This window comes from Parasteatoda tepidariorum, chromosome 6 (assembly GCF_982258835.1).
Source record: "Parasteatoda tepidariorum strain Cologne lab strain chromosome 6, Ptep-v5.0, whole genome shotgun sequence".
Classification (NCBI taxonomy): domain Eukaryota; kingdom Metazoa; phylum Arthropoda; class Arachnida; order Araneae; family Theridiidae; genus Parasteatoda; species Parasteatoda tepidariorum.
In genome coordinates, this window is record NC_141760.1 from 51643260 (window position 1) to 51704745 (window position 61486).

At 28.0% G+C, this 61486-nt stretch overlaps 2 protein-coding genes across 4 annotated transcripts; one reads left to right on the forward strand and one right to left on the reverse strand.

The window, feature by feature from the left end:
- The first annotated feature begins 277 nt into the window (after window positions 1–277).
- Window positions 278–56314, forward strand: Smg5 (Smg5 nonsense mediated mRNA decay factor). 3 transcript variants are annotated; one of them, XM_087165844.1, is made up of 24 exons: window positions 278–631; window positions 14276–14374; window positions 14532–14655; window positions 16082–16247; window positions 17773–17874; window positions 18328–18487; window positions 20691–20801; window positions 23367–23441; window positions 24473–24624; window positions 25818–25952; window positions 26037–26128; window positions 27363–27477; window positions 28692–28854; window positions 30849–30983; window positions 36035–36167; window positions 37252–37333; window positions 44994–45148; window positions 49053–49211; window positions 49844–49909; window positions 50517–50673; window positions 52134–52224; window positions 54486–54566; window positions 54659–54801; window positions 55956–56314. In XM_087165844.1, exons 2-24 carry the CDS (start codon window positions 14370–14372, stop codon window positions 56021–56023), a joined length of 2670 nt encoding a protein of 889 aa, XP_087021970.1. In that variant the 5' UTR covers window positions 278–631; window positions 14276–14369; the 3' UTR covers window positions 56024–56314. The 3 variants fall into 3 exon arrangements, with proteins under 3 accessions (XP_087021970.1, XP_087021969.1, XP_087021971.1); XM_087165843.1 differs by lacking the exon at window positions 278–631 and adding an exon at window positions 9528–9804; XM_087165845.1 differs by lacking the exons at window positions 278–631; window positions 54659–54801 and adding an exon at window positions 9545–9804 and having other exon boundaries at window positions 55956–55995.
- LOC107457379 (ATPase ASNA1 homolog) lies at window positions 7842–9512 on the reverse strand. The gene has a single exon (XM_016075533.4). The coding sequence runs from the start codon at window positions 9100–9102 to the stop codon at window positions 8110–8112; it is 993 nt and encodes a 330-aa protein (XP_015931019.1). The 5' UTR covers window positions 9103–9512; the 3' UTR covers window positions 7842–8109.
- Window positions 56315–61486: the final 5172 nt, after the last annotated feature.

Here is a 61486-nt window from a genome sequence, read left to right on the forward strand (position 1 = left end):
TTTCTCTATTTTGCGAATTTTTTCGTGGAACCAAGAACATTTTGGAAATTTCTTCGTTAAATAACTTCTAAATAGCGAAGTGAATTTTCTATTTAACGAATTTTTTTTTAGATCTACTTTCCCCATTTCCCAAAATATTTGAGAAAATTATTAACTCGTTAACGTATTTTATGGGGGAAATGACCTTGAACTGATTTTCGCATCCCCTTAACTTTTAGAGAAAGCAGTAAAATTCCTTTCCCTTTTTGTTTGCATTTCATACAGGAAATGCAATCCCACTAGAAAAAGGGGGAAAGGGTCAAATTCCTTGAATAGGAAATGAGCAGAGAAGATAAAAGGAATGGGTCATCAAAGTGTGTGGTCCCTGGTCCCTTATTGACATGTCCTATTATCTCCACCCCCATTGTTCACTTCCTTTCTAGAAAAACTTTCAACTTTCTCGTTGCTCACTCGGTAGAGCTCCTGTTTTAAGATTGCTGATCAGAGTGCTGCTTGTTGCTTTCCTTACGGCTGCAAAATGTCGAAGCGAAAGTGCCTGACTATTAAAGAAAAAAATTACAAGATAAAGGTGCATCAATTGCCATTTTAATTATTTCTAGTATCCATGAATTTAAAACCTATTCTACGTTGTGTAAGTATTTCAAAAGATGATTTTCTATTTAACGAATTTTCCATATAACGAATTTTTTTTCGGGATTTAGCGACTTCGTTAAATAGAGGTCCGACTGTATTTAAAATTAAATGTCCTTATCTGGTAAGAGGCCCACATTACGATTCAGCCTTTTGGAAATAGTCTATGTACACAGCTTATGTAGAAAAATTTTTTTAATAAGAAGAATGGTTTTTCAAGTTTTCACTAAAATGTAAAATGCGACGTCTGCAAAGAGTGATGTGAGACTTGAAACCAGGGCTCGAAAAACCGCTCGTCCTCGGCGGTCAAAAATTCCCCGCGGACAACGAATTTCTCGAATCCGACGTACGCGCGGACGGCCATTTTCCCGTAATGTTGCAATTATGAACATCTACCTAAATGGAAAACCTCTTTCAGATTTCTGTGCAGAAACCTCTGTAAATCATTGTGGTGGCTTGACTGTGGAACTGGCAAACGTCATATTCGATTCATTTTAAAAACGCAGTACCTTCGAATAAATTGACATTCCAGATAAATTGACCTTTGTCATTTAAATTATTTCATAAAAGAAATAAATTATTTCATAAAAGAAATAAATTATTTCATAAAAGAAATACTAGGTTACTATTAGTAACCTAGTATTTCTCTTATTACTGTATAATGTAATCCTAGTAACTACGAATTCATTGTGCAATTTATATAAATGTTAGTAATAAATAAGAGAAAATTATATTTTTATTTATTTAGAAGCGACGGGTTAGCTTCAAAGGAGGGGATGGGTACATTGTTGGACAAACCGTCCTCGGGGACGGGTAAAATTTCTGAGTTTTTTCGAGCCCTGCTTGAAACTCTCCTTCAAATAAAGCTGCTTCTCCTTTCTACTGATCACATAATGAAAAAATTGGTGATGATTATAATGGTTGTAAAAAACTTTAATGCTATATTGCTTTTCTCACTTTTAAACAATATAAATTTAAAATTAATGGCTCTTACCGGAAAAGGCTTGATCTTCATGGCACCACATCATAAAATTAAAAAATGTCTAATAACGCGTTAACACGATTCTGAATAATTAAATGAACAAAAAGCAAATTCCAGTAAAGGCTATGTTAAAATGAAAATAATAGTTAATTGTCAATTCCATTCCCAATTTTTAATAAAAGGATAATGATTGAGACGCTTCTAAACTTACGTATGATTGAGAAATCTTAATTCCCTGTTGGATACTGATCTAACCCAAAGGTGGCTTGAAGACCACACAACTTCAGATCAATGAGTACAGTACCAGCTTAACTAGGAACTAAAGATGATCTGTGAGCAATACTGATTACATTTCTCGAAATTGTATAACCTTATTTAAGTAAGTTTTAAAATTATAATTCCTGTACTGCGAGGAATACACAAAAACTTTTAGCATACTTTCTACATATGAAAAATAACTTTTCTAAACATTATTCTGCGTTAAATCTTTAATAATGATGAATCTCTCTCAAATGGGCTTAAAAGCTCAGGTGGGGCCGGGCTTTAGACCCACTCACATTTTATAAATGAAGGGACACAGTCCCTTCTAAGAGCACAATTTTTCACTCAATATTAGTGTCATTAAATTTACAATTAAAAAAAAAAAAGATATTTTTTTGTGTCTGAGTTGTAAAAAAAATGTCTCTATTTCAAGCGAGCTTTAACATTTTCTTGGCGAAAACTACAATCGAATCATCCTTTACACATCCCTCCGCAGAGGAAATAAATGCTTCTATTGCTGACTGATGCTTGAACAAAAAATTCTTTGTTTCAAAGGTCACAGTGAACTAAAAAAAAAAAAAAAAAGTTAAACAAAATAATATACTTTTAAATGAGAGATAAATAATTTACAGGCAAAATTTTCTTTTCTACATTTATTTTTATTTTAAAACAATTCGAAGCATGAAGTTAAACATATAAAGTTTAAATTCTTGATTGCCATTTTGTGAGGTTCAGATAATTGGCGTGTGCGTTAATATACATATACTGCGCATAAGCTGTAAGTATATAGAACTCAAATTAAGATGTTAAAAACATGGAAAATAATAAAGATTAATTAAAACATAAGAAGACAAATTATTAAAATAAAATATTTTTAAAAATTAAGTATTACATATTAAAAAGCCGAAAAACAAAATAATGAATTTATATAATCTCTTCATCAGCTTACACGATTATATCTGCAAAAAGGAGTGCTTTCTAATATTGCATCAATATAGCCAAAGCAAAATATATCGATGCATATATTGTGCTCTTATCAATACATATATTTTGCTTTGGTTTTATTGATACAATATTAGAAAGCACTTCTTTTCGAGCAGCGATTTTTTCCTAGTGAGGCAGAACATGGTTTTGAAACTTTAATGAACACATTTCCTCACATCAAACTTTCACTTTTTTTATTAAAAGAAATTTTGGTATAATCCGCTCGTAATATTAACAAATAGCAGCTTTACTTTATTACTGTCACTTGCAAGATTAGTCAACTATGTAATCCTACATTTATATTTTTAAGCAGTGATTATAAAATTTTGTTTCCTTATAGCTGTTTCTAGGAATGGGATAAGAGAAAATGGAAAACAATAACTTAAAATTTTTAAATTGTTTAAGTAGTGTGATGTTTAAATTTCATTAACAAACATTTAGTTCATCTGTAAGTTTCTATCTGTCATCGAAATTTTATTAAAGGAAAAGTAAAAATAAATATATTTAGAATAATTTTCAAGTAAATAAGGAAAAAAATATTAGAGGCTGCATTAAATAATTTGATAACTTTTGATGATTAAGAATGAACTGATAATTTTGATAACTTTAAGATCAAGATTTTCATTTGAGCTATCATTACTTTATGCGCCTATTTGCTTCGATTCCTCTGCAAATCCAATTTAAAAAATTTGTTACTTTTTAATTGAGTAGATTTAATTTTTTATGTAACAATCGGTCCTTCAGAAATAAAAATAATAGTGCAACAATCTGAAATCTCCAAAAAATGGTAATATACCAATAAAACAAGTTATAAATAGTTACCAAATATTTAACTTTCTTGTTAGAAGCAAATTATGTATTTCTATTAGATACTTAGAAATAAAAATGCTAAGTATTTCTGAAAAAACCAGAGGTTTACATCAAAAATCCGATAAACCCCAGGTTTTTGATAAAAAAATCTAGATAGGCTAGGATTTTTTCACAAAAATCCCCTTTTTCAAACCTTGTTTATTACAGAACTTCTTACTTTTTTAGCACAATTAGGAATTTTAAAGATGATACTCCTTTTTATAAATTTAGAGTTACTCATTACACATTGAAATATTGAACACATTTAATTCTTCATGTTTTTTAGAAATAGTTTCTTTTATGGATTAGAGTTAAAAATTTTTTTACTTCTTTTTTATAAGTACATATGCTAGCAGTAGAACTGAATTTCTTGAACTCTGTCAATTTCAAAGGTAAGTGCTTCTACCTTAAAACAGTCCCCCCCCCCAAAAAAAAGCAGGATCTCTTCCATTTGTGATTCCTTGTCCAATACAATTCTTTTCTTTTAGAATACTTCATTCTCCTAATGGGGAACCATTCTGAGCAAAAAGAAGAATATATTAATGAAAAAAAATATTAATGAAAGAACCAAAATATTAATGAATGAAGGACATGATTTCTTTCCCTTGATTGTAGCATCCTCGCACACATCCCTTCTTGTCTCTCTAACCTTGATGCACAGTCCCATTCTAGGCAATAAAAGAATGACTTTTTATTTTAAATGTTTTTATAAGACTGAAACATTGTTTCAATCAACTATAGTGATACTGAAAATTAAAGACTTTTATGAAAACTTTGAACCAAAATTAAGTACTCTTAAAGGCCCTTATTTTCCAAAATAAAAATTAAGCAGTTTTTAAGGAACCTTGTAGAACAGTGGTTTCCAACTGGCCCACGAACTAAAATATATTAGTTGTTATTTTTTTGCGAAAATTTTTTGTAAAAAATCAGTATGGGTTTAAAATACTTTTCTCGCTAATAGAAACCTAATTTCTTCATTTCTGTGAAATTTAACATACAAACGGTGCAAAAAAATTAATTTCTCAGGTTTTGCATCCAGGAAAATATTTATTCAAATACAAAAATAATCGTGCATGTTGCTCTTTTTTATTTCATTTCTTTGTATTTTGTGAATATAATTTAGCATGTGTGTATCAGAAATTTTCTTCAAGAAATTCTCCAATTTAACATTTCGAAACCACTCATTTTGGACGGAAATATTTACACACACACTTGTAAATTTTAAATGTAAATATCTATTCTCTGATGGTGGCAGCAGACAAACCTCAATTTTCTCATTGAACATTTTGTGTACTACTATGTAAGTTTTAATACCAACCTTTTTAAAGTTTTATATCTTAATAAATAGATATGTGTTGCACACTAATTGTTTAATACATAGGTGCACATTAAAGTTATTGTAGCCTGAATTTTTTAATATGCAATCAAATATTTTTAAAAATCTACTTCTTATTTTAATTTGTAATTCAATACTTTTGTTTTGTACAACTTGGTAAAAATCTGACAGTAATATTTAATGTTCCTTCAAACATAAAAGAGTCCTACATAAAATTTTGATAAAGTTGCGGCCCGCCATTTGATTTGTGTTTTTAATTGTGGCCCCTGGCCTCATGTAGGTTGGAAACCCCTGTTGTAGAATGTTTGACACTTAAGTATTTCTGAAACATAAATCATTTGGATTAATGGATAATAACTTGACTATGACCTAATATATATATACAGTCAATTTGCTATAACTCGAAGTACGATAACTCGAATATTACTATAACTCGATTTTTTTGTGAGGTCCCGACCCTTTCATCTTTAATTTCATGTTAATTATTCTCGATTACTCGAATTTTACTCCCTTTAACTCGATTTTTTTGGATCTTTTAAAGCAAGAAAAAAAAACCTAGGAGTTGATATCTTGCCCCTTCTTTTGCAACACACACACAATGTCTTTCGCACTCTTCATGGAGAAGCTAAAGCTGCCCCTCTTGAAGTATGTGAACAGTGGTTAAATGAAACGTTACCAAATTTACTTCAAGGATACAGTTAAAATGATGTTTTCAATATTGATGAAATGGGTTTATTTTTTAAATGTCTTCCAAATAAGACTATGATGTTTATAAGGATGAAAACTGCTCAGAGGGTAAAATGAGCTAGGAACGTTAGTCTGTCCTAGTTGGAGGAAATGCGTCTGGGACAGAGAAATTGCCCTTACTTGTTATCGGAAAATACCGAAATTCCCGATGTTTCAAGAATGTAAAAATGTGTACTTTGGATTACAAGTCTAACAAAAAGTTTTGGATGAAATCAGTTTTATTTGAAGACTATGTAAGAAAATTGGATCGAAAATTCTTCGCTAAAAAAGAAAAGTGATACTCTTTATGTATAAATGCACAGCGCATAGTGATCTACCTAATTTGAAAGCAGTAAACTTGCAAGCTACCGCCAAACACAACAGCAAAGTTGCAGCCGATGGACCAGGGTATCACAAAGTGCTTCAAACAGTCTTATCGTAAATGGCTTGCCAGAAAAATGATCTTAAATATTTTAAGCATTTAGAAGATTTGTGATTAATAAGCATTAATTAAATAATCCGACAATATTTTGACCAAAACCGAAACTAACGGTAAGTCGAACTTCCGATATGTCGAAGTTTTTCGTCAGTCCTATCAGATTCGAGTTATCGCGAATTCACTGTATATTCCAAGTGGTACAAAATTTTAAATTGTAAGATTTAATATTTGAAGTTACATTCCTCCATTTAACACATTAAATGATAATTCACAATATATATGTATATTTTTTTGTTTTGCTCATAGACCAAACTTTACTTAAAAAATCATTATAATTCAAAAATATAAGTAAAATAAACGGCTTTTTCAAAGAATAAAATTTAATTTCATGGCAAAATTTCCAGACATGCCACCTTGCTTTCTCCATTTAACACATTAAATGATAATTCACAATATATATATTTTTTTGTTTTGCTCATAGACCAAACTTTACTTAAAAAATTATTATAATTCAAAAATATACGTCAAAAAACGGCTTTTTCAAAGAATAAAATTTAATTTCATGGCAAAATTTCCAGACATGCCACCTTGCTTTCTCCATTTAACACATTAAATGATAATTCACAATATATTTATTTTTTAGTTTTGCTCATAGACCAAACTTTACTTAAAAAATTATTATAATTCAAAAATATACGTCAAAAAACGGCTTTTTCAAAGAATAAAATTTCATGTCATGGCGTAATTTCCAGACATGCCACCTTGCTTCGTTCCAAGGTAATATTTTTCTAGAGCTGATAAAACTTTTGCTTTAATTCATAATTTCTGTTTTAATAAATTTAATTAAAGATTACTTAGTCTTGATAAATAATTTAAAATTCATTAAATTTAATATTATTTCTATTATAATCAAAATAAGATTTTAAAAGTGTGGATAAGTCAGAGCTCATTCTAGGCAGAGTAAAGAGCAGGGTGCAAAAGTTTAAAAAAAGGGCATTATTATTCAAAAAAGGTAATAATTTCTTTCTATGGGCTTTACACGTTCTATTAAAAAACATAATAATAAATAATAAATTAACATATATATCGAGTTAATGAGCTAACTAGCTTAGTAATTTATTTAAAATGCATGTATATATTAATAAAATAATAAATGTATGTTTTTAAGTGTCTGTAGTTATGATTTAATGATAGTGGAAGTAACTGCAAACTTTCAAAGACAAGTGCAACAAGGGGGTGTTGTGGCTATTTTTCCTTTCCCATATAAATCTATGTATTGACAGCAACAACAAACTAAATAAAAAGAGTTGAAAATAACAAAAGTTTAAGAAATCCATTGTAGAGTTTGGCGAAAAAGTAAAAAGGGTTGAAGAAAGAAAGGGCAAAAAGGGTATGAAGTCTATTACATCAGGGCACTTATTTACTTCAGGAGCAACAGGGTGGATTATTTTGACTAAAAGGGCAGCAGGATGCTGCGCCCTGCTTAACCTGCCTAGAATAAACTCTGGATAAGTTATTTAAAACTCTAAACAAAAAGTTATTATACCAACTCAACAATGAATTAGAATGCATCTACCCCAAAACTTGAAGATCGTATTCCCTGTTTTACTATTAAATAGAGAAAAACAAAAACATTACCAAGTGAAACATGCATTTATTAAGAAACAAAGATATAAAACATATGAAAACAAAATAATTCTGAATATAGATTCTTTTTTTTAAACAAACTGTAAATATATATTTCTACCAAATAATTAAATAAGACCTTTTAGATATAATAGTAATTGAATGAAAACGTTTTAGTTTTTACTACACTGCCTCATGCCGATTCATATTCTATAAAAAATAATCTAAACACTTTGTAGAAAGTATTTATAATACACTTTATTTCATATTATAAAACTATGCAGATTTATAAGGTTTCACAAGATTATCAGAAAATGCAACTATTTTGCTTGTACCTCTAACTTCATGTTCAAGAAGTGGAAGTTTGGTAACATGAAAATCTTCATACAGATCTGAGATTTGATCTAAATACTTTTCTTGCAGTTTAAACCTAGCACAACACATACTACATGATTTTCCAACTGTATTAGGGAACAATAGTTGGTTTACAATAATATTATGCGTGTCAATACCACATTTAGTAAGTTCTTGTACCAGTCTTTCAGTTTCGTACAATGAGAGAAATTCAGCAATGCAAACACACACGAATGTGGTTTGATCAGGATCACGAAATTGTTCATTTACTTGGCGAATGATTGGTAGGATCTCTTCAATTTTTGATGACATCACATCAGCAGACAAGTCCTGGATTCCAAGAAGGTTAGAAATTTGAGACACAAAAGGGCTTAACTGAGATTTTATCTTCAGGAGTTTCCCCAGGCCATTTTCAACCAGCTTTGGAAAGGACAATAATCTCAAGGTATGACCAGTAGGAGCGGTGTCAAAAACCACCACAGAAAAATTCCAACTTTTAACAAGTTTCATGACTTCAGCATAGCTAACAGCTTCATCAACACCCGGAAAAGCTCCTAACAATTCTTGAATATTCTTTCCTAACCTCATTGGATCATCGTCCGCAAAGTAATCTTCAGGTAGCTGAGTAGCTCCCAGATTAGGGTCAACTTCCATAGCATACAAATTGTTGAACCCTTTCACCAAAGTAGGAACTTTGGAAAATTTTTGATCAAATGCGTCAGATATGTTATGAGCAGGATCAGTGGATATAATTAACACAGTTTCTCGAACTTTTGCTAATTGTACTGCTAAACATGAGCTACATGTTGTTTTGCCTACTCCTCCTTTACCACCCACAAAAACCCATTTGAGGGTTTTTTGATCTAATATATTTTGAAGAGAAGGCTCTAACTCAAAAATTTCACTCGAATCCATGGTATTCTTCTCAAATAAATAATATCAATACGTAATAATTTATAAACACTGATGATGCACTTTTTTGTTTGTATTGGGTCTTTATAATTGGGAATGCATTAAAGTAGAAGTACATGAAAAGTTGACTCGATTTATCCGGATGACTTTCTTTTGAAGATTTTGGAGGCACAATTATAGTAAACAGAAAAGTATTCTTGTTTATTTCTGACATTTATACTGAATATATAAATTTTTAAAGGAGAACATACAACTTTATCGATAGTACTACTTCATCGTTCGAAATTTGATTCGTTAAAGAGGAAGAGCTGTACTGCTTGCGTCAGTTTATGTTCTTTAAAGTGTAAAATTGCATAGTTTTAATCGGATAAAAAGTTCGTTTCAGTTTTAAGCGACTTTAACGTTAGTTCAATCCGGACAAATCCACCAATGACTGTTTGAACATGTGGTATCTATTGCTCATAACTTTAACTGCGTATTAAATTGGAAAATGTTTACTAAAAGTTTGTTTTCTTATTTTAATAAATTTTCTGGATCGCTTCCTATAAAATAATTATGGTACTTATGTAAAAAACATCAAGAAGTTTTCAGTTGTTAATTATATTATTCCATCTTAAAATGATTTAGGATTCTGTGAGGTATGAAGAGCACAGTTTCTAAACACAGTATTAAGTTCGGGAACGAAGCTTCCCGAAGACTTTATAGGTAAATTTTATTCATAATATGCTTAATTTTTAACCTCTGATAGTCTTTTAATATTTCTTGTTTAATTTGTTTTTGTCATCTGTTTTGAATTAATTTAACCTTTTGAGAGTTTTAGCAATTTTTTTGATAACCTTCGTCCTATAGATTCACTGAGGTATTGCGTAACATGTTTACCTAATTTTATTAAACGTTGCACTTTTACCTGTAAATAGTTATGACTCAGAACAAAAACTTTTCTTTTGCTGTTGATTTGTTTCTGTTTAAGATCGGTCATTATGTCCTTAAATACTCCTTAAATAAATTGTATAATCACAAATCACAGTTACACCTAATATAATTTTTTTCTCATACCATAAGGAATTTTTTCCTTTAATGAAATCTGAGATTATTTAAAAATAATATTCATTTAAAAAACATACCATTTTCAAATATCTTATTTTATATAATTATGTGATTATTTATTGAGAGATAGATTTTTTAAAATAATGCTAGGCAAACAAGAAAAATGTACAAAATTATTGCTTGACTATAGAGTGCTTAAGTAAATAATTTTGCATGGCCCTTTGAATAAGGACGTTTTCCGTATCAGTATCTACTCCAAAAAAAAATCGCCAAATTCTTAGAAGAATCTGGCAGTGTCTCACAGGAAAAGCAAAAAAATAGGGGGGGGGGGAAGCAGAAAAGGCCAACATGAAAAAAATAACTTGTAACCACTCCTGGGTAATATACAACATTTTCTAATAAAAAATTCATTAGCACCTGGAAGACATGTACGAATATGAAAATATTTCCTTAAAATATTCTTTATTGATGTCCGTTAAAAAAATGATTCACGTCAGACCTCAGATTGAAATTAAGATTTTCTTCTTTTTTATAATTTTATCCCTTAAAACAAAAAACTTAAGATATAATTTTTTTTTTGCTTTGAATTTTTCTTTTTAATTTATACTTCAACTAAAGGGCTCTTATGGTCTCTTATAATGCCCTCTCCTCCTCAACAGATTAAATTTGTTCAACTCTTTCATTTGACTGTTGTAATGTTGCAATTATCAGTATTAAAACAAAGCGTTAAAAAAACCCCGTCTTATAGATTAAGAAAGGTGAATGATCAGTTTTCTAGTTAATCAGAGGAAATAAATTTTCTGTTCACATTAGTAGTAAAATTTTTTCAAGGGTAATAAAATTTGTGTTCACCTTAAAAGATATTTCAGGTTAAAAGTACTTTAAATTATAATTGTATTTCCAAATACAATTTGACGGGGAATCGATAATAAGTTCACGTTGTGCTTGTTCATATAAACGAGGTATAACTGTATAAAATATCATTACCAATATTTATTGCTGCTTACTTCATTATCAATATTTATTGGGCAATTCCATGGTATCAAATGTAAAAAATGAACATAAATTTCTTAGAAAAAACTCTCAGAAAATAATACAAGTTTATAATCATAAAGTTTTTATATTTAATATGTAGTACTTTATAACCAATCAATAGATAATTTGTACTATTAGAAAAACTGATTATAATAAGTTCAAATTAAATTGTTCGTGTCAGACGTAAATCTTTTCAAATACTGACCACCTGTGTCATTCTTCAAATACTGGCCCAATAACTACTAGTCCAATAACAACTTTTATCCCATTTACCTAACATTTAAATAGTAAGTGTATTATTATTGTAGTTTGCTATGCAAATTATTTGCAAATTGGTGAGATAATGAGAAAAAATTAACACTTATCCTTCAATAAAAATCTAAATGTAATAGAAACTACATACATTAGTAACATGTACTGTTCAATTTTAAACCAATGAATGTTTTTATGTTGACTAAAAGCTACGCTGATTTATAGTTGTAAAATCTTATTCGATATATAATTTAATTAATGAATTCAGTTTGTAGAATCTAAACTTATAACAGTCCCAAATAATTCCCTTAAGTCTGACATATCATATATAGAGGGTGCAAAAACTGAGTTAGTCCCTGTAAGCCATAACTGTGCCTTTGTTTGTATTTGCAAAGTTTGGTACTTTACATCTGAATGCATTTGGCAACCAATTAACAAGCATTTGTGGTAAATTAAGTATAAGCAAGTGCTAAAACTCAAAAATGGTTTTCTGAATGTGTTTGAATCGCTTTTCTCAAGAGAAAAGTACAAAATACAAAAAATAGATAAGTGCAAAATGTTCTAAATGAAGTTAAATTGTTTTTTGAAAAATTCAAACTAATTTATTCATCTCAAAAAAAAAAAAAAGATAAAGAAGTAAAATAAAAGATATATAAACAACTTTATTGATCAATTTTAAGTTCTAATATAAATACTTTTAGCTACAGCTTAGTTAAGCAAATTTTATTAGATAATTGAGGTAAAATACATTGTTCTAAATTATACTAAAAGAATATTTAGACAGTTTCTATTCATAATTTACTTCATTTTACTAAGAAAAAGTGAAATAATAGATTGAAATAGGTGAAAACAAATATAATACAAGAAAAGCAATGGTGTCGGAGATAAAAAAAATAATTATTAATTTACATTACAATAAAAATATTTATTATTTTTAAAATCAAAATAGACCATACAAATGAGACTTAGAAGCTTGCTTTTAACAGAAAAAATAATTTAATTATGTTGCCATCTTTTCTTGAAAACAGCTGTTTAATTTATTTAATACAGCAGATTTTACTAGCATAAGATGAAACTCAATTAACATTAGTTGAAAATTTCATAACATAAATAAACACAGCATCAATTTGTAACACAAAGAGTTATAATTTTTTTATTATTTATTTATTATTATTATTTTATTTATTTATTTTTTGTAAGCTCTTTTATATGGTTTGTGTTGAATTTTAATGATGATTTTGATTACAAGCAACAAGTGTTGCTGTTATTTTTATAAAATTTCCAAATAGTTTCGTTGTTTCGTAATATATTATTTTTAATTTAGGAATTAATTCTCTTGTTAATGAAAAACAGTCACAACAGTTCATATGAATTCATATACGTAATAAACTTGTGCTTTAAGTTTTTAATTGCATTTGGCTTTTTTTATAATTGCATGGTCCATTTTTTGAACCACTTTTATTGCTTAAGCTTATTTCATTAATAAGCTTTCTACATTTGTCAATGTATTAATTTACTTTTTTATTAAATTTTAATAGTTAAAAAAAAATAATTACTAAATAAGGCCAATTATGACATTTTCGAACCATTTTTATGTAATATCTTGGTAAAAATCAGTTTTGACCAGTTAAAATTACCACCTTTCTGAAATAAGCATTTAATTAAATCTTATTTCTCTAATTTTTTAATTATGAATTATATAAAGATTTTTTTTCTGTGCAGGGCTCTAAAAAAATAAGGAGACAACTGCTTCCCTTTCAATTTACCTATTGGTTAAAATAAAAAATTTTGAATTTTTTTTTAGGTAATTTTTTTTAATAGTGATTTTTTTTTTTTTTTTGACTATCACTCTATGGATATGGAAACTGATTTTTTGACAACTCTGAAAACATGATACTTTATTTTTTATTGTTCCTAACACGATTTTATGCTGTGTAAAATCGAAATGAAAATATTGATTTTAAATTTCTTTGAGGAAAGTATTTAATTCAATTTTCTGTTATTAAAAGAAGTCCGTACAGGGGTCTGTCCAGACATTTTGTGAAAGGTCTATTTTTGTAAAAAAAATTACTCGTAATTTGTGAGCATAATATAAACGTTAAGTCACATTCTTTCAACCAGTGTCCTGCTTTTGTAAATTTGTGCAAATAGGATCCTGTTATTGCAAAAAAAACTTTTTCAAGGAGTTTTTAAATTGTAAAGAGATACAAGATTATGCTCCACATTGTAAAATTATAATAAAAAAAGTAAAATTTTAAAAGATAAACATAAATTGCTGCTACTAAATTAGAGATGCAACATACAAATATTTGGTATTTAGCCTATACTGCTGAACCCAGAATATTCATTTCGGTCGAATAAAGGAAGAAGTGTCTGCCGAAGACAAAACTTAGTTCATTTACATCTATCTGTCTTTCTCTCCCCTCTCTCTGGGAAGGGTTTATTCGATTAACAAAACAATAATGAAGATAAACAAATTTGTGAAGGGTCCGATTAAAAGATTAATTATTTTGTAAAGGGTCCGTTTTTAAGTGAAAATATTTTATGAAGGATCCATTTTTATTAAAAGATATTTTGTGAAGGGTCTGTTATTTCTTCTAAAGAGACCCCTCCTATATATTTATTTAACTGATTCCAATATTGAAAGAACCAGCCTGTTGTATTCAAACAAATTAGAAAAAAAAAAAAAAAAAAAACATAACTATCAAAACTTTGAAATGCATAATTTTCAGAGGCCTTACAACAAGAAAGTGTGTTTATCACATTTCTAACTGTATAATGAAACTGTTTATAAATATATTTTATTATTAATCATAATTGTTACTTTCATTAATTTAAATAGGGGTGCTGCAGATGCTGCTAGAAAGTTGGAACAACATTTGAATTTAGTTAATAGTCTTAGTGTTCTTTTCTCATCTGAAACGACTGATCTTAGGATGCGGTATGTTTTCTTTTTTGTTTTCTGGCAATAATTGATTATATAAAATAAATTTCTTTATAGTCCCTTATTAAAATTAATTTTAAGACTATTTTGCTCATTTTTAAATCTATACATTTGTACATTATCTTTATAGCTTTTTCTTCACTTATTTTTGTAGGTTAAAAGAATTTTGTGAGCGGCTAATTTTTACTGATCCTGTAGAATATGGGAAAAAAGCGGAGGATTTATTGTGGCGAAAAGTCTTTTATGATTTCTTTTACAGATGCAAGCAAAACAAAAAAGTAAATAGTTTTAAATTTCTTCAGTCTTAACTTATCTAATATTTCATAGTTATGAATGAAAAATTACTCATTACTTTATTTATTTGTAATTTTTTTTTAATGTGGTGTTAAAGTTTCTTTAAGTTTATAGTTATAATTTTATTTTTTTCAATTATATTTTTATAATTGACTTATAAATTGATATGTTAACAATAGTTCATATTCCTCATGAACTAATATTAATTCATATTTAATCAGGTTTATCTTTTTCAAAAGTTATATTATTTTTCAAAAGTCATTTATCAAATACAACTGACACTAGTTGAGTTATTTTCAAGTGCTGTGTTCGTTTTTTAATCTTAAATAAAAGCAGTGCATTTTTAAAATGAGTTAAGCATTTTTTTTAACTATAAGTGAATACAATATTTTTGTGCATTCATGTTAAATTGACTTCAGTTTATAATTTTTGTTTTTATACGAATGTGAAGGATCATTTTATTAAATGTCAAATTTACAATTATTAGTCAGGTACGTAAAATACATATAAAAAAAAAATTCTATGAATGTCTGCTTATTTAGATTACAAATGAAATGAACCAACTCCTCCCACATTTAATTAATACATAGCAACATATTTATTACATTCTATGCAAAATTGTTGTATAGGTTTTTTTTTTCTTTTTTAAATTGTAAATGTAATTTAACTTAAGCGTAGGAGGGTAACATTTATCAATCTTTTTTTGTCCTATTTCATATTTCTATTTTTGTCAAAAAGAAAAATAACAATTATGCACCATGTATATTTATATTAAGGATCCTTGGTTCCCTGGATAGTTAACACCACTTGTGTGTAGTGCAAACCACATTGTCACAATCAAGCATTTGGTCATGAAATTGTGGAGCTTAGCCTCTGTGATCCTCTAGCTCACCAAAAGTTGTTGCAGAAAAAGCTTGACTTTTCTTTAGATTTTGAAATACCTTTTGCTTCCATAATACTTAAATATATTCAAAAAATATTTTGCAGATGTTCCAAATAACTTTTAGATTAGCAATTCAATGATCAATGATTTAACAGTTTATCATGTATAGTTAAAAAGCTCCTGAATAGTGTAAGTGTATTTAACGAATGATAATTAATGATTCTTTTGGTAGTAATTTTTTTTTAATTAAAAGATACTGTCTATTCACATAAAATATTATTTTCTCTTGATCTTGTACTATACTTCTTTTTAAAATAAAAACCATATTTGCCATACCATATGCTTTGATATCATTTAAATTCCAATTAGAATCAAGATAATCTATTTTAAAAACTGTTGGTTGTCGGGTATAAGGTTTGGTATCCTTTATTTACTAAATTGGCTATATTATTTATGTATTTTTTCATATCTAGTTATAATTGCTATTATATTTGATTTAGATCTTTCTATTTTTTCTTTCTTTCTAGATTTTGTTAGAGTCTAACAATGACAGACGTGCTCTTATAAACCAGTTATTGGCAGGCATTGGGTTTTATCATCACTTACTATTGAGAATACAAACTGAGTTTCACATAAATCTTGAGGGAAAAGTAGATGTTCCTCTACTCTGGCATATGAAAGGTGTAAAGAAGGGTGGGTTTATTTATTTATATAATTGCTATAAAATGTCTATTTTGCTTTGATATCACTACAACTAAAATACTGATTGATGTATGTATACGGAAAAATAATTATAAAAAAGTTTTTCATGGAATATTTGTATGAGAGAGTTAAGACCCACTATATTATATAATGCCTTTTATAAGAGATACATAATTTTAAAATTTACATTTAGATCTTAAATAAAGGTACCTTTAATTTTTTAAAGTTAAGTTGGAATTGGGAAGGAAGATGATGTTTGCTTGAATCCTAAGCTTAATGTTTTTGACCATTAGAGTTTCCAGGGCATTTTCCTGGAACACAAAATGGCACCAAAAGATTAAATTGATAGTTTCTGAAAAAAAAGAGGAAAGGTGTGTTTGTATTACAGTGTTTTAAGAAATTATTAATCATGGTACATAGTTGTGTATCACTAGCTAGAATAAGGTAAGTTTTATTATATCTGAAATTGTGAGCACAGTTTTGCCTTTTTGCCCAAAGAGCAGGAAAAGTTTTACCACAAAAAAAGGTTTGGAAAGGTTTTACCACAGTTGAAAAATCCATGCCTTTTTTTCCAGCAGGCGAAAATAGGATTTGCATTGGAAACTTATGAACACAATTTTTTCCCTCTAGCAAATTAAAAAAAAAAAAAACATTCAAAATGCGTTCAGTCTTCTACAGAGTGAGCTAGTATTGCTCTATACTAGATTTAATATAAAACATGTGTATAGAACTAGAAATATATAGGTTGTTTATTCTGCCTTTCTCCACTGGAGACAAAATACATTATTTTTTTAGTGAGAAAGAAAAAAAGTCCTAATATTTCTCTGTATGATTTAAATATTTTCTTCCAAAATTAAACTACTTAAAAAGCAAAGTGGAATCTGAAAAGAATAATCATAATTTAACAATTTTTGATAAATATACTAATTTTATAAATGATAATATGTATAACAGATATAAATATGTATAATATATAAATCCTTTATGACATTAAAAGAACTGGATTTCTTTGTCTTCAAGATTTTTTTTTTAAAAATAGTATCACCTGTTTTCTTAAACAGAAATTTTAAGCTTTAAAAAAATATATATTTACATTATTCAGTATTTATTATTGTTTTTGTGTTTCAAGTTGCTTATTTTTGTCGTTGATTGATAAAAGGAAATATTTGCACCATTAAATAATTAAATGTAAACTTTGTTTAACACAAGTTAAAAAAAACTTTGTAGTTTCCTTAAATTATTCGATATATTTTTTTATTAAATTAACTCCATTTTTTTAAATTAAGTTTTAAATATAAGTTAATTAAGTCACACAACTTGTTCTGTGAATCAATTTCTGTTACTGTGTGTTTTACTGCCTAAGCATGTTCATTCTTGAGATCAGAATTGACGACATTACTTGTCATGAATAAATTAGAAAGCATACTTCAATAAATTTTCAAATAATTTTTAAGGTTTATATTGTTTTACATAATACTAAACTTTCTATATACAGTATGCTTTTATTTTTTAACAGAGCGCTGGAAAAAGTATCAGCAATCTGCAGCTAGTGATGTCAATGTTCAGAAGTGGGCTGATCAAGCAAGTCATCGCATATTAATTTATCTTGGAGATTTAAGTATGTTGTATTTCCAGCCTGAAATTTATCTATTCCTGTTTTTTTTCTTCTTCCTATAAGTAATTATTTAATTAGTAATGTATATTTGTTATTTAATTGTGTTTATTTGCAATAGTTTTTTTCGTCACCGATCCTTTATAATATAGAGAATAATACAAACAAATGGATACAATTATATTATTCTCTATATTATAGAGAAATGGAGTAGATGTCTTTGAATATATTGTTCAGTGTAAAGGGGATGCTAAAGTATAACAACTAAACTTATCTGCTATTTTAATGTATTTGTGTTTTGTTGGTTTTTGTCCTTGTTATCATTCACAAAGTTTTTGTTCTTTTTAATAAAATATGCTCTGAATAATGAATTAAATTTCATATTTGTTATGTACTGTTAATTATGTGTTTCCTTCCTTTGATGAAATTTGTAAATTTTCAAATGTAAATTTTTTTTAGCTCGTTATCTTGCTGAACTAGATGAAATTGAGTGTCAACATATTGCAGAACGCTATTATCAACAAGCTTTTTGTTTGAACAGTCTTAATGGAACTCCTCATAATCAATTAGGTTCTCTTTATGCAAATAAATTTGAATCAGCATATCACTATATGAGATGGTAAATTTTAGTTCCCTATCTATATTGTTTTAGCTATTTATATGAATGTCTTCCTCATTTATAAATGTTACTTTTAAAGTGACTTAGTTTTTAAATTATTGTAAAAGCACAATAAGATTTCTAGTAGGTAGGTGGAATACTACATTTAAATATTTCACAAGAAAATATGTATAATATACATGAACAGGCAAGCATGGTTGATGAAAAATTTGTTCTTATCGTGGAAATTTTTGGTATCTCTCATTATAAACAAAAAATGCACCCTGCAATAAATATCTTTCAAACACCGCAAAAAAAAATGTATTACACATTTAAATATAAGCTCGAAAATCCTATGTTTTAACCCGCAGACTTATCTTGCAGAGATATGAGTTTTGTTTTCTTTGTACAGCAACAGTTTTTCTGCATTTACATCATTGCATTTGACATTCAGGCATGTCAGTATTTATAATAATCAATATAGAGATTTTAAGAGTAAAAACATTTTTTTCAAAAATCAGTGATTTTCAAACAAATTTTGCCAAAATAAGTGGCAGCAAAAGGCTTAAATTAACTCTTGAAACTAGTTTCAATAGTTAATTTATCTTGTGATATTTAAGAGGTAATTAGGTATAATTGGTGGTAGAAAGTTTTTTAACTGAGAATTTGTGTTTGTAGAAAGTTTTTCATTTTATTTAAGTCTGATGCTAGAGTTATTTTTTAGAATATCTATATTTATTTTATTGGTCCTTTTTTTAAAAGTAAAATAATAATAACTGAATTAAGTTTATAATTAAAAATATAACAAACTGTTAATAATTGTAGCAAAGTAAAAAAAAAAATATTTTTCCGATTTTTTTATCATTATTTTGTTGATATTTTATCGAAGATTTCAAAGATTTTCAATTTTAAGATAACCATCTGGTTTCCGAGCAATTGTCAACCTTTTTAGGTTTTTATTGTTCTTATGTACATAGACCAAAAATAATTTTGTTGTCATCTAGACCAAGACTTTCACAGACATATTATAAATAATTTAAGGAATAGAATTTCATAATAAAATGAATAGCAAAAAATAAAAAGAAATGTAACTAAATCCCATCATTGTCAATTTTAAAAGGAGTTTCAAAGGCACAGCAAATTTTAAAAGCACATCCTTACTGTAAATTGTAATAGCAATTACTGACCTCTTCTAATTGCAGTGTTATTTACAGTTATAATATTGAATTCTTTTTGTTATGCAGTTATATATAAACTGTTTATACAAAATTTATTTTTGTCATATATTATTAATTTTAAATTACAAATGTTAGAGTTAAAAACTTGCATTAACTTTTTTATTTTCAGTACCTTAATTTAAATTTTAAAAATATATAATTGAATTTCAACATAGACACATAACCAATGGCAGAATTTAATAAGTCAGTCTGCAACACTATCTTATGCAATACTATAATTTCAAATCCATTTGCATCTTCAATAAAGATTATTAGGTCAGAGTTTTTATGAAAATTGAGCTAAATCTAACATGTATTTTGCACAATTTGCTAACGTTAAATGTACTGAAATTATGCACAAAAATTTCGTATTGTCTTAATTTAATTTGAAATTTTTAGAATCATACTTTTATTTTTGCCTTAATGAAAGAAAAAAAAAAACTGTTCTTATACTAAGCTCAATAACAAAATATTCAACTTGCTGCTACTATTAGAATAAATCATTTTATTTTAAAGGAAGAAATTAACAGAACTGTAATTTATGGAATTCTGATTTATGACTGTTTAAAGTTTCTTTAATTGGAATTTATTATCATAACATCACATGTTCTTTGCAGACAAATAAAACATTAACCTGTAAAATAAGGATTGAGTAAGTTTCATTATGTGGTGGGAAATTTTAGATCTATCTATCTATATATATGTATGTATATATATATAGAGAGAGGTAGAAAAATTTTTCTTTTTCATTTTATCTTCAATTTTTACTTGTTCTCAAATTTTTTTTCTGCCTACAATTTTTTTTCCTTTCAAATCCGAGGTGGAGGTAATCTGCAGGTGCTGTGGCAATTTGCAGCGCCTACTTTCAAACTGCTATTGATTTTTGCTATTGGGGACTGATACATATTATAAACATATTTAAACTAAAATTATTTGCCTTTATTTTGATAAATTTTTCTTTTTGTTATTCTTAAAACATGTAATGGAATTGTGTTTATATATTTCAGCTTGTCATGTAAAGATAAATTTGATGGAGCTGAAGGTAATCTAAAGCGAATGTTTGAAAAAAATGATGAAATATCAAAACAACTGTACTCTGAGGATCTGACAGACCAAGAGTAAGTGTTTTTATAATCCTTCTAATATTTAATTGATACCATTCCATTAATCTACAATGTGCAGAAGTAAAAAACGAAATGCCATGATTTACATTTGAAATAATGATGATATGTGCCAAATATGTTTTTAAAACCGTGTGTCTGGCGCAGCATGTCCTCTCAGGACCTTGCGCCATTAAAACTTACATTCAATTCAATTCGTATATGTGCCAAATCAAATATGTGAAGATAACATTTTAGGTTACAAAAAGTAGGCGCAAATGAGTACGTTCTCTAAATAAACATACCTCTTTTTTTTTTAACGAGTTTTGGATCCCTTATCCCTAAAATATAAAGAGTAGCTACAATCTGGAAAATATAGTCCCAATAGTTTGGTCAGGAGAGCCGTCCATTAAGATGAAGTCCTAATACATGAAAATATTTAATCAATAGATAAAAGGTTATCCAGTAAGATTTTTTTGCACACTTTACATTTGTATACTTTGCTTAGCAATAATTTATAGTTATTGTAAAAATTTGCTGATTACTAAATTATGAATTGAGTTGTTAATTTAGTTAGAAAAAAATTTCCAATTTAAATTCATGGCTGACTTTGTATTACTTTTTTGTAATAATGGCTTTGGATTTTCTAAATATTTCTTCTTAATTTATCATCATTATAGTTGGCTAGACAGCCCAATGGCGGCCAATGCCTTTCTCTGAAGGTTTCTCCAAAACAACTTCCGATTTATCTTTTATCTGCAGTTCTTTTTATTAATTGCAAGAAAATCAGACTCCACCGAGTCAGCCCATCTCAACCACAGCCTTCCACGCTTTCTTGTTCCAGTGGGTGTAAAAATCAGTATCTTTTTTATTGTATTGTCATCACTCATTTGAATCACATGGGCCATCCCGTTCATTCAATTTATTTTTATGTATTTAATAATATTGAGTTGTTCATAAATCTTGTACAGCCCAAAGTTAAATCTCCTTCTGCAGTTATTGTTTTCATTTACACCACCAAGTATACTCCACAAAATCTTTCTCTCAAATATTGTGATACAATTTCCCAATTTGTCAATTTAAGTTTACTAAATATTAAGGTATTCAAGAAAAAGTTATCGAAGTTTTTTTATTTTTTGTTAATTATTTGTTCTTACAGTTATCGAAAAAATTAAGATTTTGGTTCACCAGATTTGTTAATTATAATATTAAATAGAGTTTAAAAGTTTCAAAATAAAATTACCCCTACCTCTCTCGAATATATTTTTTCTTTCTTCCACCTCTTTAATTTTTTTTATCCGCATTTTCTAATTTATTATTTAATATTGTTTATCTTATAGTTGTTTAATTTTGTGGTATGTTTCATATAAATAATTTGTTGTTACTATTTATTCTGATATCCTGCTTTTGAATACTTATCAACCTCAAAATCGATTTTGCTGTATCTTATATAATACCCTGCTCACAAACCCACCCCTGAATGAAAGCTTACTCTATTTACTCGCAATGTGTGAGTGTGCATTATAGGCATGCTGCTTTATCCATAATAATTTTAGAATAAGACTAGCTGGTCTTAAGGAAGGATTTTCCTTTTTATTAAAATCATCCTGTTGACAAATTCAACAGGCAAGTAAAATATGTAACAAAAATTAGAAACAAACTGTAAACTTTGAAAAAAATATGGAAATAATTAAATAAATTTCTTATAAAGTTACTTCCTTTATCTTTTCTTACCTTTTCATAATTTGTTCCATCTATATATATGCTTTGATTTGAAAAAAAGAAAAAACAATACAGCTATTTAGGGTTTAATGAAATCATAGTAGACTTGCATTTTTTATGCATATTCAGGAGTTAATTGTTTTCATTTTTATTCAATACAATTTTTGTCAAAAATAATGAGCTTTTGAGATTAATTTTAGAGCAAATAGGGTAAAGATTATACAAAATAGTGCTTGTGGTTTAATAGTTTTCTCAGGATTTTTTTTATCATTAAGAAATTAATTAGAAAGTGTCATTAGATCGTCAAAAAAATATATGAATTAACTTAAAACAATTAGACCTCAAAAAAATTAAACTAATTAAAATTAATTTTAACTCTACATACAAAGTTTGAAAATATTATTTTTAACTGCAGATTCATAAATTAAACTGTTATCTGGTCTTGAAAGTGAATTTCAATAAATTTAATTTTAAAAAAAATTTCTGAATGAATTTTGATTATATTTTATTTAATGTGGTGAAGAAATATGATTAAAGTAAATCAATATTGCTTAGATAAATTTTTAAATGTTCTTCACACAACTAATTTTTCTCTTTTGCTATTACATTCATTCATAAAATCGAGGTTATTAAATTTAAATATGTTACTTTTTTTTCTTATTAAGCAATTAAAAAATTGAACTTGTCTTGATCTGGGCTATAGAAAAAATATATTTTTATATAATGAGATTAACAAGTCTTCGTTATTTCATTCATGAATATAGCAGATTTTCAATAAACTCTATTGGTATAATCTTTTTCATAACATAATTTTCTTTGTTCATTTCAAAATGTTTATGAATATTTTTGCACTTTGTGTAGATTCCTAATGAGCTCAAGATTTTTGTCCAGATTCTTAAAATTGTGCCAAATATTCTATTTTACTACCGGAGAAAAGTAAGTATCTTGGTGACTGATTTTTGTGATTTAAAATATTTTCTTAAAATATAATCTTAATATTTTATTAAAAAATGCATATAACTGTTATTTTAACCTCTAAATTTTATCTTTAAAAGATTCTATTTCAAGTAATGTTGTATAAAGAATCCGTCAATGTGATTCTAAATTCGAATTTTCAGAAACTTAAGGGATACTTTTGTTATCAAGGAGAAAATTTTATTTTTTCATTGAAATTTATTGCATACTCTTAATATACATTTATTTTATTGTTAAATTCATTTTATTGTTTCATGTATATATGTATATATATATAATAGCAGAACATATATAAACTTTTCAGTTTAGCTTGAGTTTTTAATTCTCAAGCTAACCTGAAAAGTTTAGCTTGTTTTTAATTAATTTTAATTTAATTGTTTTTAACTAGAGTTTTTAATTCTGAAAATATCCTTTAAAATTGCATTATTGCATAAAATCAAATATTATATTGAAACAAAAATATTAAACTAAAACAAAATATAAAATAAACCAAAACAATGTTTTCTTCGTTACAATATTTTTTCATGGATGTCAAAATGAATAAAGCAACTCAATACCTATTCTAATTTATTTAAAGTTTGAAGGAAATGTTATATGCTAAAATAACAAAACAAAACAAAAAATTTATTAAATCATGAACATTTCTTTTTTTTTTCTTCCTGCATTGAATGTAATAAAAATGATGCAAAGTTGAAGAAATAATAAAAAATAAATACCTCAGAAACTTTAAAATGCCTCTAAATTTTAAGAAGAATGCCTTAACTTTCTTTTTAATTAAAAAAAAGGAAAAGAAACGCTTTTAGAAAAGAAAAAAAAATGTGGATTTCATGAAAATCCAGGCCTTAGTCATAATCCAAACATAAACTATAAGGAATATGAAAATTACGTTGTTTAATGAGACCGATAAATATTGGGTTTCTAGGGTAATTGTGGTTCAAATTTTTGTTTGGAAATAAATTCTTGTTAGTTTCTTATTTTTAATTTTATTTTAGATCTGAAATATTTTGTCAAGATATTTTGAAAGAGTTTGACATGGCTTTGAGTTGCAATTCTAACATTGACACTTTAGTTCATTTGTCTGATGATGATGTTTTCAAAATAATTGTCATGTCATTAATGTGTGTATCAAAGCTCCAAGAAAAAGGTTTGTTTTATTAAAACATTTGTATTAATTTCTTTAAAAAAATAATCAACAAGACATGCATTATGATTTTTACATGAGTCTTATGAAACCAAATATTTTAACTGCATTGCATTTCTGTATTTGTATGCATATGCAGTCAAGTCTTGATATCAAACTTGAAGGAAGACACTAAAAATCTCATAGTATTGAAAATTAGAGATATTGGAAATAAAATATTGTTATGTATTGAATATTTTTAACAATTTAACCAATGTATCTGTACTGACAATTTTAAAATTGTATTTGCACTCGTCCCCTCTTAGTCGCATGTTGTATAATTAAATAACCTAATTATAAAAATAAAATTTAGTAGAATCAAATAATTTTATATGAGACCAATTTTAAATTTCCTCGCTAATATTATTATTTATGGTAGCCAGTCTTCACTTAATTGCATAAAGTAGAGAGAAATAAGATTTTTGGTTTTATTTATTCATATTTAAGAAATGTTTTACCAGCTAGAATGGAATTTCAGTTAGAAAGAGAATACAATTGGTCACTTCCATGGGGACTTCCTATCCGAGCGGTTCCCAATTTTTTTCCAGAATGGAACCTTAAATGATCAACTTTCTTCCTCTGGAACCCCTGCTTTCAAGAAATATATCTACATAATGACAATTTTGAATGTATTGACCAATAAAACACTTTATGTTGAGAATATTTAATAAGAAGAGTGAAATTTTTTCAACCATTGATAAATTAAGTTTATAATCTTAAATTAGTTTAATAATCTTACATTAGATATTTGAAGAATAAGTATCTCACAGTATATTTGAAGAATTAAAATGGTTCTAAAATGGCTGTTCCTATTTAGTTTCATGTGTTCTGATTTTGAATATTAGAAAAAAGTTATATTTCACTTTTATCAGGACTAGTGAACATAATATTAAATAATATTTTAACTTTTCAAAGCACTCTCTTATAAAATTTGATTTTAAATATTACTTGCCATTTTCGTTTTTTGAAAGTGTTATTTTATTATTAGAGGTAAAAATTCTAAATTTGTTTTATTAACTAGTTTTATCAGGATTAATCTGGATTTATAATTATCATTCAATTATTTAGCTATTTTTCCAATTAATATGAAGATTTTTTTTCTTTTTGTAAGCACATTAATTTTTCAAATTTGTTACTAAATGTTGTGACAATTTTAGGTCAGTCAGATGCTTCAGTAGCAACAGCTTTTTGTCTAGCTTTGTTTTCTCATGTTGTCGATTACGCTACCCGACGATTGCTGTGTTCATTATTGACTCTAAAAGAAGTTTGTGGTGAACAGGAATGCAAAATTGGTATTTGTTTTGATACTAATATCAATCATTGTTATAATCATATCTTCAAATTTTACTAACTGCTTTGCTTTTTTTTATGTACAGAAAATGGTAGTTCAGTAAAAAGTATTTCATCTAAGGACCAACTGAGTGATACAAGCTTAGACAGTGATGCAAATAAAGATAACATTGCTAAGGTACTTCTTTTCTGTTTAAATTCATTATAGTATTTATAATTTAGGTCTATTATAAAGTAATTTAAAGAGAAAATTTCTAGTTTTAAGTTATTAAAAATTGGGTCTTAGATTAGTCAAATGTTTGATAGTTTCACAATATGTAATTACCTTATTTCATCATTATTCACAATCAATATAAAATCAAACTATTTTATATTAGTTAATAATGAAATTATGTTACATAAAAATTTTTTTTTATGGCTCATCATTAAAAAGGCTTTTTGTGATGAACAAGTGAAAATAAAATAAATTATGAGCTTGCCTTAAGCTTGGAAGTTTTTATTTTAGCTCTCAACTTTGATAAATATGAATTAAAAATATTGATCACTAGTGTTCCATTTAAGGCATGCATTGTAGACTTAAATATAATTTATTATTAATAATTTCTATTTTCAAGTCATTTAAAAAGTTGTAAATGACATTATTATATGCTTGTCCCTAATTTATTACTTGAAATGCTCTATTTGTAGGAATCAGAAAATTGAACAAAAAAAGGACAAAATTTTTTACTATTTTCTTGAATCATTTCTTAACTTTTTTTTCTCTATATTCTTCACACTTTTGAGAATATAGAAAACACTTCCATTAATTGTTCTTATTTAAATACCTATGTTTCAAAGAGCAATGTCAAATCTGAAATTCACTTATTAACTCTTATAATTATTATGCACTGTTCTGAAAAATTACTAAGTTGAATGGATAATTATATATTTTTAAACATGGAGAATTAATCAGTTATTTTATTGGTATGATTCACAATTGTCTGGCCCATGCCTTGCAATTTGTAAAATTTATTAATTTATTTTAAAGAGTCATGTTATCATTATGCTATTTATTTCATACAATGTATACTTCTGATTATTCAAGTTTAGATCTCCTTGTATGCAGATTGTCCACACTTTGAATTTATTTAGAAATATAATTTAAAGTAAAATTATTGTTTCACAATAGTTTAAAATATTATATATAACTAAAATTAAGTTGTATTTGATATTAAAGTTATAATGTAACAAATGGTATTTTCTCATTCCATTGGAATACTATATCGTAATGCAATAGAAACATTTATACAATAGATAATGCAGCTAAGGGACAATACCGCATTAATATTATAACTAAATTCTTATCAACTGCTTTTGTTAAATAAACATGCTTGGAGTTACCAGACTTTAAAACTACTATTTTCTTATTTTAGAAAAATCTTGGAAAAAAGATAGGATTGAAAAGGTTTACAGCACGTCGTTTAAGAACATTACGTCGCCGTAGGAAAATCAGTAGCACCAGCCAAGAAGATTCTGAATTAAGTGATGGTATGTTTTTAATTAACTTATCTTTTTCTTTATATACATACTCTTTTTGTATGAGGCATTTTGGCTAGCTTTTTATGTATTTTTTATGTTTAATGATACAATGATATATTTTGGCTAGGCTTTTATATATTTTTTAATGCTTAATGAGAGAGATACATTTATATGGTTTAAATTTTTTACCTCAAGTTACTGTATCTTGATATTATCTATCATACATATGAATCTATAATGCATTAAAACCTTTTAAAACTTTCAATTAGATAAGTTTCATGATGGTGTCTATGTCATAGATACAGAGATCCCCCTGCTGAATAGTCATATTCTTGACACCAGATTTCACATTCGAAACAGGATTGCACAGAGCTCATTCTAGGCAGGGTAAACAGGGCGCAGCACCCTGCTGCCCTTTTAGTCAAAAGAATCCACCCTGTTGCCTCCCCTGAAGTAAATTAGTGCCCTGATATACAAGACTCCATAACCTTTTTGCCCTTTCTTTCTTCAACCCTTCTTTGTTTTTTCCCCAAACTCTACTATGGATTTCTTAAACTTTTGTTACTTTCAACTCTTTTTATTTAGTTTGTCATTGCTGTCAATACGTAGGAATACATTTATATGGGAAAGGAAAAATAGCCATCACACCCCTTGCTGCACTTGTCATTGAAAGTTTGCAGTTACTTCCACTACCATTAAATCATAATTATTAATCATTTTAATTATTAAATCATAACTACAGAAACTTAAAAACATACATTTATTATTTTATTAATATATGCATGCATTTTAAATAAATTACTAAGCTACTAAATAAATTACTACCCATTAACTCAATATATATGTTAATTTATTAATAAAAATTAATAATTAATGATTGCTTTGCTACTTTTAGTAAAGTAAAGAAAAAAAATTCTTTTACTAATTGACAATATTTTTTAATAGAACGTGTAAAGCCCATAGAAAGAAATTATTGCCTTTTTAGAATAATAATGCCCTTTTTTTAAACTTTTGCACCCTACCCTTTTTTCTGCCTAGAATGAGCTCTGGATTGCATACTTACATAATTTTGCTGAACTGATTCTATTTATTTTAATCTTCTTTATGATTTGTTTAGTTCGACACTTTTTTTAAGCACTCTAATGAAGGTAGAATATTGTAATAAATTAGAATTAATATTGTAGTTGTTATCTTAATTTGCATCAGAATATTTTTTTTTGAAGGGGAAATGACTGATCTTCCTGAATCTGACGAAGAAAGTGGACTAATGAATTCGGATATTAGTCAAGCTGGTAGTTGCAGTAGTGAAAGCCTGAGTGAAAATGAGGATGATTTACTTGTAGAAGAAGAGGAGGAGGAAGAAGAAAATAGCTTTTGCACTGATGGGTGAGTAGCATAACTATATATATATATATGTATATAAATCTAATTATTATTACGATAGATTCCTATATAAAATATTTTAAATAGATTCCTGTGCAAGAAGTAATAAAATTTAGTTTTCTTATTAAGTAATCAGCCTAAGTTGCTATATAACATTCCCAGAATTTCTAACTCTAGTTACAATATCCAATATGGGCAAAAAAAGATTAAGTTTAAAGAAGAAAAAAAAATTAAAAATCAACTTTAGTTAATAAAGATTTTTTATTTGTAACAGGTTAATCAAGGTTCTACTATAATTATTGTTTATTATTACAATTATGTATCTTTATGAATTTGTACATTTTGTGTTTAATATGTTTCACTTTAAAGTTTTGCCATACCTGCTGAAAAAGTAATTTAAATATTTTATTGTATAATGTGTGCAAAAGATTCCTTTAATGGGACATAATATATATATATATATATATATATATATATATATATATATATATATATATATATATATATATATATATATATATATATATATATATATAAAGATGGGCAAAATTTTAGGAAGTGACAGTACACACCCAAGCAAACAATTTTTATCAAGGAATGCATGGTTGAAAACAAAACGCAAAGGTGCTGGCCCATTTGGATAGTTGTGTGATGCAAACATGAAAGCTCCATTCCTGTTGCGAGTTACTGGGCTGCATTGCTTGTCACCAAGCTTTTGGCCGCTGCAGGGAAAGTTCGTGATATCCATGGTGTGTTTCAGAATGTTCACCTATCTTTTCTTCGCCGTTGTACTGTGTGCATAGCCGCTGCCGGCCACTGTTTTGAACACTTATTGTAATCACATGCCATTAAATTTGCGTTTATAACTTAACTTCATTGTTCTTTGTGTAGTTTTGCCTCATATAAGAACATAAACTTTGACGCCCTCAAACAGTTTTGCGTTTTGTTTTCAACCATGCATTCTTTGATAAAAATTGTTTGCTTGGGTGTGTACTATCACTTCCTAAAATTTGGCCCATCCTTTTAGAATCACCCTGTATATATATATGAACAACCTGAATGGAGATTGAAATGCATGCTTTTTCCCATAAATTGTAAAGTGATATGCATTTGATTTCAATTTTTATATTAAAAATGTATTATTTAAGAAATAAAAATAATAATTAAAGCTAAACAACAATTCAATGAATCTAGTGGCATAGTTATTTTAATCAATAAATACGTTTAAACAATAGAAAAAAATCATTTTGGTATGGATATCTTTAGAAATTTTCAAATACTTATGTATGTGTTACTTTGAACGTTTTCATTGTTATTTGATGTTGCTATTATACAATTTTTTAAAAGAAAATATCTAAGTCATCTAAAAGAACTTAAATTTTACTACATTGTAAATTATTTAAATTTTAAGTTCTGGAAATAAATCTGAAATTATTTTCTGTACTTGTTAAAAACATATTTTACAATCTTTTGAATCAAGAAACCTCACTCTTAAAGGAAGCAGTTGTATTATGCATTGATAACTTACATATTCTGTTATTATTTCACATCTTCATACAAAAGTTTTAAAAATAGTTTAATATAAATGTCAAGTTTGAGTTGAGTCTATATTAATTTAAAATAAGTCTACATCAGCTTAATCAATTATCTGAAAAGAAAACCTTAGGGTTATTTCATTGTATTGTCTTTATAACTTTTTTTTTTTTTTTTCATTTCAAAATTACACTTAAAGCTTTTAGAAATTAATCCTGTTAAGAACTGAATAAATTTTTCAGTTATGAGAAATTATGTAGTCTGTTTTTTCTCCCTCTCTTTTTTTCATCTTTAAATTCGTAGTGGTTTTACTTAATTCTCAGTTGAGAAAAATTAATATTAAATTAAAAACAATTATATTTTTTATGAAATGTTTTTAAAAGTAAAGTATGCTTCTTAGTTCAAATATTTTTGTGAAAACTAATGAATTAAAAGTGATGATAATTTTTTTTTCTTCCTAAAAGAGAACTTATTAGGGAGAATGATATCAATTTAGAAAATAATTACAATTTAAAAAATGGATGTTCTGAGACTCTTAATGGATCTGAAGCAAAAGATGATGCACTGATGAAGAAAAATTATGTCAACAATGTTTATAAGTAAGTGACATATTTCACCATTTTATTTTTATCTTATATGGCTAGTTCCAAGGTTTTTTTTTTTTTTTTTTTTTGGTTGAAATTTATTTCAAGGAAACCATTGTAATGATTGTCACTTTGTAAAGATAATCTGTTCATCTATTTCTTAGTTGTTTTTTTTTCTATTTTACTATTCTGGGGGAAAAAGTTTTTAAAAATCTATCCAAGTTAACTATTACATTCACATAGCTTCCACCACTTCTGAATTTATGCCCCATTTTCTGCACTGAGCTTCAATTCTTCTAGATTTCGTTAATATACATTAATATTTTGTACTTTCTTGGAACTACTTATTTAAGCATCTATGTGTGTGATAATGAGTTCTCATGCCTTGCTCAGACAATGACGCCTTTAAATGTTGCTCTGCTACAGTCTTGTTATAGGTCATTATTTATATAAAATATAAGACGGCAAGCATCTGATAGTGCAAAAAATGGGATGCTGTTTTTATTCGATTTTGGAAAAAACAAAACAGTACAAAAAAAAAGTTTGCATATATTGAAACGTCCAATTAGTTTAAAGAGAACAGTTGTATAACATGTATCTTCATTATTTTAAAAATTTAGTAATCTATTTACATTATGCCTTCAAAACTGAACTTCTTAAAAACTCACATCCATGTAGTTTTGAAATGTGATGCTCTTGTTGCTGATAATAGGCTTAAGGAAATATTACAACAATTCACACTTTTATTTTTCTTTACACGTTCAAATTCTAAAAAAGGAAGAAAAAAACTTTGTTTTAACTGTAAATTATAGTATAATGGTTGTTTAAAACCTGTGTAATTCGAGAGCTAAAATCTCAAATTGCTCTTGCTAAGCACTTTAAACGATTCCATTTGCATTGATATTGTTGCAATGTACTGTTTGTAGTCTCAGTTCAAAATGCTTATAACTGCTGTTCAGCCTATAAAATACATTCCATGATTCAGTGCCCATACAGTCAGTGATTCAGCAATTCAGAATAAGCGATATGGTTTTCTGATGTCTGGAGTTTTGTTACTCCATTTCAATGCCAGACCTTGTTCAGCGATTCTTTCCCAAAATATGATCAGATGTTTTGGAGGAGAAGAAATTGACCACCTGCTCTACAGTCCACAGTTCTTTCAGCAGCGAAGAATTTTTCAGCAGCGAGCACTTAGTCACATGAAGAGTGGTAAAAGAAGACCTCAAAGACAATAGAATTCTATGGCTTAGGCATACAAAAGCTGTTAAAAAAAAAGAACATTCTGACAAATGTTTAAGCAACTGGGAAAATATATAATGATTTTTTTTTTAAATCGTTTTTTTCTTCTTTCCTTTAAATTTTTTTTCTTCTTTTTATGATATCAGACCTTCTGAATAAATTTAGTAACATTATGGTAATATTATATTAATCCCATTTAAAAGAACTTTTCGAACATTGCATATTCATTTCAGGAGAGAACTGTTTTGAGATAAGTTTATAAGTTTTAACTATCTTATGTAAAATTATCAAAAGAAATGAATATCTCGAACCGTGTTAGAAAACATATGTTTCTTTAAGTCATCACTTTCTTGCTTGATTTAATATGTATGCGCAATCATTATATTCATTACGATCTCTTTAGATAAATAGACAGATATAATATAAAACAATTATTGTAGTTTTTCTTTTTAACATTAAAACAATATTATTTCAAAATTAATTTTATATAGTTGCTTGAATATAGAAACTGAAAGTAACTTCATTTGCTAATTTGAAAACACTCTGTTATTTTAACACCCATTTAAAATGCCCTCAGTTAATCGTTTATTCCAATTTATTGATGAATATTTAGTTTCATTTTTTCTTTAATCCCTTTAAAATCACTTTGTAAATAAGTGTCAAACCTTTTTGGATTTTCAAAATGAAATGCATCTATTGGCATTAAGTCATTTAATTTTGCAAAAGTTTTAAAAAAAATCATTAAAACTATTTCTTATGATGCTACTGTAAATTATATGTGTAATAGCTTGATTTACATTTGAATAAACAAAGTGTTAGATTATGTCATCAAGTTATTCTTATCATAAGAGATTGTGATCTATGGTAAGAAAAAAAAGGTAGTGAAGTAAATATAACTTCACATAAATTATCAAATCAGTACTTTGCATCTTTAGGCCAAAATGGGTATGACGTCTATGGACATTCATTTGAGTTACAAAATTGCATTTACAAAGTGTGTAAATTCCTATTCAAAGGCTTCAATAAATATCTCGGTCATGCTTTTTAGGTTTAACGTATATATTTACTCTTTTAATGAAATGTTAGTTATTTAAATGTATGTAACTTAAAAATAGCTACACGCAGCCAGATTTTCATTTTAAATGCAATTTTCCTTAGTGTTGTTTCATTAGTACTTTTAAGTATTTAAAGAAAAAAAAAGAGGAAAAAAACAGTTGTACTATGATTAGTTATCTTGTTCTTTCTTATTTTATCTTGTTCTTTCTCATTCTTATTTTAAGTCTAGCATTGTTTTGTTCAAATTCACCATTTTTTTTCTTTCTTACAAGCAAATATTTATGGTATTTTTGTGCGCTCACAATACCATGATTTCACATTAAATAAACCATTTTCATCTGAGACTGTAATATTTAGTATTGTTAGTACCATTTGTGGAAATTTACATGAATATAATTTATTGCTAGCAAAATCAGCTTGCAATTAATATATGCGTTTCTATTTGCAGCTTTAAAAATTATAAAATTCTTTCAAAAATCTTACATAAGTAGAACTGCTTACACCTACAGCGATTCTATAGTTTATATGTACTACAGACACATTTTACTGTGCTATGCTGTAAAAAGTTAGGGAACCGACCTTTTTCATTTTTGGAATTTCAGATCAATATCCTGGGAAGCGTGCTATTTTACTATAAGACATATGAAGAACCTTTTTTAAAACCTTCAGTATTTTATACAATATTTAATTTATATATTGAGTAAATAATGTATTGTCTTGAAAGTAAGATAATGGGAATAGTTATAACTTGTCGTAAATTTTATATGATTTATAAAATTTCCATTGGTTTGTCTTTCTGTAATAAGATATGCAACTGAAAGCTCTTGTACAATGCTGGCAGATTTTTTAATAGTATAATATGCTAACTTTACACTATTTGAACAACCCCAAAGTTATGGTTTGCTAAAAAAAAAGATGTTCATCCGAAAGAAATATATAGATGTTTGAGGATATTGAGTTTGTTCGTAAACCAACAATTATCAGTATTTTAAGGGTGAAAATGTAAATTTTACAGTTGAATTCAAAAGTAATTCCGTCATCAATGTTTGTTTTGTTCTGTATTTATTTATATTGATATTATTATTCAAGTTAAGTAAGGCTAGTAAAAAAAAAGAAAAAAACATGTACATACATGGTATCTGCGCACCTGGAAAGTCATGAATTTCAGTATTGAACAAAATTTGTCATGAAATGTCATGGTTTTTAGTATTTGTTTAAAAAAAATCATGAAAAGTCCTGGATTAAGGTCGTAGAAAAATCTAATTTTTAAAATGGAATCCCCCCCCCCCTCAATTTCATCCTGTTTCAAATATCTGAATTCCTAACAAAATCACTACTCACAGTCATATTTTATTAGAATATAAAATGTCTTTATCATGTTCTTTAAAAATTATGGTGTTCTTTCAAAAAATGAAAGAAAAAACATCTTTTCTAGAGCGAATTGTCTTTTAAACTTCTGTGATTTAAGAATTTTTATTATTTATTTATTTTTTTATCAATTTAAATTTCAACCGAGCCAATCATTGGCAATTTTTTCTATTTCGAAATGAGAACAGACAAATAAACCCCGTGGCAGAATTGCGGCGACATTGTCGCAGAACTTAACAGAGTTCTTGCAGAAAGATTTTTCTTTAGAGAAGTAAAAAATTTTGGTTTGTTTTTCATCAGAAATTTCCACGCAATATTCAAATCGCGCATTTAAATAATCACTTTTTGAAGCCCTCAGTTAATTCCGTTATTGTTAATCCATTTTGATTGTATTTTCATCAGTTATTGCCATTGATTTTCACGTGGCGTTTAGATGTCCGGATGTATTTCAGGTAGGTGATATGGGAAATTCGAATTGCGCATTTGATCATTTACTTAAGTCATTCATTTTATCAATTTTTTGGGCACTTATTGCTTTTGATTTCCACATTGTTCTTAAAACCCGATATTTTTCATACGGTGTTATTTTCTACAACAATCAAATCTGAAAGTGAAACATTGCATTTGATTAACACCTTTCTGAAGAGTCCGATTCACGTGATTTCATCGTCGATCTGTTTTTCGTTTATTACTGCTACAGATTTCATTATGTTGAATTATTTTTTTAATGTGATGATGATTTGCAAAATGCGATAAAGGAAATAATTAGTGCGCCCTCCAACAATATCCGAGAATATTGCCCATATATTGTTTTTTTTTTGTTTTTGTAAACAGCGTTTTAATTACCTTTAATTAGTAACATTCATCTTTGGTATTATTCAATGTACATTGCAGAAAGATAGTAGTGCTAGAGAGTTTTGTCGCAGTAAGCCCGAAAGAATTCTGCCACTGGGCAAATAAGGAGTATTTCTTCCCTTTCTGATGAACAAGAAAAGTATCTTTAGAATTGAATTCTGTAAAAAAAAAAAAGAAGAAAAAAATTGCTTTTGTATTTTTTTCCCAGCTATTTTATTGCTTCAACTCTTTCTTTACTTTGTTTTTTAAATTTAAAATCTGCAAATATGAAGATGCAGACTATAGCAGTTTTGGTTATAATTATCATTTCAATGAATGTTATTATAATGCTTTTTTAAATTTATTGTTACGTTTTTGTCGGAGAAAATAGTAACTTCTTTAAGTCATGGAAAATTCTTAGAATGAGTCATGGAAAATCATGAATTTGAAAATCTAAAATGTAGCAGATACCCTGTACATAAAATGATATAAAGTTGTATGTATTTATAATTTTAAATTGATTTTAATAATGCTGAATTTTAAATAGTTTTTAATTGATTTTCTTTTAGCATCCTTGATGACCCATTAGTTCCACCTGAGAAATTAATTGAAATTCTTAAAAGAAATAACCTTTTCCCGTGCATCAAAGTGCTGTCTGACTGGCTTAGAATAAATGAAGATATTCTATCAGCATGTGCTGAAGTAAGTATTTGCTTTAAATTTTTATATTTTCATTAAATTTATGACATAATTAAAATTTATTGATATTAATTAGATATGCTCTTAAAAATATTGATAAGATAAACATTGTCAATTGTCAAAATCTTAAATCAGGTGAATGATGTTAAGAAATCTGTTTAAAATTTTAACCATTTAATATTATGAATGTAATTTATAATAATGCAAATATTTTTAATATTTTATACAAAACTTGAGTTACTGCAAAAAGTAATCTGGTAAATAATCTTGTAAGTAACTCTGGCATGAAAAATAGATAATTTACACATTGATGAGTCATAAAGTTAATGAATTATGTGTAAAATAAATTTCAAACTGTTGACTCTGTAATAAAATCTAAATTAGCAGAGCACAATTACATAGCTCTCAACTTTTATTCTTTTTGTTGGAAATTTTATCCAATAGTTTTGAAGCAACAATTAATATTTTGTGTTTTTTTTAATTTATTTATTTTTGTAAATTTGTTTAAAGGTTTTAAAATAGCATCTTGAAAACTTCACCTTAATGTCTATTTTAAAAACATCACCTCATGATTTACAAACCTCTTTTTAAACTAATTTTATTAAATTAAATATTAAAGCATGAATTTTGTTATGACTGCAAAAACTTTTTAGGAAAAGGTATAAAAGCATGTAGAATTTTTACTAGGTATAAATTTTTTATTTATTTATTGTTATAATGCTAGCTTTATAAACTAAACTAACTGTATTATTATTTTATTTTAAATTTCTAACTCTTAAAACATTAACCCTTTAAAGAGGATGTAGTTAAAATTATTTTTCATAAAATATTTTTTGCATTAAATACATTCACTTTAACTTTATACTTTTTTTCACATTATTTCAAGTAACGTTTGAGAAAGAATTAAAGCATATAAACATTCAAATAATTATTAGTAAAAAGTTTTATTGCATTTACGTTTTTGCTCTTATTTATTATCTAAAAATACTGGATGTTTTTTAATGATGGTATCTTATCTTTATCTTGATTTTATCTTTGTGAGTTTGAAATTTTATATAATTTTTTGTAAAATTTGTGTATTTTCTAGAGTTCAAATTTCCTTTTGCTTCGATGGATCGAGTTGTTGAATATGTTAATAAAAGTAGAAGCTAAACTTAAATCACATAAAGGTTTGTAATTATTTTGTAAAATCTTTTTTAATACTTAACTCTCCATTTACACGAGGCCTAACATAAGGCGCATGACACCATAAGAGGAACGAAAACAACCTAATTTTTTTACCTCCGATTCACCGAGCCCGAAAGCAATGTCGAGCGAAAATAACTCTGAGTCAGGTTGGGTTTCATAGGGGCGTAATGATTGGCTCCTTGAGTCTCTTGATTATTTTTTGCCTACCCTTGTAAAGTAGGGTTCTTAGCTTCAGAAATGAGGTAAATTGAAAAGCTTTCTTTCAAATAAGTGAGAAAATTGCTTTCGTGTGCTAGTTTTCAGTCTTCAAGTAAAAGGATGTAAGATCTATTCCTCATTCTACTTGCCATTACAGGGGTCTGTTTATGCCAAATTTACTACCTTTTAACGGTACCTTCACAAATTAAACTTTCGGAAACACGGTAGTTTCACAAAATACTTTTTCTTGAGATGTTATTTTTGTATCCCGTAAGAAAGGATAAATCCATATTTTTGAGTTGATTTTTTTTTATACATAGTTTTTAATTTTCACAAATTAGGTCTAAATTTTCACAAAATATGTACCTCTCAGAAAAACCTAGACAGACCCCTGCATTATGCATGACTGTTTCTTGTTTTTCTATGTTTTACTTTGAAAAACATATACTATTCCATGATTGTTTCTGATAATATTACTACTAAGTTACAAACTGCTGCTCTTTTTGATATAAATAATAATATTTATCCCACAAATAGTGCTTATGTCATTGGTTAAGCATAAGTTGTTAGAGTACTTGAGATTATATTGAAAAAATTATCAACTAATATATATCATGTATAGTAAACAATGTGAGTTTAACCAATAGATTGAAATATCTTAACGAAAAATAATTTTTCAAGAACTTAAATGCAAAACTTAATGTTCTACATGCCCTAACCTTTTCTTCCCCACTTTTTGAAAAAGGGCAGCATTATGTCTGATATTTTACACTCTCCAAAATACAAAAATGAAATTATTGTTTGAACAATTATTATTTTTTATAGAAAAAGGTGTTTTTATTACATAATTTTTTTTTAATAGTTTAAGTTTTAAATTGTGCAGCAAAATAAATGCAATTTTATGTTGATTCCAAAAAAAAAGCATTGACTTTCTTTTAAATTTATTTTTATCATTATCAGGGGCCACGCATAGCATTCGCTAGATGCGATAAAACTTAGATTTGGCGAATAAAAATGTGTTTTGCCAAATGACTTTTTCTACTGGAAAGAAAAATGTATATTGAAAATTGTTAAGATTTGCATTTCACGAAGGCTTTTGATAATTTTCAAATACTTTTGATATTTGGCTAATTTAGTAGAATAATTTAAATCCTTCGTGTCGGGCCTTATTATGTAATGTTTGCAAACTTTTCACTTACGCACTGACTTCAAGGACCACTTAAAAGAAAGAAAAAAAGTATAAGGAAAAAAAGTTCTGTAACAGTGAATTTTGAAATGGTTTGGTAACATTTTTGTAATTAAAACATTATTGTTAAATTTTTAATCAGGGATATTTTAATAGAACATAATTTAATTAATTTTTTTCATTTTAAAGTATAACAAAGCATATGTATTCAGTAGGTTTTAAAAGACAATATTCCTCATTCTTAGAAATAGTTTTTAAAAAATGTTTTCCTAAAATCTGAGCAAAAGAAAAAGAATAAGAAAGATCTATTACACTGGATCAAGCAACAAGTTCCTTTTAATACAAGATGAAAAATATTTGATTGTTTTTTTTTTTTTTTAATAGTTTCTGTTGGCGCATGCGCACCATTCCCTAGCGGAACGAGACATCTCTTCTCCTATGAGACTCGATAAACATTAGATGTGGATAAATACCTCTTTAACCCTTTCGAAATCCACAATATCTCCAGCTGTTGTTATTGTTTATACCTAATGTTGTTGTTGTTAATAAAAAACAAAAAGTGCAGCTGGTGGTCCGTCGTTATTTACTAAATTATCAAGCGTGTTGGTTTTAGGCCGACATTGTCTGGCACGTCGAGCACACGGAGCGCTCGAATCAAACTACAACTATGGATACAATAGCGAAACTAAATAAAGCAAAAATTTCCTTGAAAGGAAATATTACTCGAATACAAACCTTTGTCGATAGTATATCTGAAGATATTCCTAATAATACCATACTTGAAGTGAAATTGAAAAAAGTCGAACTATTACAAACTAAGCTTGATGAATTGAGAGTGCATTCTTTCGGTGTTGAAAAAGTAACTGATCAAGAATTAGAGGAATTCGAAAAAGAAATTGAACAATGCGAATCTCGTCTAGAAGATTTGGAGGTAAGCCTCAAACTTATAATTGATTCTAAAAAAGAAACTGTATCAACTGTAAACGATGTTAAACAAAGTAATCAAACTGAAAATATAACTAACACAAAAATTCCACCTATTATACTTCCAACATTCTCAGGAAGATATGAACACTTTAGTACCTTTAAAAATCAGTTTGATGACTTGATCACCTCTAATGATCAACTCACTCAGTCGCAAAAACTTTATTATTTAAACTCATGTCTCTCAAATGAAGTAAAAGAATTTGCTTCCACATTTGACACATTTTCTTCATTATATGAAGCACTCGATTCACGTTACGATAATAAAAGATTAATCGTTGATGTGCATGTAAATTCCATCCTAAATTTTAAAAATATAGAACGTGAAAATGCTACAGAAATTCGTGCAATGATAGATTGCATTCAAAAGAATTTAAGAGCTTTAAAAGTGTTAAAATATGAACGAAACGATTTATTTGACATTTTTCTTCAAAACATAATGCTTAACAAATTAGATAAAGAAACTCGAAAGAATTTCGAATTAATACAAAAAACAAAAGAAGTTCCGTCATACGAACAATTCATTACATTTTTAGAACAACATGAAGCTGTTCTCTTATCGGTAAATCGAAATTGTTATTCAGAAACGAAACAATTAAGAAAACAACTAATTTCCCATTTAAAAACAAAACTGTTTTGATGAATGAAAATATAGAGAATAAAAACTGTGTAATTTGTTTGAAAGAATCACATCCTATATTTCGCTGTGATAAATTTTTGAAATTAACACCACATAAAAGATTTGAACTGGTTAAATATCATAAACTATGTGAAATTTGTTTGAGAAAAAATCATAAAAAGTGGGAATGTAAATCGTCTTTTGTATGTAATTGTGGTCAACGCCATTCGAATACATTATGTTTCAGACGAGCTATCGCTGAGAACAGAAAACAGCTGGCGTCAGAAAATCAAATCGCTGACTCAGCATTCGAAGGATCAGAAATAAAAAATGAAAATAAAAGCTCTCTTCATAATGCGGTTTTAAGTAATACTTCTAATGAAAATAAAAAAATGTTTTATTATCTACTGGAAATATTCTCTTGCAAAAAAGGGATGGGTCATTAATTAAATGTAGAGTTATTTTCGATTCGGCATCAAATGTTAATATATTGAGTAAGAGAACTAGTGAAATTCTTGGGATTAAATTAGAAAGAATCCAAACATCCGTGGCTGGACTTAATTCGACTAAACAAAACCTGAAAGGGAAATTGAGTACTATCATTTCAAATAAAAGTGGTAGTTTTAAAGAACCGATTGAATTCTTAGTCGCAGATAAAATTACGGGTCTGACTCCAAGTGTCAGCTTAGATATATCGAAAACGAAAATACCCAAGTTTTTTGAGTTAGCGGATCCTTCATTTTTTGAAGCGAAAGAAGTTCACGCTTTATTAAATGCTGATGTTTTCTTTAGAATAATTAAGGATAACGTTTATAAAGTTAATGAAGATTTGTTGTTAAGAGAAACGGAATTCGGATGGATCGCGAGTGGTAGACTCGATGATCAAGGAATGATCGAAGAAGTAGAGAGTTCTGAATCAAAGCTTGATAGACCCTTGTTCTATTTACCACATCAGGCCATTAAAAAAGAAGGTCGCGTTACAACTTCAACTCGAATAGTGTTTGACGCAGCATCTCACCAGGTAGACGAACTTTCATTGAATGACTGTTTATGGCCTGGTCCAAACCTTTACCCTAACCTTTTCGATATACTTATCAACTTTAGACTAAGCAGAGTGGCTATTTCATCAGATATTCGGCAGGCTTTTTTACAAATTTGCATTGCGGATAAGCACAAGGATACAGTACGATTTCTGTGGACAGACAGTGATCCTCGTTTAGACTCAAAACCAAAACTTCGAATTTATCGTTTAAAGAGATTACTTTTCGGACTTAACACTAGCCCTTTCCAACTAGCAGCCACCATCAAACATCACATTCAAAAATACAGAGAGGAATATCCCACGACTGTACATCATCTAGATTCTTACATGTACGTAGATGATTGGATAACAGGTCAAGATACCCGAGAAGAGGCACTTGTAATTTCCCGAAGAGCGAAGAAAATCATGAAGGAAGCTGGAATGGAGATGAGAAAATGGATTAGCAACGGCAATGTCGGCCTAAAACCAACACGCTTGATAATTTAGTAAATAACGACGGACCACCAGCTGCACTTTTTGTTTTTTATTAACAACAACAACATTAGGTATAAACAATAACAACAGCTGGAGATATTGTGGATTTCGAAAGGGTTTAAGAGGTATTTATCCACATCTAATGTTTATCGAGTCTCATAGGAGAAGAGATGTCTCGTTCCGCTAGGGAATGGTGCGCATGCGCCAACACACCGCCCAGCCTTGCACTGTTCACATGCAAGAACTTGACAATTTTTTTTGCACTTATACATTTAACATATAATTTTACAAAACTTTAACATTATTGAGTATTATAACTTTAACATAACTAATACTCAATCAGAATCTTTGAGATACATTTAACATTTTTTACATGAAACTCTAATAAAATACAAGTGTTACATAAAATTATATACAAATATTTAGATGAATATACAACTATTTAATTTTCTATCGGCAGTACACTCAATCTGGAAACTGACCTTTTATATACTCCCTTACAAGTTTTTACTTCAACTACCCTTATTAGATTATCTTGTCCAGGATACAGTTTTACTACCCGACCCACGACCCATTTGCATGGGAGAAGGTTTTCTTCTTTTATCAAAACCATATCCCCGATTTTTAAATTTTTCTGATTTTTTACCCATTTTTTTCTTTGCTGTAAGCTATTCAGGTAAGAAAGGCTCCATTGTTTCCAGATAGTTTGTACTGACTTGGTAATTCTCTGCCAAGAGTTTAAACGACTTGGCTCGATATCAGTTAGGGATGGTTCAACTATGGCCGTTATCGGCCTCCCTATTAAGAAATGTGCCGGTGTCAGCACTTCTAAATCTTCAATATCAGAACTAAGAGGTCGAGAGTTCAATATTGCCTCTATTTGAGTTACGAGTGTTAAAAATTCTTCGTAATTAAATTTAGAGTTCCCTGCTACACGCTTAAAATGAAATTTAAATGATTTAATGTTTGCTTCCCAAAGTCCTCCCCAATTTGGGCTCCTTGGGGGAATAAAGCTCCATTCATATTTTTCTTCGTCAAAAAATGCAAATAATGATTCCTCTCGATCCCTTATTATCTTAAACAAACAATTAAGTTCTTTATTAGCTCCTACCATGTTAGTTCCGTTATCTGAAAATATTTTACGACATTTACCCCTTCGGGCAATGAATCGTTTAAGTGTCGCTATGAGATCTTGCGAAGTCAAGTCACTGATTGGCTCAAGGTGTATAGCCTTTGTTACTAAACAGATAAATATACAAACGTAGATTTTAATTTCAGGACCTTTCCTCTGATATTTATTTTTAATAAAGAATGGTCCGCATAAATCTATTCCAGTAGAACTGAAAACTTTATCAGGTGTTATTCTTTCTTTTGGCAAATTACCCATCTTTTGATTATACTCCTTAGGATTTGCTTTAAAGCAAACTACGCAACTGCGCACGATTTTTTTGCACAAATTCCTGCCATGAATGGGCCAATATTTTTGTCTAACCTGAAAAAGTAGATGTTGTGCACCAACATGAAAATACTTAACATGATAGTATTTAACGATTATTTCAGTTAATTTACATTTAGAAGGCAATAAAATGGGATGTTTACTCGAGTACGATAATTGAGAATTTTCTAGTCTGCCACCCACTCTCAATAATCCTTCTTCATCTAGAATAGGTGATAGATTAAAGATCTTACTTTTATTGGAAACGCTACCTCCTGACTTTAGAGCAGTTAATTCTTTTGGAAACTCTTGCTCCTGCAAGCAGCGAATTAGATAGGTTTAAGCATTGGACAATTCTTCTACCTTCAGAGGACCAAGAATCCTTTTCTCTGGATTTCTCAAGTTATGAATGTACCTGAAAAGATAACTACAAATTCGAACTATAGTTAGAAATCTATTGCTACGATTAATCAGATTATCAAAAAAGGTTTTGTCATGATTTAAAGTCAAGACTGTAGTTTCTGCTGAGTTTTTGGATTTTAGTTCTGATAAATATTCTTCTTCATTTGGCACTGGACAGTCAAATTCACTCACGAGTTCATCGGACAACAAAAATGAAGGACCATGACACCACTTTTTGCTGTGTAGAAGCGACTCTGCACTGAGACCTCTTGTCAACAAGTCTGCGGGATTTTCCTTTCCGGCGCAGTGAAACCAAGTATTAGGATCAGTGAGCTTAGTGATTTCTCGAACACGATTAGCGACAAATTGTTTCCATTTTTTCTGAGATCTCCTAATCCAAAACAAAACTACTTTTGAATCGGTCCAATGAAACACTGTGCACTGTCTTTTCTGATTGATGATTTTCAGCACTTTGGAACTCAGACGTGCAGCTACTAAGGCTCCTGGAAGCTCAAGTCGAGGCAAAGTAACTCCTTTTAGTGGTGCAACTCTGCTTTTTGAAGTAACGAAATTTACATACACTTTGTCTTGTATTTTAAGTTTCACATAAATGGTAGCTCCGTATGCAAGTTTCGAGGAATCACAAAAGACGTGCATATCTACGATGTCACTATTACTGTTAGAATCTAGCACAAGTCTTGGAAATCTAAGTTCTCCCAGGAGCGGTAACTCTTTACACCAATTTTTCCAACTTTCCATAATGCTGGGAGGGAGATTCTCATCCCACGAAACTTTCTTTTCCCAAAGTTTTTGAATAAGGCATTTCATCCGTATTGTGAAGGGAGTAAGTAATCCCATTGGATCAAAAATCTTTCCGATGGTCTGCAGAAGAAATCTTTTGGTATTTCGGCAGTTTGAAACGAATTCTAAAATACCTTTTGTGTCTAATATCAAGCAGTTTCAATCCTCCTCCCCAGAAATCTTTGCAAAGTGTAAGTGGGAGGTTATTTTTTTTAAAAAACAATTCAATAATGAATAAGATTTGTTATAATTTTCCTGTGACATACTTTGAGATTACTGAAAATCATTGCATACAAAACTGAGAGAGAAAAGATGGTTTGTAAGTTAATACTGAAGTTTCATTTTTTTAAAAGTAAATATATATAATTAAAAATTTAATTCGATGTATTTAATCTTTAAATTTGTTCTGATAATTTGTATTTAATTAATTTTTAACATGTGTGTTTTTTTATGCAATAATTGTATTTTTTTTTTTTTTAAATATTTTGTATTTTATTTAGACATATCTAATTTTTCTTCATACCATGAAAACTGGCAACAAGTTTATCCTCTTCCAGAAGATATTTCCTTGCAAGGATTTTCATTATTGAAGGAGATTCATACCTTGTTACATTTTGACATTTCTAGTCGAAGAAAATCATCATCAGTAGTACAGGTAAATTTTTTATGTCAATAGTATAGCTTTTATACATGAAATATACTTTTAAATCTTTGCGCTTTTCAGTACTCTGTTTTAAAGTACTTTTTTGGCACTGCAATCCTGTTATTTTTAAGTTACATAATAAATAAATGCTACTTGATATTTAAAATTTTCATTTGTTAACAAATAAAAATTTTGTGTAATTGAACAAAAGGAAAGAGTAAAAGAGTTTCATCTCACGAATGAAGTATTTTACTACTAGTATTATTAATTGTTATTCCGTTTTAAAAATATAAATTGTGATTTTAAATATATATTATATATACATCTATATATGTTCAATTTTATTTTAATCATCAACTTCATAATTAGTTATGAATAGTAATAGGCATTAGGGCTGGACGATATAGAAATTTCTTAAATCGATATAATCAACACTTTTATATCGCGATATTAGGTTATATCGATTTAACCATCTAAACAACAAAACTAAGAAATAAATCCACAGTACCCCTTCCTCTATTCAAATGTATTGTTTTTTTTTAACTCATTTACAGTCAACTCCTAGTCCACAGAAATTTTGACAAAGTTGTTCTGATTATGAATAATTTTTTGCAGATATTCAAAAGCTTATTTAAATACTACAATTTACTAATTTTACTCTGTAACTTTTCACTAAAGGTATTGGAGAATATTGTTTACCTTTTTCTTTTGCATTTATTTTATTAGTAAAAAAAATTAAAAACTTTCACTTTCTCTGTACATATATAAATAACTATACATTAATATTTTTATTGAAAATATGCTTAAATGAACTAAGACTAGTTTAAAATTCATCATCATGCCTGCGCTCTAGTTTTTAGATTGCACCTGGAAATTTCCCATTCCTATCATAATTTTTTTACTTTAATAAAAAATATGCTTCGTAAAAAGTCACTTTTGAAAGTTTGCTGTTAAAATATATATATATATATATATATATATATATATATATATATATATATATATATATTGAAAATTTGAAATTCATATTTTTTTTCTGAGCAATGAATCAAACTATCTTACTTGATTTTATAAAGTGTATTACTATTTATAATTTGTAGTAAGTGGACAATTTTTAAAAGTATCAGGAATATAGTGCTGGAGAACTTTAAATGGAATTCAGACTTTTTATTATTTCCAAAGTAATTTTAGTCATAATAATAAAGATTTTATTTAGTATTCAGCAACTCCAACGACGAAAAAAAGGAAAAAAATATTTTTGAACAACCAGTATAATCAAAAACTGTAAATGTTTTTAACTTTTACAACATGTTATAGCTTTGATAAAAAAGTTTGGATGAATTTCAACAGAAATAGCATGTATTTTCACGAAAATATAAATTTTTTTTTTTTACTTATGTTCATTGCTATCTATTTGTTTCAACTAAATGATTTTTTCTGAAAAAGGAAGGTGCAATTTTCTCTAGTTACCAAAACAGCAATTATATGTTTGGGACACAGAATTTAAAATTTAATGAAGTGAATAGATTTAGTGATAGATTCACCCCCCCCTCCCGGCAATGACAAAAAAGAAGTATATCAGTAATAAGATGCAATTTCCTTTTATTCCAAATTTAATTTTTTTAGTTGTTATTGTTGCTGTTAATTTACGTCGCACTAGAGCTGCATAATGGGCTATTGGCGACGGTCTGGGAAACATCCCGGAGGATGATCCGAAGACATGCCATCACAATTTTGACCCTCTGCGGAGGGGATGGCACCCCTGCTTTGGTAGCCCGACGACCCGCGAGCTAAATCGAGCACTTTACGGTAGCACAGTTTAACGAGGACCAATACCGCACACCCTCGGTCCCTATGCAGACTGATCCAAGTGGTCACCCACCCGCACACTGACCGTAGACAATGATGCTTGACTTTGGTGATCTGCTGGGAACCTTGTCTTAACGATCAGTCCTCTGTGGGACTTAATTTTTTAGTAAAATACGTTTAAGGTAAGATTTTCCATATCAGCACCAAAGTAATCGCTAAGCATCGGTGACTTCCGGCAGCAGCACGCAAGAAACTAAATAAAAACAGCACCACTAAAAAAGGCTAATTTGAAAGTTAAAAATCGTTAACTTCCCCTTTCAATATTTTTTTACAATTGATTCCAAGTAAAACAAAACTGCAACTTCAGTAGACGCAAAAAAACAGGTACCGAACAATACGAAAATAGACCCGTAATGCACATGCCTCAAAAAGATAAATCTCTAAACTTAACATTGTGCACGCGAGAAACTACAAAAAAAAATAATAATAAATTTAAAAAAAAAAAAAAAAAAAACATCACGATACATGTCTTATTCGAAAGGTGAAATCTTTTAACTGCGCATGCATTACGGGGCTATTTCCGAACGATACGGAAATAGCCCCGTAATGCGCCATAAAAAGATAAATCTCCCAACACGCGAGAAATTAATGAAAAAGAATAATAATAAATAAAAAGATCACAAAAAAAGGCAGTTACGGAAGATAAAATTAGTAAATTTCCTAAACATTTTTTTACAATTTATTCCAATTAAAACAAAACACCAATTTTATTTAGCGACTTCAGTTAGCGCGAGCAAACAGAAACCGAACGGTACGGAAAGAATTAATGTAACATACACGCTGAAAGAAAACCCGGTAAGATATTTAAAGATATTACGGAAAGAAACTCCGCAATGCATGTGCCTTAAAAAAGACAAATCTCTAAATTTTATAATACACACGCGAGACACTGCAAAATGATAATAAATAAAAACATCACAAGAAGAGTTTAATTCGAAAGGTGAAACTCGTTAACTCCTTCCGGGCAAGTCACTAAATATTTTTTAACAATTTATTTTAAGTAAATCAAAACACCAATTTTATTTTGCGTTTTCAGTTAGTAAGAGCCATAAAAGATAATGATTTCATGTGCCATAAAAGATAAATATCTCAATTAGATAATAAATATTTTTAATAAGGATTTTATATATAATATTTGAGAAATATTAATTTTTTAACGCTATATTTGTAAGAAATTTCTTTAAATAGTTTGAAATGATTAGTTTAAAAACAAAATTCTCAATGCAAAAGAGGAGAAAAAATATAACACCTATTTCAGAAATCAGGATATGTAAAATTGAAGATGGGAATTTTCCCTCCTGCACGAGCAAGATATCCTAAAATCGGAATTCTAAAAGAGAAGACAATCACATACACTTAGTGGTAAAAAATCCTCCGCAAATATCGATATAAACTTGAAATCTGAATGAGGAGATTCAACTGCACCGATCCCTGCTATATCGATCTGAATGAGGAGATTCAATTGCACCGATCCCTGCTATATCGGAGTTTTTTTTTCAACCGCCAAATATCGATATAACCTAGTGAATTAGTTTTGAATGAAGAGATTCAATGGCCCATTCCGATTTAACTATACCAACCCCTGCACCAGATGTGATTTTGGCAAATAGCCAAAGAAGTTGAGCGCACGTGTTACCAAGAGAATGAGTTGATAGTTGACCTTGAATCTTTCCCTTACTCTGCGGCAGATCGGACTCTGTTCTGTACATTCTCGCAATGATTAAACCGGTGTTTCACTACATCGGAGAGAGCAACATCGATTTAGCGTTTGCTGTCATGAATAAATCGATTTAGTAGAGTCGAAATGCTCACTCCGGAATTTTGTTGAAGATGAAATGGATAAATCGGTATTACGATGTTGGAGTTAAATCGATATATAGTCTTACATCGGTATAAAGCCCAGTCCTAATAGGCATCTAATTATTAATGTACTTTTTCTTTCTTTCTTTTTTGTTTTGTTTTGTTTTGCTATTTGATTGTGTTATTGAAGTTTTATTGAATATTTTTACAAAATATATGTGCTTTAAAATTAACTATCTTCATACAGATATACATGAGAATACAATGCTTACTATCATTTGGAAAGTGCCTTATTAAAGCTTCTGAATCCTCTGTTGATTTTGATTTAGAAAAAAAGAAATATTATTTTAATTTGTGTAACAAAGCTAAAGAGACAGATAAAGAGGAAATTAGTTTACAAAAATCAGTAAGTATTTCCTCCTTTTTTTTTACTTTCGTACGATACACTGAACTTCATTTGATATTTTAGAATGAATTTCTGCATAAATTATTTTTAAGTATTATAAATTTCTAGCTTTCTTTTCAGTAACATTTTTTAATATTTTCTAACAAGATTTAAATTAAGTCCATTTAAGTTTAAGGTAAATAACTTCTTTTTGTTGATTTTATATTCTTATTTTCAAAAAAAATTTGACTTAAAATTTTACTTGTCTAGTGTTTAGAAATTTTTTAACATGTAGTGGTTTCTGGAATTAATTATTTCCTGAAAAAATATACATTTAATGCAATTTTTAATGCAATAAATTAATTTAAATGTGTGTAATTTAACTATCTTTTTTTTTCTCTTAAAATATTTAATAATTTTTAGCTTAGCACAGAAGATTTTTTTTAAGATAAATTTCTTTAGTTTACTCTTTTAATTTTCATGAATAGCCACATAAATGAAATATTAGATTAGTTAATAAGCTTTTTTTTTTATTCCAATTCAGTTCTAGCAACATACATACAGGTTTTTTTTCTTTTCTGTGTATTCTGTTGTAACATTTATCACCAAAATTAAAATAAAGAACTCTTGTCAAAAAATTTTCATATTTTTAGGTGAATAAAGATGTAGAAACTAAAAAACAGAAGTTCATGAGGAGTATGGCTCATTTATGGTTAAAGGTATGTATAATTTTCTACATTGAATACTTGTTTACAATTCTTGTTCTATCAGGCCAACCATTCTTAAAAAAAGATAGATATTAAAAAATTCTGATTGTTCAGAATTTTGACTTTCTGATAATGAATGCTTACTAGTGTTACAAAATTTTAAAAAAATGTAATTTTCTTTGAAACTTAATGAAACAAAAATTGTGCTCCAGGGAAAAAAACACATTTGTTTTAATACAAGTCTTTCCTTAGTGTAGTTTTCTTGATTTTTGAAAAGAATCTTACAAGCTTTCAAATTCATGGACATTTTACACATTATGTTTGCACACAGATTCAATATTTTTGAAATTTCAAAGAAAATTAAATAGTTTACAAATCTTAAAATGGTACTTATCTACATCTTGTTAACTTTTTACCAATACTTCCTTTCTAGTTATATATACATAATGTAATATTGCCTTTTTACATGTTGGAAAATAAAAGATGTACATTAAAATGCGTGATTATTATATTCCTTTTTCATGAATTATTGTTGATTGTTGTACATTTTGATCTTAATTTATTTTAAATGTGAAATATATTTTAAATATGTTTATATATATATATATATCATCTTTAGGCTGAAGTAAATGATTTGGAAACATTAGTTGAAGGTGGATCTTCTCCCCAACTTTCACCATATTTAGTAGTAGATACTAGTGTCTTATGTTGCAATTTAGTGTCATTAAAACAGCTTGTGTTTTCTAAACGATTCATCATTGTTATTCCACAAATTGGTATGTACTGTTAATACTAGGTGATTCATTTACTGGATCTATTGTGTTTCTTTAAGAATTTGGTCTTAAATTGCAACTTTTTAGTTTTTATCATGTAGCCTTTCTTCTTTTCTTTAAAAAAAAAAGATGTTTTGCACTATCATGTTATTGTTTGGCAATTCATTCCCTGGAAAACTCCGGGGAAATGCTTTGCTAAAAACCTGAAAAATTAAAAATTTCAGGACTATAAAATAATTTTTTAAAGCAAAAATGTCCTAATTTTTGACATAAAAATTAATTTTTAAGTAATTTTTTACCCTCAAAAGTTGTTGATTTTGCTACTCAAATGTGTCATAAGATTAGTAATTTAGATAAGAAAAAAGGTTTTATTGAAATTTTATGAAAATCTATTTACTCTAATGTTTGAATAAATAATTATAAGTTTCAATTATTACCTTTTTTTTAGCCATATATAAAAGTTTATGTCTTTAAAATTCTTGTCATTAGTGATAATAAGTGATTAAAGATAGTCTTTTCTTTTCAATTTCTTAAAAATGTTGGGAATTATTTAAATTTAAGCTTCGAATTTGAATGTGTATACTAATATTGATACAAAATACAGTACAGAACCCGTTATCCGGAAATCAGAAAACCGGAACGAAATTCGATAAATTTTCCGGCTATTTTTAAAAATAATAATTTTTTTTTTCCTCATAAGATTTTAGGATTTTTTATTCTTTTTTGAAAGATGTTTACCTTACCATCATTTTGAAAATAATCATTAGTGTATTACTTCATCATTTTTTCTTCTTTTTAAGATTATTTCCAAATATTGTTTTTTTTAGTTGGGTTTAACAATAAAAAAAATGGCTTTTTGTAGCGATTCAGAAAACCGGAAAAATCAGTTATCCGGAATAGCAATGGTCCCGATCGTTCCGGATAATGGGTTCCCGACTGTATTACTAAACAGTATGTAGGAATTATAATGTTTTTTGTGTTAATAATGATGCATCTAAGTTTGGAATTTACTCTCCTATGATTTTATTTTTGTTTATCGTCTGCCAATATTAATTACATATTTTCTTTATTAATATTGTGTTGTAATGTATATTATTAATTATTTAGAAATCTTCCTTCAAAAGTTTCCATGTAAATCAAAAATAAAGCACTTGAAGTTGACATAGATTTTTAAAAAATCTTGATATTTTTGTATGAAGATTTTTTTTATAATCCGTTACAGTTGATAAAATTTTTAAGAAGTTTTTCTAGTGTAGCCTTTTGAAAAATTCACTTTAACTTGACTTGCTTTATTTTTGATTTACATTTTAAGCATTAAAGCCTTTCATTGTATCAATTGTGAAAGTATTTCACAGACTTTATGAATTTCTATATTTTATAGAGAAGCATGTGCTTATAGGCATTGAATCAGAGTCTCTAATTTTTAAATTTTCATGCTTATCTAATGTATTTACTTTTTACAGTTATTGAAAATTTAGATCAGTTGAAGAAAGATAGCATTGGAGCTCGAGAAGCCATTCGTTGGTTGGAATCTGAACTCCGCAAGGGTTGTCGGTTAGTTAAACTATTTAATATTTCTTTCAGGATTAAATTATGATCTAAGAAACACCTCATTATTTATTTTAATAAAATAAATATTCCTGTAACTCTTACTTATAAAATCTAAAGCAATACTGCCTATTAACACTGCCACTTAGACCTCCAGTACTTTACAGTATAGCGCCGATTTACCGGAGTTTCCTATTATCCAGATTGTTCCAAGACCGTGCATTTTCCCAATTTTCTTATTAAAAAATCTCTGAAATGGTTTTTTTATTTTCAGAATATCTAAAAGGGGTCAAAAAATGGCTTCCTTTGCTTCTTGATAACCTTGAAAAAAACATCACAGTCTATCCCCCCAGTTTCAATGTGGGTGTCTGATAAGGGTACAAGTTAATAAATATTGAACCTTTTAACAGGGTGCCTAGCCAAATTTTTCAAAAAGTATTTTTAAGCACGTTAGAAAAATATAGCTAGGCAAGGTTGGCAAGTTTTTGACCATTGACGGTTTTATTCGTCATGTCAGAATAGCCTTTTTGATGATTGTCAGAAACCCAAAATTTTGGCATATGGATGATTATTAGCTATTATAAATATGAAGTATTTCTAAATTAACATACATGTAAAATTGCAAGCGTTCCATCAATTATGTTCTTAAATTATTTTAATATAAAACTCTTTTTATTTTGAAGATTACTGTCAAAAACTCAAATTTTGGTGTATAAAATATTAAATAATTATAAATAAAAATTTGTTAAATTGCAATTTATTACAATCCCTTTATTTGTTTAATTATTGAAAATAAAAATACAGAAGCAATTATCTTATTAAAGAAAAAAAAGACTTGAACAATCATCTTATCTTTATATGTAAAATCAGTTTTTATTTACTTACTCTTAATATTCTCAATTAATTTTAAATTTAATGAAGATGGGAGAAGAAAATTTTGAGGTGATGAAGCTTTAGGATTCTTGATTGCTCTGGGGACCCACATGAAAATATGTAATGAGTGAATGATTCCGAAGTCAAGTTCAAGGATTATGGTACTGATCTATAAATAGAATAGAGCGTGAGAAGTCATTAGCTTGCCAGTGGTGAGGACGATGGCGCTTCACCGTTGGTGAAATTAACAAGAGAAATTAAGTTTTCTATCGCTATTAGGGAGAAAAAAAATTGACAATGTTTAGTTTGTCCCCATAATCAGCGAAAATTCGAGAGAGATTTTGGTTCGATTTCAGAAGGCAGAAAATGAATCCTGAAATTGAGAATCTCCTGCAAAATGCAACAGAGTTGCAGATGAGGGGGCAAAAATTCTTAACACTGTATTTAGCTCAGTATACGCACATGCTGACCCACAAGTATTTCGTGAAACATGTAAAACAGATAGCTGTTTTCATACACTAAGGACCAACGGTACGCCGAAATAGATTGAGGTTTAATTAATTGTGTAAACGTTGAATAGAATAATGTGCACAATGTCTTTTTGCATTATTCGTTGTGAAAAAAACTCTCATTTTGGAAAAGGGAAAATTAAGCATTTTTTAAAAGCACCCAATAAAAAAAGCACCTTTGAAGGTTTTTAAAAAATGAAAATAAGCTCCTTTAAGCACTTTTTGAAAACACTATGCAGGGCTGATTGTGCTCCGGAAAAAATCCGGATTTCCGGATTTTTCGCTAACAGTGATCCGGAGATCGAAGGTCCAGACGTTTAAAAAAATCATTGATCACATAAGTTTTTAGAAATCAAATTTTCAAAAGTGGAACTTAAAAACACAGTTTATTTTGTTTGTAAGGAAAAGCCAGATAAATTTTTTTATCAGTAAATAGTTATAATCATAAACTCAAGAAAGTAAGACATATTTGTAAATTTTAATTACTTCTCCTAGAAAAACCTAGTTTAAATTTTTTTCTCATTTTTCAATTTAAATATTTTTTTTTTTCAACTCAAGAAATTTTCCGGAATTTTGACTTGGGCTCACAATCACCCCTGACTATGCACCCTGTTAAAAAATGCTATTTGTAATAAGCTATAATAGGCGCTGCTACAGTTGTCAATGCTAAGCTTGGAAAAAGTGTTAAGATAAGTTACTTAAAACATTCTCATAGCCATTTTTTAAAGTTGTTGTCTGTATTTTCCATTATTCCTATCTACTTTGGTCCTGAGTAGTCTGAATAATCAGCGCTCTATTGTAGAACATTGCAGATAATCTCGTTGTCTGTTCCTTCTTTATCTGTAAGAATCGATAATTTTATGATTTCTTTTTAAAATTTAATAGATATATCAGAGCTCAGCGCCATGTTGAAAAAAGAAGTCTTGTTCCAATGAAGTATCCTAAGAAAAAAGAAAAAGATGCTTGGTATAATTTTTAAGTTTATTTCCCCACCATTTGCAATAGTTTGATGTATTGTTTAATAAATTCTTGTCTAAATTAATATATTTTATTTTTAGGGAATTTTATCAAATATTAGAATGTTGTTATTATCTTGTTGAACAACAAACAAATGGCAAACCAGATTGCCCACTGGTAACTTTACTTGTAGGATCTTTCCAACATTTGCCAGATAATGCCAGTGCTATTGCTCAATCTATAGGTATAAATTGTTTTTGAAAGATTTTCAATAAGTTTAATTATTTTTATTAATTGTAGAAAATTGTACTATTTTTTAGAGATACAGTAGAGTATTTATAGCAAAGAATTACTTTAATGAAGTAGAATCTTTTTGAAACAAAACTAATATGATTGATTAAAATGATTTACTTCTAAATTTCAAACAATCGGCTTATTTATGTATGTCTGTTAACATTTGAAAGAATTTTTTTTCTTTTAAATCTTTGGAACAATATAGAATAAATTACGAAAGCAAAAAGACATAATATTGGGCTATAAAATTAGTTTCAATTCTATCATATGTGCACAGTCAAACATTCTCTGGTTGAATGTTTATGGTAATTATAGTCATGTCATAATTTTTTTTTTTACATTTTATGTTCTTAAACTGTTAGCACCAGATATAGATGTCTGAATTCTTTGCAATTATAATTCATAGAGTTAAATTTTATTCATTCTAATTAGAAATTAGCATAATTTTTTTTAAACATAATTTTATTCTTTGCTTTTAATATCTCAATTAAACTGTTATTACGTGAAGTGTAAGACATACCATAACAAGCTTAAAATTACAGTTATAAATTATAAATTACAGCTTCAAAACTTTTTTTTAATTAGTTTTCAATCTTATCTTACTTTTCTTTTTTTTTTCTTACTTGGGTACAATGATATTGAATTATTTTAGTATTTGAAATAAATATCAGAAGTGAAACAAATGTTTTAACAACACAAAATTTCCGGTATATAAATTAACAATTATAAAGCAGTATTTTTCTACTGTTTCCTTTAGAATACAGCAGACATGGAGAACTAATACACCTTAGTATGAAAAAAAGCAGAATTATAAATTTTCTGTGCATTTGTTACATACAAAAAATTATCATTAGTTATTTTTTTCTCTTCATATTTGCTTTTTAAAAAGTTTCTTTGGAATCATGAGAAATAGAAAACTTGTTTTTATTTGTTTTCTTCTGAAGACTTTAAATGAAATATCTAATTTTTTGCAGGAAAATTAGTAATAGAGCAAAAGGCTACTATTTTAGTAACTTTTTATTAAAATTCTTGTTTTGATGTTATTTTTCTAACAGTGTAAATTTTCATTTCACTTGTAAAGGTAACACCATTCTTTCATTTCAGATGTTACAATTGAAAAACTTCGATCATTTATATCGAAATGGCGGAATTCCTCCAAGAACCCCGGTTGAAGCTGGAAAAAAAAACATTGCCAATTGAGTTTTCTCTTGAAAGTATATCTTTCGACATCCGGATGATGAAAGAATCATTTGTAAACAGAAGGTCAAGTATGATCCAAGAGTCAACTTCGCCTGATGATGCCACATACACGAATCATTATGCTCCTCTAACCCTTGCAAAGCTTTCAATGGTGGGTTAGAGAATTTTAAGGAAACTTTTAAGAGGACACAAAAACCAGATTTTATTACGTGTGAAAAAAAAGTACAAATGATTCAAAGCAAATAAATAGGTTTTCTTTCCAATGTTATGTCTCATTTCTTTATAATTCATAAAATTGGCAAAGTTTGCTCACAACCTTTATTGTGGTTAAAAAAAAAAAAAGTTTCCTCTATTTTAATTTGTTAGCATAATTCATAGCTGCCAGCATGAAAAAGAAGAAATCCATATTTTATAAAATGCATGTTTACTGTTATATAATATTTCAGGCCAATAAAATTTTAAAATTATCTGACATGAATAACTGAAGTTTCAATTTACGATTGAGGTTCCATTATATATATTTATTATATAACAGGGCGCGTAGGCAGATTTTTCAACAAGAAATGAGCTCCTTTTAAGCACTCAAAAATAATTTTTTATCACTTTCCAAAAAACAAAAAAAACTGTTAGGATCTGTGCAGTAATAAATTTTTTTCTATCTAAATTTCTTAATTTATGAACATAAAATCAATAAAGTTCAAAAAATTTTTTACGAACATCACATAATCATGATAAAATAACTAGTTTCTGATAAATATTGCAGAGAAAATTGTAAAAATCATGCATTTCTTTTATTTAGAACGACAAAGAAAAAATCTCTTTTTAAAGATAGAAAAGTAAGCACGTTTTACAAACCCCAAATAAAAAATGCACCTTTAAAGGCTTTTAAAAAAATTTAAATCAAAAATAAGCACTTTTTAAAAACGCTATGCACCCTGTATGAAATATATTATAATTTCATATCTTTTGATTATTGCCAAATGATCTCATCTGTAATGTATAAATTTTTTTCTTTATTATTTATTTAAGATTTCCTTTAATCAATATATAGTATAAATTTTGATTAGGATTTTTTTAGAAATTTGGTTTTTGATAAACTACTAGGGTGCGCAGCAAACTTATTCAACAAAAAATAAGCACTTAAAAAATATAATTAGGTAGGGTTCAAGTTTTTGACAATTGACGGTTTTAAAAAAAAAACTTCTGGCATTGTTTTTTTTAATGTTTTAAGATGAAACATCATGCCATTTTATAAAGATAGACACCAATTTCAGACCGCTGCGATAAATAGTTATTAAGAGTTAAAATAGCTCGATTAGCCCAGTCCCCTAAATCGCTGCTAGGTTTCCCATCCGCTCTGATGACGTCACAGTATAGTACAACCACGATTCCCATCATGTTGTGAAACGGTGAAAGCATATGCTGCGCGGAGTATAAATTCTGAAAAATGGCTCCAAGCAAAAACTACAAGTGTTTCATTGTACCATGTGCAATAGTTATACGTTAAACACGCCAAATAAATTGTTTTTTAGTATTCCAAAATGAGAAAAAAGACAAATTTGATGCAAAGCCATCAAACGCGGTGAAAAAAAATATTCGCAAATTGTCTGCAGCTACTGCATTATACTGTTGCTAAGACCATTTTACAGTAACTTAATTGTAATTTAATTCTATAAGATTGTTTTTCTGATTGATAAGCTTCTCTGAATGAATAATTCATTATACTGAATTAAAATGTTTATGAAATGCTGTTCAGATCACTTTACTTATTTTATGCTTTAAAATGAAAGTATATTATTCTTAGAGAACAATGGTGCAAAGTTAAAAATTAATTTTATCAAAAAAAAATTATCAAAGTTAAAATAAAAAATGATAGGGGTTTAGCATTATTTACATTTCTTAAGTAAAAAAAAATTTCAAGAAAATATTTTAGAAGTTAATAATAAATTTTTTTTTTTAAAAAAACTACCTTAATCCCAGGTTATATACCATTCCCTCTAATTGGGATCAACTCATTACATAAAAACTTTCAAAACAGTTCAGGCTTTCACATATAGACAAATATAAATAAAAATGAATCAGTATAAATAAAGAAAAATGAACTTATTTTCCTCAATTTTATTTCATTAAACTGAAGGATTTTGAGTTAAAAAATAATTAATTTTATCTAGAAGAAAAAATAATGAAAGTTAAAATAAAAAATTATAGGGGTTTAGCATTATTTACATTTCTTCAACAACAAAAAAAAAAGTCAAGAAGATATTTTAGAAAGTAATAATAAAAAAGAATTTTTAAAATTTATCTAAAAACTTATAATTCCAGGTCATATACCATTCCCTCTAATTGGGATCAACTCATTAAATTAAAACTTTCTAAACAGTTCACTTTTATATGTCGACAAACATAAATAAAAATGAATCAGTATAAATAAATAAGAAAGAATTTATTTCAAAAGTTATGGGAAAAAAAAAGTAGTTTCGACATTTATTTTTTCATTCCTCATGCTGAAGGGTTTTGTGCTAAAAAATAATTAATTTTATCTAGAAGAAAAAATTATGAAAGTTAAAATAAAAAATGATAATGGTTTAGCATTATTTACATTTCTTCAAAAAAAAAAAAAATTTAAGAAAATATTTTAGAAGCTAATAATAAAAAAAAATTTATTTACCTAAAAACTAATTTACCTATAATTCCAGGTCATATACCATTCCCTCTAATTGAGATCCACTCATTAACAAATATAAATAAAGAAAAATGAATTTATTTCAAAAGTTGTTGAAAAAAAAGTAGTTTCAACATTTATTTTTTCATTCCTCAATTTTATTTCATTATGCTGAAAGATGCCCACAAATATTTTCTCAAGGGGGAGGATGCTACTGATATACACTACATATATATTTAAACTATGTATATATAATATATACATGAAAGAAAAACAATTTTTTAAAAAATGCAGTTCAAATTAAAACGCCTTTTTAGATAAGAAGCTTTGGTTAACTTCTCCCGTTCGCTGAGTTAATATACTTTGGCGTCATAAGCAAACCCCGCCTCATTTTGGGTCACGTGAAGTTAGTTTCGTTTTGGGCTAATTTTGAGTTAAGTTTTTTCTAATATTCGGGTCAGTTTTTTAAAATCTGATTTGATTTTAGGGAGTTTTAAGATATAGAATATTTAAAATAATCAATATTCTGCTATTACCCAACGCATGCAGGTTCCTCATTGTCAAAAATCATGAAGTAAGGCCTCTTAATGGGAACTCAGCTGAACATCCATATAGAAATAATCACAATACTTAGGCAGAGTTATGAGTAATGCAAAAAAAAAAAAAAGGTAGGGGTTGGGAATTTCTTATTTCTGTTAACAAGAAGAGGGTTCAAAATTTTAAGCTATACCAATGCTTCTATTTTAAAATTTGAGTAAAAAAAAAAAAAACAAATAAAATTTCAATTCAAGCAACAAAAAAGTTATCAGTATAACAAACTGGATGTGAGAAGCAGCAATACCATCCTTCTTCCAGTGGTGATTGTTGTGAGTCCAAGTCAAAATTCCAGAAAATTTCTTTAGTTAAAAAAAAAAAAAAAATACGGTTCAAATTTTAAAAAATTTGAACAAGATTTTTTTTCTCCTAGTTTACTTAAAATATATTTAAAATTTTACACATACCCATACCATTTACACATAACTATGATGACCTGAAGTAATTAAAATTAACAATTATGTTACTGATAAAAAATTTATATAAGCTTATAAAGTATCTCTCTGGCTCTCCCTTACAAACAAATAAAATAAACTGTGTTTTTAAGTACCACCTTTGAAAATTTGATTTCCGGAAACTTCTGTAATCAATGATTTTTTGAAACGTATGGACCTTCGATCTCCGGATCACTGCTAGCAAAAAATCTGGACTTTTTCCGGAGCAAAATCAGCCCTGTGCTTCATTATTCAGTCATCTTAGTTTGTAACGTTAACTGAGAAATATAAATGACTTGGCCAATATAGCACCATTAAAAAATTTCTTAAATTGATAAATGATTTATTGATTAAATAATCCATGGCACTACTAAAATATTTAACTGAGAAATATAAATGACTTGGCCAATATAGCACCATTAAAAAATTTCTTAAATTGATAAATGATTTATTGATTAAATAATCCATGGCACTACTAAAATATTTCTTTAATTGGTAAATGATTTTTTGCCTAAATAATCCATCTTCTCACACATCAAAAACCAAGCGGATTTCAATTTTATTCAAATCAGATCCTAAATTCTTTCGATATAGAGACTGCAGTACCAACTTCTTCCTAGGATATATAATCAATGAAAGGTCTGCTGTATAAGTTAAATCTTAAAGAGAAAATTGAGTGTTGAAGAAAAAAGTCGATAAATAACTAAAACCAATGCTGGACTTGTTAATAAACTATATAACAGGGGTGGCCAACCTGCGGCTCGCGAGCCACGGATTATTGTGGCTATCGATAAATGTACCACAGTTCCCTTTTCATATTTGTGCTATTATATTTTTTAAATTATCGTTCCGTATGTGTTTAAAAATGTCTTTTAAATTACTGAGAACAAATATGAAAGACAGTGCAACGTTGTTTAATTCAAGGTGAGTTTTCCCTTTCCAATACAATTATGAGACAAAAGCATCGGGAGAATTAGAATTATAGAGAACAAGATAAAGCTCTACAATTAAAATATAAGTCGGAGTCGATTACTGAATTTTGAAAATTTGTACCAGAATCGAAGTATCCTGAATTAAAAAAGGCTGCTTGTCGATTTATTTCAATATTAGGGACAACATACTTATGTGAATCATTTTATTGTTCTTTAAAATTTATGAAAACCAACTACCGATCAGTAAATAACGCGCATTTGAAATTCGTATATGTATCATCGCGAGTATACTCAAAACTAAAATGGTCAAATCATTCAACTCATGGCATAGTGCCTTAAAACTAAGGCTATTCATTCACCAATGAATACAAGAACTACAAAATTCAGTTTTTGCTAGTACCATACGTACCCTGAGGCATATATAGGATCCTCAGGGTTGCCACTCAAATCTGGAAACACAATATATTAAGAGGAAACAACAATTACTGTGCTCTTGTATGAGCTATATAGGGCTAACTATATTTATTAGTTTTAATCGGTGGGGAAACAGCTGAATGTACTTAAATAATGCTATAGTAAATGAAATAGTTTAGTATAGCTGAAAAATCATCCTTAAACATCCCATAGATTACGCTTTGAGTGGTCACCATTTTTTTAAAAGACAAAAGTAAGAAACAAAATTTCCTGTATTTTCCCAGTTTCTAAAGAAAAACTCAAAATTCCCTGCATTTTCCCTGTTATTTTAAGTAATATTTAAATTCCCTGTATTTTCCAGGTTTTCCCTGGAGTGGCAACCCTGATCCTGATACATAA

Bases quoted from the DNA above. Each gene is read 5' to 3' on its own strand.
- LOC107457379 (XM_016075533.4), bottom strand. From the start codon at position 9,102: ATGGATTCGAGTGAAATTTTTGAGTTAGAGCCTTCTCTTCAAAATATA.
- Smg5 (XM_087165843.1), top strand. From the start codon at position 9,740: ATGAAGAGCACAGTTTCTAAACACAGTATTAAGTTCGGGAACGAAGCT. The intron at 14,375-14,531 runs GTATGTTTTCTT...TTATTTTTGTAG, and splicing joins ACGACTGATCTTAGGATGCG to GTTAAAAGAATTTTGTGAGC. The intron at 54,802-55,955 runs GTATAAATTGTT...CTTTCATTTCAG, and splicing joins TGCTATTGCTCAATCTATAG to ATGTTACAATTGAAAAACTT.